This window comes from Ictalurus furcatus, chromosome 14 (genome assembly GCF_023375685.1).
Source record: "Ictalurus furcatus strain D&B chromosome 14, Billie_1.0, whole genome shotgun sequence".
NCBI lineage: Eukaryota > Metazoa > Chordata > Actinopteri > Siluriformes > Ictaluridae > Ictalurus > Ictalurus furcatus.
In genome coordinates this window covers 28,279,948-28,352,036 of record NC_071268.1, presented here as the reverse complement: position 1 = coordinate 28,352,036, position 72,089 = coordinate 28,279,948, and positions in this window count along the sequence as shown.

Sequence of the window (72,089 nt, the reverse complement as noted above, 5' to 3'; positions counted from 1 at the left end):
GACCGCTTTTATCTCTGTGACATCCGTTTTTGATCATTTTTATTGAAATCATCGTCAGAAACCACATCAGCAAATCTGTTTGAGGACCACAACACAACCTGAGCTGAACACCACTTCAAAAATGAGACAATGTAAGCTTCAATTAGTTATTCAGTACGTTAGCCTCATAGCACCTGTGCTCAACTTAAAAAAAAAAAAAAAGAATAAAGTCAAACTTCAGACATGTCCTGGCTAATGCGTTTGGGGTATGAAGGAAATTGTGTACATTCAATGTTTGTCCATATTTCTATATTTCTGCTTTAAGAATTCTTTTAGTTAACATTTGATTTGAGATTTTAAATTGGGCAGACCAGGGCATTTGGCATGGTGGCTTAGTGGTTAGCATGTTTTGTCTCCCACCTCTGCGGTTAAGGATTTGAATCCCACCTGTGCCCTGTGTGTGCACGTGTTCTTCCCACGTTTCAGGGGTTTCCCCCGGTTTCCTCACCCAGAGACATCCATTGTAGGCTGATTGGCATCTCATGAAATGGGTTGGCACCCCAACCAGGGTGTCCCCTGCCACGTGCCCTGAGTTCCTGGGGATAGGCTCCAAGCTCCCCCCAACCCTTTCACGTTTCACGTTTTTTTCTTTTGCTAGCCACATTTTTGGGAAGTTGTTTAGTCAGTGAACTGATGTGACTGTCCTTTTTTTATTTTAAATTGTACATTTACCTGATACCTTTTGGCTTGGACATGCCTGCATGTCATGTTAAAAAAAAATCATAAAAAACACTATAATTTCTTTGTTCAAGTTTCTTAAATTGGACAAAAAGTGCCATGAGACTTTAGGCATAAGTCTACCTTCAACCCACCTCCTCCATCACCGCTAATGTGTGTCATTAGCACGTTATTCTGCACTTCTCAGCATATAGTCACTGTGGGTCAAACAAGTGAACTTCTTAGCCCAGGTATGAAGCGATAGGAGCTTTGTGTGTGTGTGTGTGTGTGTGTGTGTGTGTGTGTGTGTGTGTTTGCTTTATGAATCGTTTCCTTTTTTTTTCTTTGCTTGAGGAACTTTCCTGCAAGAACGTGTGATTCCCCACAGGGCTCTCAGCACATCTGACAGCTTTTCAGCCAGCTGTCCCAAGCATCAAATCTCTCTTTAGCGGCCTTTTTATTTCCTGTTTCTGATAGGAGAGAAGGGTCCGCCTCCCCCTCGGGCCACTAATGCATCTGTCAATCACACCTCTGATTCAATTCGGGCTCATTTCAGATGACCACGAAAAACCGTCAGGAGGTTACGGGTTGATTTCTGACCAAAAGAGGATGGGAACTGAAACAAATTCATTTAGAGTATCCACACAGAATATGCGAAAGCAAATGTGCTATTCTGTGTGTTGAGGGAGTTGGAAAGTGCATCATCAGGATTCATTTATTTAACCAAAAGCTAACGGAGGAGAAACGATTCGGATGAGAGTTGCCTTTCCTTGTCTCGGCATGCCGAGATCTTGCCGACGATCTCATAGATCACATTTGAATACAGTTTTATCAGATTATATTCCTCACACCACATTCACTCTTCATTACTATGAATCCAAAATGGTGGACAGGGTTTAAAAAACCTGTGTAATCGTTGATATGGTGAAGTTTTCTGTAAGGAGAGGTTTAATTAACGTTTATGGAAGGAGTCTCCAGCATCAACATATCATGAAGCTGTACACACAGTGCCAGTGAATTAAAATTCATTACATTAAATGTACATTAAATGAGGTTTAAAGGTGCACCCAGTTCAAAAAACTACATATTTAATATACAAAAGGTGCACCCTTGATCACACTAACCCAACAACAAGCAATGGCACCTTTTAGTACCTTTTCTCTAAGAGTGTGTGTGTGTGTGTCCATCTTCATCTTGCAAACTCTGCTTTGCCATTCTGTACATCTCTCCAAGCACAGAAAGACCATTAGCGCATAAAAGAAGATCTAGAGAAATGTCCGTCTGGATTTCCACCGTGGCGTCTGACAGCTTTGCTCCAGCGGCTGTTCCTTTTATTACAAATGCACTCCCTTTTTAGCATCTCACAAAAAGCCTATTATCAAGCGTCAGCATAGCCTCCAGCACTTTCCTCCCTTGCTGTAATGAAACTCTGCATCAGACAGGCCGAGGACAGACTGCCAGAGGTGAGAGAAAGACACGGGAATACACTCAGACACCCCTCCTCCCCCAACCTTCCCCCGCCCCCCTCAATGTGTAAAAATCTCATTCAGACTCATTAACGTGTCAGAGCTGTTAACACTAGCAAAAGATGGATGGATTAATATTTCAGCCGGGGTTTATTTTATTGATGGAGGACAGACACGTATGGGAGGGACGCGCTTTGACATATCCAGTGTTCAGAGGCTCGAGACAAGATGCTCCTGTTTTTGTTTCTCTCCTGAATGATCTCAATGTCTCAGATTGCTTCTTGTCTTGCTTTCTGGTGCCTCCAATTTTGGAAGTCCAAAAGTTACATCAATAATTACGCAGGGAAAGTTTTTGCTGTACAGAGTCGGGTTACACATAAGCCACGTAAGAGGATTTTCTGAGCTCCACATTCAGATTATTCACATCACCTGCATGGTGTTTGCACCTCAGGGGTTGCCAGTAGGAATAATATGATGATATGTCAATGAGAAGATCACAAGCATTGAAATAAATCTAATAGGAATCCCACATATCGCCAATACATTACTGCACGAATAGTCCTAGTGATTGTCACATTAATCACTTGTTTAATTGAACAAAATGGCTGAATAATAGCCGCAGTCATTATTCAGCAGTGCACAGAATAGCACTTGATCCAGCACGTTCTGTTATTTTACATTGTATTGTTTTAGATCATGCTCTGACAGTTACCTCTGATCACAACTTAATGAGGATCATTGAATCAGTGAGTTGAACTCGAGAATCAAATCGGTTCTATTTGTTAATGAATCATTCAGACTGTTTTATTCAATGGGATTCTCCAATTCATTGAAACTGATTGACTCAAACGAACGATTCACTCACGAATCGGACATCATTACAACACTTCTCTCATCAACGCACTCGGGACAATTAAAGCAGATCTATATGATTACATTACATTTTGATCAATTCCTCACAGAAAGCTGTCACAAGGCTTCAGAACGCTTGAGTATATACAACACCGGACTAGGTTTATTGTCGCTTGGTGCTCTTCTATCCTTTTTGAAGCTTTGAAATTGTGTGGAAAAACATACATTCTTGGAAATATTGGAAGTATTGTGATAAACATCGGGGGGAGAAACCTTATTAGAATAGCATTCCTATTTTATGTTAAGTACGACAGCTTCATGCGGGCTAGCTTCAGAATCATAGCACAAAACAGGGAACGTAAATCACCTTATTTTTTTGAAAAACTCTGTGACTAGCTGTCTTCCCCGTCTCTCTCTCTCTCCTCTTTTTCATGTTTTTCTTTTCTCTTTTGTTATCCAGATTTTGTCTGCGCCATCTCTTGCCATCTACCTGATGCATGTAACGACTCACAACTGTGAGTCTGATTTCTGAATAATCTGCAAATGTCTTAAGGGGACACACACATGCACTTGTCACAGTCTAAGGACATTCATTATAGCATTCTTCTTAATAGATTATTGTGCGAAGACGCCATTTAAATACCAAAATCATACAGGAAATGACGAGGTTATGCTGGGACCCCTGTCTGACCAGGGCCCTTAGACTCGTCCTAATCTTCATCCCGTTTCGGCGCCGCTGTCTATGGAATATATTCAAATATTCCATTTTTTTTCCTTCTAATTTATGGTATTTTAAAGGATACAGAAACAAAAAGCATGTGACTTTTAATTTAGACATTGATATAGAGATTGTAGACACTGATTATAATATAGACACTGATATATACATTAATATACACATCAGAGGTTAAGTGAGTTCGAGTGGATGAATGGGGCTAATCAGGCCTGAAGTGAAGGAAGAAGGTGTTATTAATCACCTTTGGCCTCTTAATCATTTAATGTCAGCTCTGATTTGACTCATCATGACACACTCGACCATATGCCATCACTTTTACAACTACAGGCAAGCCCAAAATACTGCTTTTAATTACACTATAGACGCCTCAGTAAGACACATCACTGAGATTATGGCATGATATAAACTGTATATGTACTGTATACATTTTTGGTCGTTGCACGCTAGTCCACCGCTTAACATCCTTTAGCCACTGAGAGGATGCCAAGCTCTAAGAATCTTCTAGAGTTTCAGCTTAGTATGATATTTTAGCTAACGTCAAGCTGATTCCTAATAATGCTAATCTTGATAGCCAAGTAACGTCATGTTGCTCGGATACTCAGGTCTTTTTCTGCAAGAAGAATGTGTGCACATATCTTTTTGTTTACAAATGACCAAAGGGGTCAATATAAGCATTTAGCTACATTAGCAACATGAGCTAACACTATGTAAGCCTAAGCAATTTTAAGACACAGTGGTCTATTGTACCACACACACACACAAAAAAAAACATTTTTACATTGTTTTCTTTTCCTTCCTTCCTTTCATGTAAGCACAATGCATTCCTTTAACCTTCAGTTCAAGCGAATGTCATTTTATTGAAACCGTGACGTGTGTTTAATGGAACATTACGTTTGCTATCAGATAAACATGTTTAATAATTTACACTTCATACGCCCCCTGGGATTTAAAGTTAGCGTCTCCGCTTTAATATGTCTTCTCCTCTTTCTCTTTCATCCAGCAATCCCTCCTCGTCTCCGATCTGAAACTCTAATATTACACACAACTGTAAAACTGTGCTGACTTTCACGTTTGAAGAATTTCTCCTCCATATCATCAGACAACAATGTGAATTATAGATAGGTGTATCTATATCTGCGCTCTCTCTCTCTCTCTCTCTCTCTCTCTCTCATACACACACACACACACGCACACAAGCAAGACAGCTAAGTGCAGCATCTTGAAGGGATTAGACTCCATTACAGGCGCTCAGCGTGACCCACTTCAGAGCAGAAGTGCAGTGTGAAGGGTGCGAGTGGAATGAACGCTGATTTTATTCTCCCATCTGAGACACAGCAGACGGGAGATAGGAGGAAGCGGTGCAAGTAAATGAGGCTCAACACAAGGGGATATCGCATGTGATAATGTAAGTAATATGGGATCTCATGTGATGACATGGAAATGTACATTTTAACATGTTAGGGCCGTGGAATCGCACACATGACCTCAAGTAAAAACATGACATCCGGTGAACAATATGTGAAAATAAAAACACATGCACTACTGTATATGTGGAAAAACGTGTGAACCATAACACGTTCCTAAAAGACACGTCATTTTACATTCATGTGAATCATATGACCTTTCTGTAAGACACTAATCCACCCCCCCTCACACACACACACACACACACACACACACACACACACACGTGTGTGTGATGTACATCAGTGAGCTTGTTAATGAGCACCATATTGTAAACCCTTCACTGATTGCAGCTCCGCCTCGTTAACTTCCTCAACTTCCTCTGTCTCATGTTTTATTGAACAGCCAATTAGACACAGAGCTCGGCCACTAATTAGCATCACAACGCTGCTTCAGAGGGAAGTGAGAGTCAAAAAGGGGTTTAATGAAGAGGTGCAGGAGTCATGTGACCTAGAAAACCCTTTGCAAACACACACACAGGAGAGAGATGAGCATCTGGCACACACAGCTTGTGGAAGGAGAGAGAGAGAGAGAGAACTGAAAGAGAGAAGGGGGAGAGACAGATAGAGAGAGACATACTGTAGAACTGAAAGGAAAAAAGAAACCTGCAGCCAAGCTGGTACCAAATGTATCTCCATCAGCAAGGCCAGGAGGGGGATCTTGATGTTTGGGCAGCCCAAGATCTGCAAACACTATGCCCATGTTCATAGCATCAAGTTAAAATAGTACTTCAATGATGTTGTAAGATGCCGGCACAACAGAGTAAGTGACAGGCACTGGTTATAAGCCTGCATCAACTGGCAAAGGTATAGTGCCAGGGATTCCTAATGGTGGGAGAGAATATCATTATTTGACTGGACAGTTACTGACTGCATCAAGCTGGGCAGCCTCCAGACAGTATGGTGCTGTTCTTCCACCACCTGGCTGCTTTACTGGGTGCATGAAGCTTAGAGATTTATCTCGACATTCAGGTTGAAACCCTGCACAAACAAAGTAAAACAAAGAGGAGTCGAACTACTCGCATCGCAAGCTGGAACAACATGGATTCACTGCTGATATCCAAGAGACTGATGGAGCATGCAAATCCACTATAATTGACAGTTTGCTCTGCAGACTGAACATCAACATTGCTACTTTCCAGACTTGAGACTAGACTTGCTGAGAATGTTCCCTGAGGAGGGATCGAGACATTTCCTGAGCTTTACGCTGTGGGAAGCGCCATCATGCGCTACCGATATCTGAAGTCTGTGTAAAATTTCTGTTTATAGGCCTGCCGTGGTCAGGTGACGTGGCATATTGCATGGCTATAAAATGGCACCTGTAAACCATGCCATTACAGTCATGGCCAAAAGTTTGCGATCACTATACATATATCATATATAGTAAAGTGATTGCAACCTTTTGGCCATGACTGTATACCCCAGTATAACTAGGCTACGCAATGTCTTGTTCCCTTCTCAAGGAACAGGGTTACATGTGTAACCCAGACATTCCCTTTCAATGGGAACTCAATGTTGTGAGAGCTTCATGCTGTGGGAACGAGTATACCCACTCCATCATACTGAGGGTATGGCCTGTCACAGAGGCTCCATCAGTAGGGGTGTGGCTGGCCTAAATGGTGGCCATGTAGACCCTAATTGTAATCCTAATGGGACTTTTTAACAAACTGAACACAGACTGTCAGGCTGTGTTCAAAGCTGGCCCACCTGATTTTGCTGTCGTTTATGGAGAGAGGTGGCTCACAAGCGCTGAATATCTTTACCTACTTGCTGACTTCAATGCCAGAGTTGGAACTGACAACAAGACCTATCCCACTTGCCTAGGCTCTTGTGGGGTGGGCAAAATAAATGAAAATGGACAAGGTCTGCTTGAACTGTGCTGCTTTTATGGACTCTGTATGAAAAACACGCACCTAAATTCCAAGGAGCTATTCAAAGTCTCATGGAGGAACTCTTTCCTACCAGTCGCATCAGCCAGACCTTCAGACCTATCATCACCAAATGTGCTCTAAAGCCGCAGTTACCACAATGCTGACTGTGATATAGACCATTCCCTTGTGGCCAGCAAGCTCAGCTGCATCTCAAAAAATGCTTCATCATTTGCTTCATCATTCAAATGGTTCACATTTAATGTCTATGCAGCTTGTGGTCCCACTCCTCTGAAGTAAATGGTGCACTTATATAGCGCTTTTATCCAAAGCGCTTTACACGGTGTCTCATTCACCCATTCACACACACACTCACACACCAATGGTAGCAGAGCTGCCATGCAAGGTGCTAACTTGCCATCGGGAGCAACTTGGGGTTCAGTGTCTTCCCCAGGGACACTTCGGCATGTGGAGTCACGTGGGCCACCAACCCTACGATTAGTGGACAACCCGCTCTACCACCTGAGCCACAACTGCCCCGGTGAACAACAGCAGCTGTCATATACAGGATGAACAAGAGGTTGCGGAGCAACAGCCTCCTGACAGAGCAGTAAGGTGAGGGTACACAAGTCCTGTGTCCTCAGCACTCTCCTCTACAGCAGCAAAGCCTGTATGACCTATGCAGACCAGTACCTATGGCGAGTACGGAAGATACCGCACATTCTACGGCAGGACAAAGACACCAACATGGAAGTCCTGTAGCATGCAGCCATGTCCAACATGTTCACCCATCTCCGTCTTAGATATCTTAGGTGGCTTGGACATGTCTGGTGTATGAACCCTGGCTGCATTCCCAAGGACCTGCTGTATGGTGAACTTGCAGAGGGCACAAGACCAGTTGGACGCAGATTCAGAGATGTATGTAAAAGAGACATGAAGCTATCTCACATCCATGTCAACACCTGGGAGTGCACCTGGAGGCTGGAAGGTAGTTTCTGGAAGGTGTTCAAATGGCCAGAATCTCTGAGCAAGTTGCTAAGCAGGACAGGAAAAGAGGAGAGAGCAGCTTCTGGCCCAGTCCCCTCATCTATCCTGAAGAAACAGTGTGGAAAAGCTCCACAAGAGCCAGCCAGGCTAGGAAGTGTTTAAGCACAACCTGACCCAATGATTTGCTAATCCATGATCTTTTGAGATTTCACACAAGGTTTTATTCATTAAATATTATCCACACGCTGTGTGTATGTGAGTTCACATGTGTAATATTTTCATGTATAATCATATTAATCCCATTATCATGTGTGAATTTTCCATAAAATTTAAAATATAGCACTGTGGTGTAGGATTTAGAAGTTGCCTTTCCCGTATCGGCTTCTTTTCACACTCGAGCCTGAATATTTCCAGCACTCGGGCTCGACTGCTTTTCAATTTTACATCCCTGTGTAAATGTGGCTATTATCAGGTTGTTTTTTTTTTTAATACATTCAGACATGATGTGAAGGCTATATAGGCTCTCAGTCACGTCTACTGACTGAAAACACATCACATATTTATTAATTGGAGTAATTTTGTGTAGAAATTCTGTAGATGTCTGACACGCCGCGTTTCTCCTCCTCCTGAATAAATGTTCAGTTCAGCTCTGACGCTGCCGAAGGAAAGGCCCTTTATCTCACTCTGTTTATTCAATAAAGCCCACAATAAAATGTCAGACTTCAATATTTAATAGACGAGAAAGCGGCAGTGTCAGGACTGAGCACGCTAAACACCCATCACCGGTGTAATGCCGTAAAACCCTCCGAGCTGTCGCTTGTCATTTTCCTTGGGATTATTTTTTAAGGTTATATGACATACACAAACAGACGATGGCCGACAGTGCTGGACTTTCTCCTCCGCCGTCAGCCGCACTTTCCGATATAATTCAATATCATGATATGGAAAAAGGTCAGCAGGGGGAACGGCACACACTTAAATCCTGTTTCACACCAATTCAATATCTCATCTGTCTGGTTTACGAGGAACCGGGACAGACAGAATGAGGGAAAACTAGAGAGAGAAAAAACAACAACAGACATTGTTTATTGATATGCCTTTTTTATTTTTATTTCATTTTTTTAAAATTCTGTCCAGGTCTATTACTTTCCTAAAAAATAATTTCAACCGTTTCTTTTTTCTTCTTCTTTTCTTTTGAAAATTGAGATCCTGTATGCAATGTGGAAATAATTTATTAAATGCAATTTGCCATTTTTAAATGTTATTTCTTAAAGGATGACATATTGTGCTTATAACTAGAACTGACACAGGAGACTTCTATAAATGTGAAATAAACATCTCCTTACAGAAAACGTCCATATCAATGGAACAGCAACCACATCAGTGATTGCACACATTTTTACTCGTGTTCTGCAGCGGCACTAGTGTCAGACCTGCTGTTATAGGAAAACGATCGACGGCATCTGAACAAGATGTAACTACACCATAGACGTAAGACTAAAGGGAGAACGTGAGAGAAATAAAGATGAATGAAGGTAAAGATAAAGCGCTAGAGAGACAGTAAGAGAAAGAAAGCTACGTGCATCGACCACTCGTTCAGCCACTGGGTGAACTCAGAGATGAAACCTCTCACGGAGTTAAAAATGAAATAACTCAAACTCAAATCAAATAAAGAGAAAATCGACCAGATCTTAAGACAAAACAATCTCATCATTAAACACGTACAGGAAAGAAAAATTCTAACAAAATACAAGGAGCATGAAAAAGTAGAGAGAGGACGCGGGCAAACCGGTGAGAGAGAGAGGATTTCACTACTGAGTCACTACTGCGACCTGAAATATAAACCCATCAGAAACTGGTCTTAATACAGGAATAAAAATGAGTCATGCTTTACCTGTTGTTTGTGATTTTAGGGGGGAAAAAAATGACATACCCGGAGGGAAAGCTGAATCTGCATAAACACAGGAACATTAAATAAGAAATGTCTTCCCTATGAGTTACTGACTGTATTTGTATGAGGTTTATTAGCATAATTATGATGTATAATTAGAACGAATATACTGTTTTATTTGTGAAAATGTCTTATTACTAATTACATTTCAACAGTTTTGTATGTGCCCTGCGATGGATTGGCACTCTGTCCAGGGTGTACCCCGCCTTGTGCCCCATGCTCCCTGGGATAGGCTCCAGGTTCCCCGTGACCCTGAAGGAAGGATAAAGTGGTATAGAAGATGGATGGATGGATGGACATTTCAGCAGTTTATATTCCAGCAATTACATGGTCCTATTTTTTATTTTTTTAAAGGGGTCATGACATAAAATTTTCCTTGATCTTTTGACATATAAGCGGTCATTGTACCATTAAAACATCCAAGTAGTTTCATAGCTAAATACTTTACGTCCCCCTCCGTACAAAAAAGAGCCCTTATTTAACCAAAAATGACTTGATTGGATGTGACGGGATTTGTGATGTCACATGGGCACATACATTTGCATATGACTTCCCCTACAGCAAGACATCGACACCTACTTTTACATCGACACCTACTTTTACATCATCGCACTTTTGGCCCCGCCCACCCCTGCTCAGTCGCTGAAAACAGTTCCGCACATGTTATGGCAGGGGGCCTGGATAATTAATTCATAGGCAAATACGTCAGCCAATGATAGCAGTGGGTGGATACACTGAAGTCTGAAAGGTAAAGGACACAAAAAGACAATTGTTTCAGTCAGCGGGTCAGAGACAGGGTGGGAACAGGGGAAAAAAACAAAAACACATCATAACCGCTTTAATTAGTTAACGTGCCACCTAATATATGAGGTTTGTTGGTTTTACACAAAAACAATCCATAAAAATTGGTTTAAAAATACATACAAAGATGAAAAGTTGTCAAAAAACCTCAGAGGGTCAAAACTTTTCACAGATTTGTGATTTGACATTGCAGCATTATGAATGGAAATTAAATGAACAAAACTGAATAATTAAATGAATATACAGATAAAGAAAAGAGACACAGAGAGAGAGAGACACAGAGAGAGACAGAGAGAGAGACACAGAGAGAGACACACAGAGAGAGAGAGAGAGAGAGAGAGAGAGAGACAGAGAGAGACAGAGAGACACAGAGAGAGAGAGACAGAGAGAGAGAGAGAGAGAGACACAGAGAGACAGAGAGAGAGAGAGACAGAGAGACACAGAGAGAGAGACAGAGAGAGAGAGACAGAGAGAGAGAGAGATAGAGAAAAAGAGAGAAAGAGAGAGAGACAGAGAGACACAGAGAGAGAGAGACAGAGAGAGAGAGAGAGAGAGAGAGAGAGACAGAGAGACACAGAGAGAGAGACAGAGAGAGAGAGAGACAGAGAGAGAGAGAGAGAGAAAAAGAGAGAGAGAGAGAGAGAGAAAAAGAGAGAGATAACAATGATGAAGAAAGGGGAATAAAAGAAGACACGGAAAAGTAAACAGCAAAAAAAAAAATCTTTATGCTTCATTTTCTGTAAAGAATCCTGCTAATTAAATTATGTGAATCTTTCACACACACACACACACACACACACACACACACACACACACACACACACACAGAGCTTTCATGACGCATATTACACTCATTACAGCTATGTTTTCTTCTCTTTTTTTTTATCTCTGCCTATTATAAATACACCAAAACACAATTATCACATGAGCAGATGTCACAAGCTGAATAAAGTGTCTCTCTGTGTGTGTGTGTGTGTGTGTGTGTGTGTGTGCGCGTGTGTGTGTGTGGTTCTTTATTGTCTGTATTACGCTGCAGTATCAGTGAGACTCAGTGTGACTTGTTACTTTCCCATTAACCCTAATTCTCCTCAGTGACGTGTCAGTTTGTAATATGAAGCTCATTTTCAGCATCATTAATGAGACTCTGGTGAGAGTAGTGAAGATAACCTCACAGTTAAACGCAGCACAGTTTAGTTCACAGGGTTGATGTTGTATTTTTGTATATAATCACTAATGGGTTGGTGTGAAGAAGTGGAGTTACTGTTCCTAATCAACTAGAAGCTGATTATTTTCCTCTAACAGCACGTCCTGAAGTGTTTCATTCCTCGTATAGCCTACAACAACGATTTGCCAACAATTATAATTTTCTTACTTAACTAAAGAGAATGACACATCATACTTTTTATCCATTTATAGTTACATTTACAGGTTAGTTCCAGGTCTGACTTGTGAAACCCAGTTGTTCTCTCTCTCTTTTCCTCTCTCCTGAAGTACACAGTGAGCAGAGGCGCCATTTCTGTACGATCTTTTATCCAGCCGGCGTCAGGCTGTCGCGTAATTAAATTCACGAGCAGGGTTGTCAGGTCTGTTGTTTTCATTTTGTAATGTCATGGAACAAAAAGCAACCAAACAAACTATATGTGACCGTGATATTTTACTGAACAAGAAAACAGAGAGCTTGAAAACACTACTGTTTGCTGACAACACGTACAGTGTCGCTTGAAAGTCTGTGAACCCTTTCAAATGTTCTATATTTCTGCTTAAATATGATCTAAAACATCATCGGATTTCCACACAAGTCCTAAACGTCGGTCAAGAGAACCCGATGAACAAATGAGGATTATAAAAATATTATACTTGGTCATTTATTTATTGGGGAAAATGATCACATATTACATATCTGTGAGTGGGAAAAGTATGTGAACGTCTAGAATTAGCAGTTCATTTGAAGGTGAAATTAGAGTCGGGTGTTTTCAAGCGATGGGATGATGATCAGGTGAGAGTGAGGGTCCTGTTTTATTTAAAGAACAGGGATCTATCAGAGTCTGATCTTCACAACACGTTTGTGGAAGTGTATCGTGGCACGAACAAAGGAGATTTCTGACGACCTCAGAAAAAAAGATGTTGAAGCTTATCAGGCTGGAAAAGGTCAGAAAACCCTCTCTAAAGAGTTTGGACTCCACCAAATGTTTTGTGGACGAATGAGACCGAAATAGAACTTTTTGGTTTAAATGAGAAGCGTTATGTTTGGAGAAAGGAAAACACTGCATTCCAGAATAAGAACTTTATCTCATCTGTGAAACATGGTGGTGGTAGTGTCATGGTTTGGGCCTGTTTTGCTGCATCTGGGTCAGGATGACTCGCCATCATTGATGGAACAATGTTTTGAATGATACCAGCGAACTCTTAAAAAAATAAATAAATAAAAATCAGGACATCTGTCCATGAACTGAATCTGAAGAGAAAGTGGGTCATGCAGCAAGACAACGATCCTAAACACACGAGTCGTTCTACCAAAGAACGGTTAAAGAAGAATAAAGTGAATGTTTTGGAATGGCAGAGTCAAAGTCCTGACCTTAATCCAGTAGAAATGTTGTGGAAGAACCTGAAGCGAGCAGTTCATGTGAGGAAACACACCAACATCCCAGAGTTGAAGCTGTTCTGTACTGAGGAACGGGATAAAACTCCTCCAAGCCGATGTGCAGGACTGATCAACAGTTACCCCAAACGTTTATCTGCAGATATTACTGCACAAAGAGTCACACCAGATACTGAAAACAAAAGTGCACATACTTTTACTCCTCACAGATATGTAATATTGGATCATTTTACTCAATATATAAAAGACCAAGTGTAATAGTTTTGTCTCATTTGTTTAATTATGTTCTCTTTGTCTACTTTTAGGACTCGTGTGAAAATCTGATTTATGTTTTAGATCATATTTATGCAGAAATAAAGAAAATTGTCAAACTTTCAAGCACCACTGTAAATATTCTCATACATATTGTGGATTGTAAAAATGCCTTCAAATATCGAGATATAATATTTTGGTCCTCTCACTAAGCACTAGTCATGATTCAGAGTTTATATCAGGGTTTGAGGGACAGAACTGAGTTTTGGAATTGGACGATTTTATTCACCACATTACCACAATAACTGTTCCTTTATCAGTGTATCTCTCTCTCTCTCTCTCTCAGTTATGATATCACTGCTCGAGTGTTTGTGACCCTGTGCAGTTTAGATGAAGAGGATTCTCAGCTGCACAGATTCTCGCCTTTTCCCCGGAGCTCCAGTCATCAGCCAACGCACTCAAGTGCTTTTGTGTGTGTTAAACTCCCACTACTACTTTATTCTCTACTGCAGGTCCACTATTGTGACAGACTTTAGCAGCATGGAGTATATATGGAACTGAAATCCTCTATATGTACTGTACATGCATGCTACAGGTTACACATATAGTGGAAATGTTGTTTAACGTTGGCGTTACCATAGCAACCAGGAGAATGCGAGTCTGGTCAGTATATCAGTCCTGTGTGATGTGAGACGAGAGAGCAGTGAAGTGGCTGTGTTTTCGGTGTACTGTAAACTAGAAAAAGAGCAGGTGATTATTTTCTAAGCTTCGGCTTTCCGCTTTGGGTGAGTCCGTGCCCATGATCGCCTCCGGTTCCTGTTGCTGTTGTAGCTCATCCAGCTGAAGGTTTGATGTTTTGCGCATGCTGACATGCTTTTCTGCTCACCACGGTTGTAAAGAGTGACATTATATGAGTAACTATATCCTTCCTGGCAGCTCAAAGCAATCTGGCCATTTTGCTCTGACCTCTTTCATCAACAAGGTGTTTCCACCCACAGAACTGTCACTTACTCAATGGTTTTTTTTTCTTCTTTTTTTTCCCCCCACACCATTCTGTGTAAGATTATTGTGTGTGAAAATCCTCGTGACCTGTATCTGTAGGATTTTATACATTGTGCTGCTGCCACATGATTGGCTGATTAGATAACTGCATAAATGAGCAGGTGTTCCTATTAAAGTGGACAGTGAGTTTATATTAACAGGACATCAGTATGTAGCATCAATGTTCAGGTAGACTATTCACATTCCATGAAATATGTAGTAATAACTGAAAATTGAAACAGAACTTGAATAGAAAACCCCTCATGACCCTTTTCCCCTGTATAGATGACCTGTGATGATCAGTGTCTGATTAGCGGCATTGAGGCAAGTTGGCCCGGGTCACTGATATTCATGACTCGCATATATACAGGGAGGCTTGCTGTGAATTCTGATTTCATATTTGCTTATGGTTTAGCAATAAAATTGTTCTCTTGAACAGGTTCCTGTCTTGCCCGCTTGGAGACAGAGATGATACACTTGCAAGACATACCTGATGACTCCATACCCAGAACCACCGCCTGGACCTCACAGTCATTTTACTGTGTATTATACAATCATTTATATAATTTGTCTTGATCTGCTGCCAGGACAAGATATGTATGTATGTTTATGGGTGTTTGTGTTTACTCGCATGGTTGTTTATGTTGTTTATGGGTATTGTTACGAATCGGGAGGTAAGACAGAAGCAGGTGCAGATCAACGTCTTTATTTTCACACAGCAGACAAAACACAGGAAACACAGTCTATACTGGACAAGATTAACAAGGTTAAACGTAGAACCAAAGTCGGGGCAAGGAACGAGAGCAGGACACGAAAATAAGACCGCTTAGCATGCGTAACATATTCACCATCCCATTCAGTGGGTCAAACTGCGCGAAGTACAACGTAACACAAGGGCTTTAAATAGCAAACACAATCAAACTAAAACACAGACAGCTGGGGTAAATCAAGACACACCCTCGAACATCAACCAATGCTTAAACATGAGGAGAACCAAAACAAAAACAACGGTGCGTGTCCATACGCAACAGTTCATTCTCATGCACGCGTGCTCTCTACAGCCGCGCCGCAGTGCCCTCTGCTGGCGAGAGCGTAACAGGTATAAACATGTAAATGTGTGTAAAGCAGCCTTGGGTCTGAGAAAGGCACTATATAAAATAAACTCATTATTATTATTATTATTATTATTATTATTATTATTATAAGACAAGCTAAGGCTGTTGGGATTGCATCTATGATTAGTAACGACAACTTACAGCTAGTTATTTTATTTACAATTATGTTTTCTTTAATTGTCATGTAAAAGGATATTAAACTTATTTTAAGTTATCTATTATAACGTACACATTTCCAGTACATGGTCAGATATTTATTTTGCCATGCACCTTCGCATACCAGTGACAGTATTGCTTTTTTATTTATTTATTTTTGGCTTTAATTACAGATTTCAATTCTTCAAAGGAAATTATTATAATCGCTTGCTCTTTGCCTGTCAAACACACCTCCGTAGTCCACTCCATCTCCAGCTTTTCCAATAAACATTAGAGCCAGGGTGAGCTCTGCCCTTTTTAAAGTGAACGCCAACAGGACTTGATGACGATAGCCTGGCTCAGCTTAAGGAGTTGGTAACCCTTAAGTGAAGCCAGCTATCATCCCAAAACGCCAAGGTTTTTGAGCTTGCTTCATGGTGCAGCCCTCTGGTGTAATCCTGAAATCATCCTCGGGTTAACTGAGCTGCTCTTGACATAAATCGTCGACAGTAAATGGCCGAGCTGATGAATTAATAATGAACGGTAAACTCATATCTCCTCAATTATGCTCTGTACACATCATATCCGCTGCCTTAAATATGAGAATTAGAATTACACGCAGAGGAACAGACCATATAAACCTACACTGCACACGCGTTCTGCAGGGAATGAGCCAAGAAGAAAAGAGCAGGATGGAGAGCCAGAAATACAAATTATAAGCATAGTCCATGCTGTATTTTTTTTTTTAAAAAAACAGGAAGACCTAGTCCAGAAGGAGGTGAATGTGAACTCGAACATGAGGAAGCAACACACAGACAAATGAAACCAAGGTGCAAACAAAAAGAACATTTTTTGGAGAAATAGGAATCTGTGCTACGTCAAAAACTAGCATCACTCTCACACACACACACACACACACACACTGGTCACACATGAAGTTAGCAGAAAAAAGCTGTTTCATCCACGTCTCTTAAACAAGGGGTGTGTCTCGATCAGCTCCCTTTCTCCGTAGGTCATGAAGACGGATGCAAGTGCAGATGTTTATTGTGTGAAGAGTAAAATAAATCACCAGGGGGGGATTCCAGAAAGCAGGTTATACGACTTACCTGGGTAAGTTTACTCAGAGTTAATGGATAACCTCAACGATTCCAAAAACAGAGGTAACTTCCAGGGTATGTAAGTTGCCATAGCAACATACTCGCTGAACATTACCTGGCCCGGAGCAGGTTATGTTCCAGGGTTAGTTTGTTTCGGAGAGCTGACGGAGCGTAGCGTGCCCTTTTGGAGAAGATCCAGTGGATGAGGAAGCACAGATTATACGGAACCTTTTTCAGACCATGATGAATATTCGCGGGAATGTTACCGTTTTTCGCAAGAATCGTCAATGTAACATTTTGAAACCTCACGTCGCCAACGTGACACATCGTGGATCAGCGCTTAACACCGAGCACATTTTATGCATTTTGCCACAGGGAGTTGTCTTTATATATCGTATGTGATGCAGAGCATGTGGAAAAGGCAGCAGTGTGTAGGGTTCATACAGTATACCTTGCACTCAAATGGTTCCTACACAATTTTGTGCAGTTCCCTGTCCATAAACCATGATGAACCATTGACGAAGATGGCAAGAGGAACCCCCAGTGAACCAAAAAGATTGCAGGGTGTTACAAGATGTGATCTGCCCACATCATTTCTAATTAAATAAAGGAATGCATAATGTGTTAAACTGCTGTGGCCTCCCAGCATTTTCATTTTGTACCTTAGTCACAGCAGAGCTGGTCTCTTCATCTTCATCCTACAGTGCTAACTACTAATGGTGTTCGGTTTAGCAAGCAGAAACAATACCGAAAGACAATAATCACTTTCAACTGTGGCAGGATGTTCCATTGCAGGAGGGTCAATTAATACGATGTCCATCAGCAGCTGTAAGAAAATGAAATCATGTACATTCTCAAACAAATACAACCAATATACCAAGACATAAGGAAGTAGGGCCACTATAATGAATGTGGATTACAGTCCACACCATATGCAGTAAAACAAAATAAACATGCATAATGCACAAGCGAAACATTTTAAATTCCTTTTTTAGACCGTGGCAACGTTTACTGTCATCTCGATTGTTTAAGGATTGATTAATCCTTGATTACTTAAAGCACTGGAAACTTTAAATAATAAACAAACAAACAAACAAACAAACAAACAAACAAGTCCTAAGTACTAATATGCTACACATATGCTAGTTTCATTTTGACTTGGCTCCAAGTTCTTCTGGGTCCAGAAGGATTAAAAATGATAAAAAATAAAGCCTATTATATTATTTGTACTATGTACAATGTTAAGAAATTAATGGAGGGATAAAAGTAACGGCATATCTATTAAATGTTACGGCACGGGTCTAATAGGATCAATGTTTAATTTAGCATCATAATGAAAGGAAACTTTTCAGATATTTATGAACTTATAAATTCACGCATTTACTCGATCCGTTACTCTCTGTCCAGTGAAGCAGTTCCTTTTTTTTTTTTTTTTTTTTTTTTTTTTTAGTATAAATGGCTTATATTCCTCATAAGCATGCATGAAAACCTCTAACTCAGTATCGCTGAAGGATGCCGCTCGCTTTTTTCACCCTGGGATACCATGGTGACTCCTGAAATTGGCGATGCTTGATAATGTCTTTATGTACTCAGTGTGAACGCGCATTAACTCGGAGTTACCAATTGGAGGTTGAATGAACTTACTCCTAACTGGTGCTCTGGAACCGACATACTCCGAGTAAGCAAGGTTTGGGTTAATCGACCAACAGTTCAGGGTTTATGTGACAGTAAGTTAACCCTGCTTTCTGGAATACCCGCCAGAATACCGAAAACCAGAATCAAACACGATAAACACCAGACACTAGGCAAAACAGGCAGACTGTAAGCAAGGCTATGGCACACACGACAACACACGCATAACAACAATAACAACAAAAGCTTGACATAGAAACACACAGAAGCTAGACTTATATAGGGGTGGGTAACGCAAAACAGGTGTGGGTGAGACATGTGACAGGGTCATGTGACATGCTAGGGCTGATGCCAGGGTGATGTGGTCCGGAGCCAATTTCAGCATAACCATGACACTCTGACACTGGAGACTCCTTCCATAAATGTTAAATAAATAACTCTTTACAGAAAACAATGATTAGATATGTTTTTGAAATCCACCATACAAGCTCCTGTGAATGAGCTGCATTCATATAAACTTTTATCCCATGTCCTCGAAGCATAACAGGGACAAAACAGAATCATCCATCACACACAGTGTATTCATATATTTATGGCTTTGTTAATATTCTGTTAATATGTTATTGTGTTATTCAGCCTCAGAGCAAAATCTGTTTTCCTCATCAGCTTCCTGCTTTTATTCCTGAGTTTACACAATATCATTTAATCTCAGATCATCATTATCATCTCACAGTTTAAAAATTCCTCTTTATTTTAAAGGATAGTAGGCCAGAGAGAGATGTAACATAGTTCCCCCCCCTCAGGCTTTGAGACACATAATAGCCATTATGTAAAACTATATCTCTGTCCCTGAGGATGCTATTAAAGTTACAGTGAGGTGGTGAAGACATGCAGGAGAAAGCAGGACACTTTTATTTGGCCTAGTCTGTGCTCGATCACAGGCAGCTTTTAGCAGCATACAAGAGAGAGGGAGGTTAAGAGGTTTTGAGAGAGGAATTCTTTTGTTCTACCATTTCTATTATGGAAAAATCACATGTACCGTGCAGTGGGGGAAATAAGTATTGAACACGTCAACATTTTCTTCAGTAAATATATTTCTAATGAGGTTACTCACATGAAATGTTCACCAGACATCAGTAATAACTCAAGAAATCCAGAAATATAAAGAATTCACGACATTAAAGTCCATAAATGAAGTTGTGTGTGATAAAGAGGAATGACACGTGAAAAAAGTATTGAACACGCTAACTGAAATGTATTTAATACTTCGTGGAGAAGCCTTTGTTTCTAATGAAGCTTCAAGACACTTCCTGTATGAAGAAATTAATGTTCCGCAGTATTCAGGTGTCATTTTGGCCCGTTCTTCTAAACATATCGTCTTTAAATCATCTTCAATTGGATTCGAGTCAGGTGATTGACTGGGCCATTCTAACACCTTGATTTTTCCATCTGAAACCAATTGAGTGTTTCCTTTGCTGTATGTTTTGGATCGTTGTCCTGCTGGAAGTCCATCCACGTCTCATCTTCATCATCCTGGTGGATGGCAGCAGATTCTTCTCAGGAATCTCCCGGTAAAGGGCTCCATTCGTCGTTCCTTCAATTATTGGATGGTGGTGGAATTCTCTGAAAGTAGGAGGAAAGGTCTAGATGAACAAATTGGCAGAAGGGTGGCATTGCTGCTGCTGCTGCTGCTACTGCTGTTACCTGTGCTGTTGTCAGTTACTTTGACCTGTGGCCATGATTGCTATTGCTCTGACCTGAGCATTTTTCTTATTCTTTCAGTTTAAAAACATACCTATATATATAGAATGCTCCTTAGACAATCCTCCCCAATCAGTGTGCAAAATTTTCCAGACAGTTCTATGGGCTGCAATAGACAACCTAGCCAGAAGAAGAAAAATAAGAGGAAGAAGAAATGGTAGAATAACAACAGGGTGCCTATCCACCTTCGGTGCTTGGCCTCCTAATAAATGAGAAAGTATAAGAATCAATATGTTGAAAATAAATGAGTCATGTATAAGAATCATATGAATCATTTAGTAATCATGTAGCATTTCGACTCTTCATGCTCAGCCATTTCACATCTGTGCTTAAACGTCACGTCACAATCCATTCTGAGAGGTGTGTGTGTGTGTGTGTGTGTGTGTGTCCTGAAATCCATGTGGCCCCGTGCTCAGTGAGTAGGTTACCCTGTGCCATGCCTAAGGGGAGGAAAACTGTTGGAGATTTCATTGAGTCTCCTCTCTCTCTCTCTCTCTCACACACACACACACACACACACACACACACACGCATACAAACACACACTTTAGTGACTTTAGTGAAGGTTACATTAACATACAACAAACAGTATTTAAGCATTTTTGAGAGGGAGGAGAGACAGAGACACAGAGCGAGAGACACACAGAGAGAGCCTTTTTAAATCTATATGTGCTCTTTAGTAGAAACCCTTGTTGGATAAATTAAAGAAAACTGACCTACATGTTTTCACTTCTGCCTGAAAAAAAGATAATTAGATTGGGTTATTAATCAGCAGGAAAATCTATTTCACCATCATCTATTAGCAATAGTAAACCCTCATAAACATTAATTATGTGAAACTTAATGTATATTCTAGTCTCATCCATAACAGTACTAGGGACACTACTACAGGTCTTCAGACTTCTTTGGCAGAGGGTTCCTGTACAGAACCCTCCAAAAGGGTGACTGAGATACAGCTCTGGACAGATGGGTTCTCCATTTTGTATCCATTGCTCTTTGAGTTCCCGCACAGTGCAGAATTTTTTTTATGCAGTTTTACAGTTGGTTGTTTTTTTGCTGTTCAAAGGGGGAAGTTGAAGAGTCTTTGGTATGAGAGGAGTTGACCTGTTGTGAGACCTGATCTGGATCTCTGGTTATACAGCTGTTAATCTAAGCCAGTAAGGACATTGGGAAACAAAGTTTTCAGACTCTTCACTACATTCCCCGTAATCTTCTTTTATCTTATCAGAGATATCTCAGTTCAATTGGTGTCCTCACTAGTCCTCACTAGTCCTGGTCAATAAGATCTCTGACTTTGGCCACTCCTGCTGTGTTATAAGCATTAATCTCACTTCCAGACACAGTTTGATCAAGGATCCAGGTGTTGCAAAAAAAAAAAAAGTGCTTCATCCAGATCACAGTGCTCTTTCTGCATTACTCTGAGCTGACCCCAGATCCTTTTTTTTTTTTTTTTGTAGACAAAATATTTGAGGCATTGTTGGACTTTAAAATCATTGGCCTGTTGAGCCCCTTTCTGCATTCAATCCTCAGTGCTGAAGCCCTGAACATGACCCAAGGCACAGTATTAGTGTAAAGCAGTTTCTTAGCTGTTTGTAGCCTCATGGCCTTCATCTTGGATGAAAGATGGAACAGGCTAGACCTGCCTTCACACACCAGTAATCTCAGTGCACTGGGGGGGAAGCCAGTGGTGACTGTTCCAGACAAATTCCACAAAGCTTTTTATAGGTGGTGCAGGAGTTCTGGTGGAGGATCCAGCACAGTTAGATGGTTCTACAGCACTGAGGCAGCCAAGTTGTTCACCACTAGGACCCTGCCCCTTTAGGTTAGCTGTGGTTGAATCCATTTGAATCTTTTTAGTTTTTCCAGCACACTATCTGCCAGTCCCTCCCAGTTCTATTGCAAGTATCTCTGTGTGCCAAAGAAGATTCCTAGTATCCTCAGTCCTTCTTTGTTCCATGAACACTGTGGTGGAAGGCGAGGTGGGTCCCCTCTCAAAGAGAACTCAACATTCCATGAGCTTCACGCTGTGGGAAGTGCCCTCGCACGTGACCAGTATCTGAAGATTGTGTGAAATCAGCACCTGCTGTGGTCAGGTAACGTGGCAATTAAGCACATCACGTGATTTCATGATGCATCGCAACACACTTTCTGTGCGAATTGTCTGGGGATGGAGCATGCCACAGCTGCCCTTGAAGGCACTGACTGTGTTCATTGTGAGAGCTTTACAATCAGGAAGATCCACTCACAGCTCTGCTTGTGGCATGCTCTTTTGTTTCAGAGTGTCACAGATCTGGGCTGGCTGCTGCCAAGGCAGTCTGCTGGCTCAGGTCCTGGAGATCTCATATGGATCTGAAAGAGGAGCCCGAGATATTCTGTCTTCAGGTATGGCTCTCGGCCGGATTTTGGAGCTCGCATCGTGACTCCTCCTTCCATTATGGAAAGCCAAAACACCCTCTCTGACTCTTGCAGTGATCCTCAGGCTTGGGTCTTTTGAATAGGCCATACCCTCAGTATGATCGAGTGGGTCTTCTCATTCCTACAGTGTGAAGCTCACACAATGTTAAGTTCCCTTTGAAAGGGCACGTCTGGGTTAAGCATGTAACCCTGTTCCCTGAGAAGGGATCAGTACTGTCAATCTGGGGCATGCCTGTGACTTGAATCTTTGCTTCAGATAATAGAGGCTCATGGTGTGGTTCACAGGTGCCTTTTTTATAATCATGCGACATGCTTAATTGCCACATCACCTGACCATGGCAGGCATATAAATATAGGCGTGATTTCACACAAGCTTCAGATATAGGTCATGTGCGAGAGTGATTCCCACAGCATGAAGCTCACACAACGCCTCATTCCCATCTCAGGGAACAGGGTTACATGCATAAACCATATGTTTTCCTCCTGCCACTGGCCTTGGAGCAGAGTGTCAGTCTTCCAGTTCCAGTTCATGCTTGCAGATCATGCATTCTGGAAGTTATCTAGGCTTGAGTACAGGTGTTTTAGGTCATTTTCAGATCTGATTATTACTGTGACATCATCAGTGTATGCCATGAGCTTGACTAGTCACATTTGAAAGGTCAGGAATTTCAAATGGTCTTGCAGGTTGAGATGGCGTACAGCAGGCCAGACAGACTGCAGCCTTGTCAAACATCTCTGCACACTGGGAAGGTTTGTGTTAGTGTTCTGTTCATCTTCAGCATGCTGTACTCATTGGTCTTAAGCAGTCTAATCCACAAGATGAATGGTCCACCAATGCAGAAGGCTGTTAGGGTCTTTAAAATGTAGCCATAGTCCACTCTGTCAAGCACCTTTTACTGATCTAGTGACACAAGTCCAGCATTTCTGTCGTAAGGTTCAGTGTGATGCATGCTGCACACAAAAGGTCCTGAACACAAAAAAATCTTGTTTGAGCTTACTGGGGTGCACTATGAGACCTATGTGAATTGTGGTATCTAAAATTCTTTGAGGCAGTTTACTAGTGTCTTTGATAAAATTTTATAATCTGTCTCAAGGAGAGAGACAGGACATCAGTTCTGTAAAGAGCTGAGGTCACCTTTTTTAGGTAGTAAAGATTACAGCTCTTCTGAAGCTGAGAGGTTAGACTTTGGATTCTGTGCATTTGAGAAAATCAGCATGCAGATCTGGGCTGATTGGAGACCAGACGGTTTTATAAGATTCAGAGGTCAATCCATCCAGCCCTGGCAATTTGCCATTGGACATCTGTTGAGTAGCTGCACTGTGTTCCTGAAATGAGAATGGATTCTCGATGCTAGTTTTTCTCACTCTCACTCAGCTGTGGCAGTCCATTCAGAAGACACTCAGTGGCTTCAGGATTGCACAGTTGACTGTTATTATATCTTTGTAGAAAGATAGTGCTTATCGGTTGTCACTTGTCCAGTGGTCAATTTTTTGGTGAGTGATGCATTCTTTTCTCTCTCACCTTTTTCACCAGAGAAAAGAAGAAAGATGAGAATGAGTCCATTTAACTGTACTGTATAAATCTTGCTCACACCACTGCACCTTGGTCTCTCTCTTCATATAAGTTCTTCAGAAGAATTCTGTTCATCTCCAGTATTTCTGCAGCTCTCGTTTCTTCTTCCTTGCTTATGGAACTGCACATATTGAGGATGTGTTCTTCAAGAAACCTGAACTTTTTCTTCATTTCACTGGTGCTCTTTTTGGTGTACTGCTGGCAGAAGAGCTGAATCTGAACCAAGAAGATCTGAGATGGCATTATACAGATTTTCAAAAACAAAACAAAACAGAATGCTGTGTGTCCCGACAATAGGAACATAGTTATTAAACAAAGAAAAGCACAGTGTATGGAGCTTAATATCTAACCTCTGCAGCTGGATATAATTTCTGCTAGATTTATCAGCTGTTCTTGAGTGTCTGCTGAAAGCACTATAGTGACCCCAGCCCTCACATTTGAACCATGGCTGAGTAAGCTTGACCTTTCCACTCGCTTAGCCATTGTGTGTGGTTGTTGGTGTCTGTGTGTTCACTTTTTTAAAGACAAGAGACTGAAAAGATCAAACCACTTCTCAGCAATACGGCATCCGTTTATATTTAGTGAGCCGATGTTTAGAGATGCCATTCTGCTGAGCAGAAGAATGCATTGTTTCCTTTCCTTTTTAACAGTGTTTCTTCTTCTTGCACTTGCATTATATCATGTTTTAACTTTTGGCATTAGGTTGATAACGTTTTGGTTGATTGAGTTCTTGAAGAGTGGCATGTAATGTTGGACTACTGATTGGAAGGTCATGAGTTCAAACCCTGGCACTGCCAAGCTGCCACTGTTGGGCCCTTGAACAAGGCCCTTCACTCTCAACTGCTCGGATGTATAAATTAGATAAATGTAAGTCGCTCTGGACAAGAGCGTCTGCCAAATGCCGTACATGTAAATACATGTAAATGCATGTTACGTTGCAAGATAACAGAACAGATAAATATGTGTCAAACTGGGGCATTAATTTAGTGTTTTTAGTCCATTTATTTAGATTTCAAAACATGTTTATCTGTGATACAGTGTAGATCTGGAAACTGCTAAAGGTTTTACTTAGCCTGGCTATCACCTCAGAGGAATCAGTGTCTTCACCTGAACCACTCTCAATAACTCATTTTCGGAATCATTATCACACTGTGAACATTGTAAAGCCATCTCAGAGCAGGTTCTCTGCATTTCCTTCTCGGGCTCAGCTTCAGGCAGAACATCAGGATCAGCCTCATGATGAACGCACTGTGACTGCTCCTCACTCTGGGCCGGGTCTATCTGAGACAGAGGAGGTCGGAGGAGTCAGTTCTTGCTTTAAAAAAAAAAAATCCTTTTAACTCTGGGGTTATATTGTGCGTTTCAGATCGTGTAGGTGAAATGGTGGAAAAAGATGACGCTTAATGTCTGGGGTTTTTTTAAACCCAGAGGATTTATTTTTAATCTGTGCTAATAGCTTTCTGTTGTGCTTGAACACACTTTTAAGAGTTTTGTTTTTAATGAACAGAAACACATTAGACAGCACATTTTCTTAGAAATGCCGGAATGTGGAAGAACAGGAACAAATGTGTTGATTATCATCAGCCCACATTCAATTAAAATCATCCACAATTTTACCCTCAGCGAGAAAAAACACCACTGCTTTGTTCATCCAAGACCTGTGTCTCAGGGTCAGCCAGGGAGAAATCTCTGTTTGGCTTTAATTTGGAGTGAGTTTTGCCACTGGCTCACACCCTGCTAATGTTTACAAACTTTCACTACACATTAATAAAACTAAGAAGAAAACAGAAAGAAATAATCAGGAAAACTAGGAACGCTCAAAGACGTGATCTCGACCCGCTACCCACAATCCTCAGAGAAAGAGCGAGAGAGCGAGAGAGAGCGAGAGAGAGTAAGAGAGAGAGCGAGAGAGAGAGAGACAGCAGGAATTGTGTGTGTGTGTGTGTGTGTGTGTGTGTGTGTGTGTGAGTGATCTGCAGGAAGCTCCATCACTGCCTATATATGCTAATCATAGAAAAGGAAGTAAAGGAAGTGTGTGTCAATCAAAACTCTGTACACAATGCTGTGCTCGTAGTGAAAGTGTGTGTGCGTATATAAAGTGTATTTTTTTATTTTTATTATTGCTTACAGAAAACTTTGCCATATCCATAAAAAGAATCCAGTTGATTTGAACTGTGATGATCATAATCCCATAATGATCAGGCAGTAGCATTACCATGACAACATAGGCAAAAAAAAAAAAAAAAAAGAGTCTGAGTGAGTTGGAAAGAAGTCTGCAGTCGTGCTAAAGAGCTTGCTGATGTAATCATGTCGTTAATTCTGATTGGTACACAGTGTTAGCTGATGTGACTACTCGCATTCTAGCCCCTCCCACCTTAAACTGGCCAGAAAATGGCAAGCTGTTTATTTATTTATTTTTGTTGTTTTGCAGATTGTAAATTCATTACAGATGGAAATGTTTGGGGGGGGGGGGGGGGGGTATTTGGGGTGGTTGTCGTGCTGCTGCTGCTCACCAGGCTTGTCCTATTAATCTCATTACAGCCTCTTCCATTTACCTGTGCGTTAAAGTGAACAGAGTCATCCAGTGTGTTTGTCATATAAAAGATATGAGCTCATCATTAAAAACCCGTGTCCATGCCTTCGAATCTGAAGAGAGGTGATTTCACGGCCCACTTGGCTCGTATCCTCGACCGCTTACACACCTCAGGAGCCAGGCGTCCTTGAACGGGCCTCCCACACACACACACACACACACACACACACACAGTGGTTGGCAGCAGGGTATCAGAGCTAATGGGGCTTCAAAAATGCAGGAGTGTGAGGGAAAAATGATGAAATAAATAAAAGCCGGGGCGTCTCAGGCGAGCTATTTGTCAGTCTCATCACATGAGCATGTTGTCCAATGGACAATCTGTGTAGAGGTTTACAAGATTTATTGAAAAGGACGATTATTAATGGATTATGGATTATTAAAGGCTTGAGCATGGACATTTCCCAACCTAGTTAAAACTTTTAAAGTGTGTTATCCTTGGCATCACAGCATCTTTAATAAACATCACTGCACCTTTAATAAACATCACTGAATCACTGCACCTTTAATAAACATCACTGCACCTTTAATAAACATCACTGAATCACTGCACCTTTAATAAACATCACTGCACCTTTAATAAACATCACTGAATCACTGCACCTTTAATAAACATCACTGCACCTTAAATATACATCACTGAATCACTGCACCTTTAATAAACATCACTGCACCTTTAATAAACATCAATGAATCACTGCACCTTTAATAAACACCACTGCACCTTTAATAAACATCACTGCACCTTAAATATACATCACTGAATCACTGCACCTTTAATAAACATCACTGCACCTTTAATAAACATCACTGAATCACTGCACCTTTAATAAACATCACTGCACCTTAAATATACATCACTGAATCACTGCACCTTTAATAAACATCACTGCACCTTTAATAAACATCAATGAATCACTGCACCTTTAATAAACACCACTGCACCTTTAATAAACATCACTGCACCTTAAATATACATCACTGAATCACTGCACCTTTAATAAACATCACTGAATCACTGCACCTTTAATAAACATCACTGAATCACTGCACCTTAAATATACATCACTGAATCACTGCACCTTTAATAAACATCACTGCACCTTTAATAAACATCACTGAATCACTGCACCTTTAATAAACATCAATGAATCACTGCACCTTTAATAAACATCACTGCACTTTTAATAAACATCACTGAATCACTGCACCTTTAATAAACATCACTGAATCACTGCACCTTTAATAAACATCAATGAATCACTGCACCTTTAATAAACATCACTGAATCACTGCACCTTTAATAAACATCACTGAATCACTGCACCTTTAATAAACATCAATGAATCACTGCACCTTTAATAAACATCACTGAATCACTGCACCTTTAATAAACATCACTGAATCACTGCACCTTTAATAAACATCAATGAATCACTGCACCTTTAATAAACATCACTGCACCTTTAATAAACATCAATGAATCACTGCACCTTTAATAAACATCACTGCACTTTTAATAAACATCACTGAATCACTGCACCTTTAATAAACATCACTGAATCACTGCACCTTTAATAAACATCACTGAATCACTACACCTTTAATAAACATCAATGAATCACTGCACCTTTAATAAACATCACTGCACTTTTAATAAACATCACTGAATCACTGCACCTTTAATAAACATCAATGAATCACTGCACCTTTAATAAACATCACTGCACTTTTAATAAACATCACTGAATCACTGCACCTTTAATAAACATCACTGCACCTTTAATAAACATCACTGCACCTTAAATATACATCACTGAATCACTGCACCTTTAATAAACATCACTGAATCACTGCACCTTTAATAAACATCAATGAATCACTGCACCTTTAATAAACATCACTGCACTTTTAATAAACATCACTGAATCACTGCACCTTTAATAAACATCACTGAATCACTGCACCTTTAATAAACATCAATGAATCACTGCACCTTTAATAAACATCACTGCACTTTTAATAAACATCACTGAATCACTGCACCTTTAATAAACATCAATGAATCACTGCACCTTTAATAAACATCACTGCACCTTTAATAAATATCACCGAATCACTGCTCCTTTAATAAACATCACTGCACATGGATACTGTAATCAGCAGCAAAGCTGGAGGGTGATTTAGACAGATAGACTAAACATACACACACACACACACACATACAGTTAGAAGTCAGCAGGTATACACAGCATTAGCTGGTGTGTGTAAATAAACAGATCATGTCTGTAAACAGAAGTCATTTCTCCCTTTAGCTGTGTGGTAATTGGAATAATCAGCTGAAAGGTTATCATCACTCTACACGCCAGCATTATCATTCAAGCGCTTAATCAGTGTGTGTGTGTGTGTGTGTGTGTGTGTGTGTGTGTGTGAGAAAGAGAGAGAGAGAGAGCTTCGTTCTTTCTCCAGACTTATTATTCCTTGTTTAACCATAAATATATTGTATTAATCCCTAACATAGGGTTATTGGTTTTAATGGAGTGCATAATAAAGTGATTTTCACACCATTCAAAGAAAATGCTCTCAGTGTTAGCCTTTTAGCACGATTTGGCATTTAAAATAGCCGACTAGCATGTGACAGGAGAGATATAGTTAGAGTAATGGTTAGTAAATTAGTTTGTTGAGTTTTTGTCCTGTGACTGGCAGCTTCACAGTTTATTGAAATGACATAAAAAGACACAAAAGATCCTCATTTTTGAGCAGATTTACAAATAGTGACCATTTTTACAAGTATGTTTGTCATTTTGTTATTTTCTGGAAGTCATTTAGTTATTTTCTGGAAGATAATGTGTGTGTGTGTGTGTCTCCTTGTTGTCATTGACATGGGTGACTTTGTGGCTTGACCTGCTCTTACACACACATTTATTCCACATAGCTGTCCAATGACTAGCCACAAGGCAATATGATGGTTTTTGACAGAAGCATCACACTTGATAGCACTCAGTGTGCGTGTCTGAGATGGCTGTCTCTGTAACGGCATGTAATAATTAATCGTGTGTGTGTGTGTGGGTATGTGTGTGTGTGTGTGTGTCATTATCGCTCCATCAGGACAGTCCTGGACATGTTTATGATGTTGAGTGCTTGACATGAGAACACTGCAATCACAGCAAGTCTTCTTCACTGTAATCACACACTCGGCACTCAGAGAGAGCCTGCAGCATCTAAACACACACACACACACACACACACACACACACACACACACACTGGAGTTAATGGAGACTGATTAGTGTGGCTGTCGAGCAGATGCTGAAATTGACTGGGATCTTTTTTTTACAAAATTTGTTTTTCAACAGGTCAAACAATACAGCCTGGTTAGTGTCCTAACTCGCCGTCAAACTTTTATATAAAAAATAAAAAATCAGAACTCTACAACCTGTTAATCCTGTTCTAACAATCACGTACCTTTCACAGGTCATTCATGTGTGTAACATATTCAACATGTTATTCCCTGAAATTGCATGTTAACTGTCTGACAGATCCGACATCAAAGCCATGTGACAATAAATGAAACGTGGCAAAACCACATGAGAATAAAATAATTGTGTTAAAACCGCAGGTAAAACTAAGTGAATCATGTAAAAGTGTCACATTTAGAGTAAATGAATCATTCGTCAAAATAACATGTAAAACTAAATGAATCATGAAAAAAGAATCACATTTAAAATAAATCAATCAAGTGTCAAAATCACGTGAGGAAAAAAAATGAATCTTGTGTAAAAGAATCACATTGGAAAATAAATAAATCATGTGTCAAAATCGCATATAAAAGTAAATGAATCATGTAAAAGAATCACATTTAAAATAAATGAATCATTTGTCAAAATCACATGTAAAACTAAATAGATCGTGCAAAAGAGTCACATTTAGAGTAAATGAATTATTTATCAAAATCACGTAAAACTAAATGAATCATGTAAAAGAATCACATTTTAAATAAATGAATCAAGTGTCAAAATCACATGAGAGGGAAAAAAATACATTTTGTGTAAAAGAAACACACATGAGTAAAATAAATTTATCATTTTCACATTTGATATTGAAACACAAGTATTTATATTATATAGTATCTGTGCTATGCATTAATTTTACATGTTTACTTTTTAATCTATTTTATTTTTCAATATTTTCAGTATTTATTCTACTTTATCTTATTTGATCTGTATTCTATTCGTACTCTATTTCTTATGTCTAGTTTGTGCCTTGTCTTTTATGTATGCCGTTGGAGCACTCTAATTTCCCCTGGGATCAATGAAGTCTTATCTTATCTTAAATCAATTATATGAAAATAATCGCATGCAAAAATGAATTCATTAAATGAAAAGAATCAAGTGAATATAAGTGAATCATGTGTAAAAGAATCACACTTGAATACAAGTGAATCATGTGTCAAAGTCACATCTGAAAATTAATGAGTCGTGCGTTTATTCACATGTGGATTTTGTGTCACATTTCTGTAAGGGAATTTTCTTTCTCTTGAAATTAAAAAGACAAAAGCACAGCTTTTCATGTTTTCAGGAAACCACCAAGTGTAAACACTTCTGTCCTGAAGATGTTGGAAACATCTTTACCTCTGACTGTTACAAAGCACTGACACTGGAGACTCCTTTCAGAAATGTTGCATAGTCTCCTTACCCTGGAGAAAACGTTACCGTATCAATGATTACGCACACTAGTAGACATGCTAAAGTCCCTGAGAATGAGTTGTTACTATACAAACAATACAGAAACTTAATCAGCAACTTCTGACCAATCAAAGTCCAGAATTCAGCAGTGCTGTGGACCAAAGAAAGATAATACAGAAGTAGCAAATCTGTGTGTTTCACAGACATACTCATTAGTTGGAGTGACGCCGTGCCATTTTTCAAGTTAACACACAGTGATGAGTAATGAAGCTCCTGAATGAATGAAGCTCCAGGAATAATTTGTTGAACACACACACATGCACAGACACACACACACACTTCTCTGTCTCTGCTCTGATTTATTATCCCGGCCCATGCGACACAGTGCTCACATTTGCGAAAGGCGTGTTAGCTTCACCTCGTATCGATTCCTCTCGGTTTTTAAATGGATGGCTTTATTTAGGGCTGCAAAGAAAAGGGAGCCCCACTCTCGCTTCCACTCTGGCCCCAGCAAGTGTGTTTAACGGTCTCAAATCTATATTTCATTAAAAACGATGACACAGAGTACAAGCGAACCGCTGTACCATCGATCGGCTGCGCTTTAAACACCCTTAGTGGGGAGATAAATTGGTGCTACGTCACCCTGTATTACACCTTAATGAGTCACAGGTCAGAGGTCACGGCAGTGAGAATCTATTACACGCCACCATCGCTCCTGGCCATGGATTTCTTATCCAGCATGACAAATACCAGGACATATGAGGGAGAAGAGAAGTAGAGAAAGACAGAGATAAAGAGTTTCTCGGATAGCTGGAGTGGAATTGACCTCGACGAGCACAGACATTCGTCTCCGTCAACCCACTCACATTCACGCCATTTTTCACACAGACACTGCACTCAAAACACTGCCATTGATTGTTCTGATGTCGCATAAGAGGTCAAAAGAGTGTTATTAATGAGCTGCATGTGGGGTTCTGTGTCTGTGTTCTCAGCAAAAACAGATGAAGGATCGGATTTTACAGACAGTGCAACTCTCCAGAGCATAAACCGCACTCGGAATTCTGTCAATATACACACAGCTTCACTGTATAAAACGGGACAAACCAACATTCTCATAGTTCTATGTTCCCAAAGGTCTACTTTCCCATAGTCCTATGTTCCCAACACTCTACGTCCCCATAGTCACATTCCCAAGACTTTTTATATTCCCTTAGTCCTATGTTCAGAAGATACTACATTCCCATTGTCATATGTACTGACCCTATTCCCAGGGTCTTATGTTCCCATAATCCCATGTTCCTAGGGTTCCCCAGGTTTTACATTCCTACATTCATATCTTCCCAAGGATATACATTCCCATCGACCAATGTTGTCCATGGCCTTTATTCCCAAGGCTTGTGTTCCCATAATCTTTTGTTCCTTTAATCCTATGATTCCAAATTTCTGTGTGTCCATAACATTATGTTTCCTAGTTCTATGTTCCCAAGGTCTTACACTATGGCCAAAACTATGTGGACATCTGACCATCACCACCTATATATGCTTGTTGAACATCCTGCTCCAAAACTATGGGCATTAACATGGAGTTGTTCTTTTCTCTGTCCTTTTGGGAAAACATTCCCACTAGATTTTGGAGCATTGTTGTCAGTATTTGTGCACATCAGCTACAAGAACACTAGTGAGGTCAGGCACTGATGTCAGGCAAGGAGCCCTGGAGCAAACCATGTCTTGGGGCACTTACATGCTGGAAAAGGATTGGGCCTCTAAGCTCCAGTGAAGGGATATTGTAATACTACAGCATACAAAGACATTCTATGCATTGTGTGCTTCCAATTTTTTGGCAACAGTTTAGGGAAGAAGCACATATGGGTCTGATGGCCAGTTGTCCACAATATTTTGGCCATATAGTGTATGTTCCCATAGTCCTATATTTCCAAAGTCCTATGCTTCCAAGGCTCCAGATTCCCATAATCCTATGTTCCCACAGTTCTATGCTCCCAAGGCTCTATGTCCCCATAGACTTATGGTTCCCTTGTCATACGATTTAATAGTTCTATGTTCCCATTGTCCTATGTTTCCAAAGTCTTACGTTTCCAAGGCTCTATTTTCAGAGGGTTTTATGTTTCGAATGTCCCACAGTTTCCATTAGAGCCTTGGGAGAATATTCCCAATACTGAATTTTTCTAAAGTTACTAGGGAATAATTCTCCAAAGCTGTATGTTCCCAGATTTCTAAAAACCAAACCGATGTCCACATGGTCTGGTGTTCTATGACTTCTCTGGAGGTTGTGGGGAAACTAATGATGAGCATGGCTTGTCGACTTATCAAGTAGTTATCAAGTTATCAACTATTCAATTATTAAAATATCATTCCATGTCTGCAGTGATTTAAACATTTAAATCCAACTTTTACTCAGCACTCTGCAAAAAAAATCTTATGCAACCTCATACCTGTACCCTGCCCATGCAAGAGAAAGCTGTTGGTTTTTTTAAACTATTTCTATTTTCATTTGTATTTCTTTGCTCTCCCACTGTGTTAATATGTTAACCTTTTTTTTACCTTTCAGTTTTCTTTTTTTTTTTTAAATTACTGCTGTAGGAGCTAAAATAAGATTATTTTATGTATGTTAAATAATTAAGTATCTCATGTATGGTATGTGAGTTGACACCATCTGGGGGTTAAAGCTGGAGATGTAAGACCTCTGGTGATAAAGGACCTGCAACTTCACCGGAGGGTGTGGCAAGAGCAGGACACGACAGTCGTTGACCTCATGGCCCGAGTCCATGCAAAGATTCAATCTACTTTATATCTTGGCAATCCTTTATTCACTTGAGATTTAGACTTTTTTATTTTGTTTATACTTCCTTTTTTGTCATAAATACTATTTCAGTTCTGAAAAACTATGCTGCTGTCACGTTTCAAAGGTAGATGCGGAAGCAATTGCAGATTTTAAACGTTTTATTTTATAAGCCAACAAAATATACTATGACAAATATAAAACACTGAGGCGAGGACAAAACAAAAACTAACAGCACCAAAACACAGTAACATGGACAACGGTAGTCTAAGACAAACATAAGACAGGGAAGCAGTGCAAACAATGGCTATATATAAGCGTGCTCATTAACAGAACCGTGATTCAGGTGCAGGTGGTCATGTGACATATTGTAGTACAGTGCAGTGGCTGATGGGAACTGAAGTCCAGAGTAGTTAGTTAGTTCCGTCCGCGCAGCGGGGCGCATCGGGCAACAAGCATTCGCCAGCGGGCTCGGTCGGCAGCGTCGATTTCCACATCTTCCCACTTGACGTCGAGCGTTCGTAGATCTTCCATGAATGTTCGTCGCCATGTATTATGTGGCCGCCCTACTCTTCTCTTCCCACGTGGCGGCGTCCAGCGCAGCGCGATCTTTGCGAAGTCCAGAGTTACCTCCTTGATATATGACAGCTGTGAACAATGGAATCCTTTGGACAGTGAGCGTCAAGCCTTTTTTTGTTGTTGTTCAGCCACCAAAGTGGACTATTTATCCACTACACAAGTCAAATATTCCTTCCTGCAAGCTGAAAATATGAAAAATAATGTGCTTGTAAAGGGAGATGTGAAGAGCATGGATATCATTGAGCACATGGCATGGACTGTTTGTTTGGACTGCATGGTATGTATGGCTTTATGCATTTCTTGAATCAAGTCCTTGAAATTATAGAAGAGGAAACAGAATTTCAGATGTTATGGAAATCTGCTAATGGAGTGAATCTATTGTGAAACCATGCAAATTGTTAGAAGTCTGCTATAGGAAGAGTGGATTATTGGAGGATTTTATATCAGTTTGCCTGGCAACATTGCAAGTCCATGCATATTGATTCCATGTGCTGAATTATCAAGCAAGTAGCAAGTATGGAAGGTACCACCTATGAGTTTGATGAGGAGAAAGCCAAGAGTGACCTCTCAATTGCTGCCATGGATCTAGAGGTACTTGTATTTATGGAAGATGCTTTGTGTGTGCAAGAAGTGAAAGAAAATTGTATATATTTGCCTGTCTATTGGATGACTTTAAATCTCTATATGAAACCTATCAGGAGTTGTCGGAAGATGAAGCAAGGCAAGATGAAGCTGAATGGTTTAAAACTAAAATGGCAGACATTAACACTTTTCTATCTTCTGTGTCTGAATGGCTGTCTGGAGTATCTAAGGCTGTGGAACCTCAGGAGAAGTTGACCCTAAGGACAGGACATCTCAAGTTTCCAGTCATGATCCCAGATCAAGAGCATTTTCAATTGCATCTGCAAGTCTACAGGTGGAAGCAAAAAGAGTGGCTATTTTAGCAAAGGTTGCCACACTCAGAGAAAAACATAACTTGCAAGATAGAGAAGAAGCACTAAGCAAGGAGAGGCAAACATTAAAGAAAAAACATGAATTTCTGGAGCTGAAAGCACAGCTGGAAGCCTCATCAGGCAAACTCACAGTTTTGATGTCCGCTGGTAAATATCACAAAGCCTCAGCAGCAACAGACTTAACAGCTAAGCCTCATGATGTGAAGGTGCCAAGTGAAGGCCAAATTGGCAGGAATGCGAATGCCGATCTTGCTGAGATGTCATCAAAGTGTTATGCTTCAGAGTGTCAATTTCTTTCTTTGGATAAGGTCTCTAAAGCCCTTTCTATTATGCAAACCCCAAGTGTTTGCCCCAAGGATGTTCAACTCGGTCCTATCCCCCGGCATTCAAATGGCCACAATGCAGTCTGTAAGAAAACCAAAGAGGTTCAAGCACCTGGTCCAGTTAATCTCCATGCACAGACAAAATTGTCCTTAGATTTAGCTAAGGACAAGTTACCAGTTGACCATGCCTTGGAACTAAAATGGAACGTGGAAGATGACAACTTTAGATTTACCATCACACTCGATGAAAAGCCCCATATTCGTAGAGGTATTCTCCCATGCTGAGCTCTGTCTTTGATCCTCTTGGAATTTTGGCACCCCTCACTCTTCCACTCAAATTTTTACAGCAATCGTGCAAAGAAGGCTAGGGATGGGATAAACCAATATCCATGTCTCAGTCTAGACAATGGCTATGTTGGATTCATGACCTCCCAAGTTGGCGGCCTGCAGTGTGCCATGCTGTAAAAAAAACCCAGTGGATTTGGTAAGCAACAGTCATTCAGTTGAATCATTTTGCTGATGCGAGCAAACTTGGATACGGAACTGTAAGCTACATCAGAGTGACCGATGAGCAAAGTAACGTTCATGTATCTTTCATGATTGGAAAGACAAGAGTTGCCCCATTAAAGCAGTTGATGATACCACAACTTGAGTTGGCAGCTGTTGCGTTGTCTGTCAAAGTAGACAAGATGCTCCAGTCAGAACGGCAATTACCATTGGAAAATTCACTGTTCTGGACAGATAGTCAGGCAGTGTTAAAATATATAGCCAATGACAGTGCTACACAGATTCCATACTTATGTTGCCAATAGAGTATCATTCATAAGAGAACACCAGCACCCAACAGTTGAGGTATGTGTCTAGTAAGGACAATCTGGCAGATGATGCATCCAGGGGTCCGAGTGTACCAATGTTTATGGAAAGTAAAAGATGGATATGTGGCCCCAAATTCCTCTTGCAAACAAAACACAGTTGGCCAACTGAAGGGCATAAACAACAGTCCCTAAGACAGGATGACCCAGAGGTTAAAGATTTTACCATTGTGTGTAACATGGGCACTCAAAACGAACATTGTCCTACCCAAAACCTTCTTTCTTACTTCTCAGCTTGAACCAGATTACTTAAAGTTGTTCCTTGGTGTCAAAAACTTTGAGATAGCCTGTTAGCTCTCACTGCTAAAAGGAAGAAACGCTCCACTAATGTCAGCACTCATTCTAGCCATCAAAAACTGGCTTCCCAACCGCATATCTTCAGATCAACACTTGGTTGTCAGTTCTTATCTATGAAAGACCTTGGGAGAGCAGAGAAAGCAATTGTATCCTATACTCAAAGGCAAGATTTTCCAAACGAGTTTGAAAAGCTAAAAATTACTCCACACAATGTTCAAAAAAAGGTAGACCCTCTACAAACTAGACCCAGTGATAAAAGATGGATTACTGAGAGTAGGAGGATGACCGGCAAGGGCGACAGTGTCAGAAAGCATGAAGCATCCCATCATTCTTCCGAAACAATCCCACATCTCCTATCTGTTACTTCACCATATTCATGAAAGGTATGGGCACTGCGGGAGAAATTGTATCCTTGCCCAGTTGCGTAAGAAATATTGGATTATTAGTGGCAATACAGCAGCAAGAAAAATAATTTCAAAATGTGCCACGCAAACGCTTGAAAGGCAAAACCAAGGAACAAAAGATTGCTAATTTGTCAAAAGAAAGAACTCAACCCGATCTCCCACCGTTCACAAATATGTGAATGGACAATTTTGGCCCAATAGAAACAAAAAGTCGAAGAAATTTTGTCAATTTTCATCATTGTTAAGCAATACATTTCTCCTCTGGGAGGTCAAATATTTCCAGCATTAAGATTTCTGATTATGGAGTGAACCCACAGAGACGAACACAGGTGCGGAAGGAAGAAAAAGCTTTTTCTCAGTAAATGCATTATGATTATGGGCAAACACTAGCCTCCATTATGAAAATGAGATTGTGCCTTAATTTTGCTTAGGGAGAAAGAGTGCAAGGTGGGGGTGGAAGAGAGTAAATGGAACAAGAGAGCTGTCTGGTGAAATATTTCTCCTGACAATCATATGCTGTTGATTACGAAAGAGAGAGAGAAAAGAAAGATTAAGTAATTTCATAGCAATCACTATTCATTAGCTAATGAGCGCTGATGACACTCGGCTCGCTCTGCCTCCTGTGATGGGCCTGGAAAGCCGACCTGATGACTTGTAATCATATTGTTATTTACCTCTTTTTAAGATAATTAAGCTCAGAAGCACAATTAAGAGGCGGTGCAGGTTACCGCATGCTAATCTGAATGTTATTTCTTGCCGCTGCATAATTTACGCATACATAATCGCTATTATCCGCCTGCCAGTGGAGAGCCTGTTAATTAGGCTTCCAGAGAGCGTCGGCTGTTGTTTCACTGCTAATTAATTAAAAATGTAATAAATAATTTACAGATGGTGTTTGGGATGAGATAATTGACGTGTAGCAAGCGTGAGTGCTAATGAATATTAGTAATTAAAATGAGGAAACATCAGTGCTACGGTGAAGTCTCTGTCAGAAAAGGGGCAAGATTTTCCAGTTTTCTTCTCCGTTAAAGCAGGTCCTACAGCATATATATAATCTCAAAAGCACACTGTGATTAACAAAATATCAAGACAGTTGAAATAGGTACGCAAAAATCACACTGTATAAACTATTATTTCTTCTTCTATACCTTGCTGTAAGAATTACAACTTTGAAAAGTTCTCAGAAAGATGTGAACTTTATTTAAACTACAGTTTATTTAAAATAAATATTTCAGAGTATTGGAAATGAACAGGAGACACAGATGAAGGAGAAAGTAAAAAAAATAAATAAATGAAGGAGCAAGTGTGTCAGAAGTTTATGATTTGTGGCAGTGGGGTCATGGTCAAGGACCAGTTTGTGAATGGAGGACAGAGTTGGGGAATAAGTGGTACGGATCTCTGTGCAGTTGTGGGTAATAAGTGTTCTATGTTGCAAGAGCTGATCTGGGCTGAACTGTGTGTGTGTGTGCCACTGTGTTTAGTACTCTATGTTTAGTATTCTTGACCTCTTGACCTAAAAGTGGCTACTGACAGTTGGAAATGGAGTCCGACAGCATTCAGAAGACATGTATTGTAATGTTCACAGGGCTGTACGAATTAGTTTGCCTTCCTTTTTGGACTGAAAAATGCTGCTGATGGAACATGTACTCACTAAGTGTTGCATGGTATACATTGATGATGCCGTTGTGTATTCCGTAACCATGTTAGAACATCTCCAACATGTCCACCAAGTCTTCACATGTCGACATAAAGCCAGACTGACACTTAACCTCAAAAAATGTTACTTCATCCAGAGATCACTTGCATTCATCAGTCATATAGTTTCATTCGACGGCGTGAAAACAGACCCTTCCAAAGTTTCTGCAGTCAAATCATTCCCCATAACTCAATCCATTAAGGACGTCCAAAGGTTCTTAGGATTGGCAGGCTGGTACCACATTAATTCCCCACTTTTCAAAGAAAGCTGCACCACCAAAAAAAATGCAACTTGGATCTGGATAGAACAATATCAACATGTGTTCGACACCATTAAATAGGATCTGGTACAAGCAACCATATTAATTACACCTGATTTTAGCAAACCTTTCAGAATGTAGACTGATGCAAGTGACCTTGGCTCATGGGCTCTTCTTACACAGGAAACAGTAGAAGAAGAGCATGTGATTGCCTGTGCATCCCGATTGCTCAGAGGAGCAGAGAAATCTGAAAAGAAGTGGCGACCATACTTCGAAGGTCGACCCTCCGAAGTGGTGACCGACCATGTTGCCCTGACATGGGATTTTCAACACCCAAAGCCATCCTCTCACCTCATTCATTGGACAATATGATTACAAGGGTTCCATTTCACTGTAAGATACAGGATGGGACAGTGAAACATTGTACCGGACGTATTATCCAGAACTCCAAGTCACAGTGCTCCACCTGATATGATTTTCATTGTGAAAGTTTCCATAACCATAGCACCATTAGCCTTTATGCCAGTAGACCTTGCTCAAATTGGGATATCACAAAATAATAACATGGACGTTCGAGAGTTAATTTGTAAAGCACAGAATCAGACAACACCTGATGCTTCACGAGTTTGACACATTGTGGAAAATGGATTCTTGTTTCGCAGCATCCCTGATGGTCAGAAAAAACAGAAACTCCAGCTGGTTATTCCATCTATTCATCATAAAGCAATTTTGCAGATATACAGGATTCTTGTAGAAGAGATCTTCACCAGATTGGAAACCTCGGCCTATCTAATATCAGATTGAAGGACAGAGCAGGTTAATCGTAAGCTGAAAACCATGAATGCATCCTATGTAGGACAGCAACATCGGCACTGAGACAAATGGTTAGCCAAATTCAGATTCACCATTAATACTGTTTGGCAGAAGAGCACAGGATTTACACCTGAGATCTGAGATCAGCAAGACCCTCACTGGGCTTCCATCACCCTCAACATCAGGCCATTCTCGAGCTGTGTGAAGAGAAAGAGCAGCATGACAGGTGCTTCACGGCTTTGTTCAGCTGGTAGGTCCTTCAGCAGCAACCACAGTGGCTGCAGTGGCCATGCTGTAAAAGATGGGAATGCATGGTGAACCAAAGCTCTTTGAGCATACTATGGCAGCATAGGGCTGCCTAGAGTTCCAGTGGGTCGTCCATTTATAAAACCTAATGTCATGGAAAGTCCAATTTGTGACTCAAAAGCTCCTGGCAATGACTCAGCTGGAGTATCCAGACCTGAAGAGGATTATTTTGCTGTCGGTTAGCCCCACTCCTGAACAGCACTGTAGTGGTTCCACTTGCCATTCATTCTCCTTCACCCAACAGCTCCAGGACACCTGTCAAAGGTGGTCTCTGGCAAAGAAACACCATATATCTTGTGGTACTGAAACAGTTTGTTGCCAAGCTGCCTGACGATACAGCAGAATGGATCCAGTGCCACCTCCTGGTGTCACTGGAGGAGTCGGTCCACTAGGCAGGAGCGCGGTATACTAGGCGGTGCCTCCTTTCTCTCTCTCTCTCTCACTCTCTCTCACACACACACACACACACATACCCTACCATTCCCCATTGCTACACCATGAAACAGGGCCCCTTTTCCCCAAAACCAATTCCCTAAACCCAGTTTCCCTCTTGCCCCTCCCTCCATTGGTGTGGGAGTGAAGCTTAGGCAGGTGTGCAGGCATTATGGGGAACATGGACATTTCTATTTCCAATGCCATGTGATGGAGCTGGGGGCATTGGTCTGACATGCCCCTGATTGACCTGAGACATACAACATACGTGTGAGTATTCAAAGGGTTGCATACCATGCATTGGTGGATTCAGGCTATAATCAAATCTCAATCCACCAATGCTTGTTTCAAGGTGAGGCATTAGATAGAGCATGCTGGGTGAAGCTGAGGTGCACAAATAGCCACTGGTGCCACTTAATGATTTCTACATATGAATAAATTATTTTTGAAGCACAGAATAACATGCCAGCGGGGAAGACCAAACTAAATTCCACAGAGCAAGTAATATGTCTGCATGCAGTCAACATCAGGAAAATGTTGTGCTGATCAGCTTTCCTGGTCATTACAGACCTCTTCAACATCTCCTTGAGCCAAGCAGTTGTCCCTATGTGCTTCAAGATGACCACCATCATCCCTGTGCTGTCTCCTGCCTGACTCATTATCACACCTATCATCATGAAGTGTTTTGAGTGGCTCGTCTTCCCACCACACTAGACCCATTCCAGTAATCCTACCATATGCTGTTCATGGACTTCAATTCAGCATTCAACACAGGATTCCATTTACTGTGGAGGCTGAAGAGAGCCACCCTTACCACCTTCTACAAAGAGATGATGGAGAGCATCATCCATCGTTTACAGCCCATCATTGCAATTGCTTTCCTACACAACACTGTTCTGTTGTCACTGCATTGTGTATCTATTGTCCAGTATATTTTCTGTGCACTTATTGTCTTGCACTCATCTCACACTGCTGTGTATTTGCACTTTATGTAGTCTGGGGTACTGTACTACTTTACTGTTATGTGTTGCACCATGGTCCTGTAGAAATAACATTTCGTTCTGCTGTACTTGAGGTGTACAGGCTGTGTGGGAGGAGCTTGTGACCATGCTCGAAATGAGTGTAATTGAGGATTCCACTGCGACTGGTCCTGGTTCCCAAGACTGAATGGTAAATGGTCTGCACTTATATAGCACTTTTTTCTAAAGCGCTTTACACTGTGTCTCATTCACCCATTCACCAACACTCACCCACCAATGGTAGCAGAGCTGCAATGCAAGGCGCTAACTTGCCATCGGGAGCAAATTGGGGTTCAGTGTCTTGCCCAAGGACACTTTGGCAAGTGGAGCCATGTGGGACGGAAATCGAATCGCCAACCCTACGATTAGTAGACAACCCGCTCTACCACCTGATCCACAGCCGACTGAAGGGTCAGTCTGGTTCTGTGTGAACTTCAGAAAAGTGAACATGGTGTCTAAATATGAAGCTTATCCAATGCCATGAATTGACACACTGCTTGATTGGTTAGGTGTGGTTTGCTTTTATTCAGCCCTGGATTTGACTAAAGGACATTGGCAGATCCCTTTTCCACTCTGTTTGGGTTGTCACCCTCCCTTTTGGCCTGTCCAAAGCCCTGGCCACGTTTCAATGACTCATTGAGAAAATCATCCACCCACATGCTGCGCACGCTGCAGCCATTCTATATGACATTATTTATAGTAATGATTGGCAGCGGCACCTTCAACATCTGAGAGCTGTGCAGAGATCCTTGAGATGGGCATGACTCACAGCAAACCCAACTGGCTGGCACTTATTTTAGGTTTGTACCTAATTATTTGGATGTAAACAGCCCGCTGACTGACCACCCTAAAAAGGGAGTGCCAGATCCGTTCCAGTGGATGGATCCCTGCCAATGAGCCTTTATTCAGGTAAAAGCTGCAGGCTACTCTTACATTCTTCTGACTTTGGTGGTAGGCTGAACAGGTGGGTTGGAGGTATGCGGCAGCAGGACATGGTCAAGCGGGGGTTTGTGAATGGAGTGGAGAGTCAGGGTAGTGCTAATAAGTGTTCTTTGTTGAAGTGAGTGGTGGTGGAGGATATAAAAGGAGGGAGTGACATTGAGGCAAACAGCAAGAGCTGAGAGCTGAGCTGGTGTGTGTGTGTGTGTGTGTGTGTGTGTGTGTGTGTGTGTGTGTGTGTGTGTGTGTGTGAAAAAGCACTCCCATGGAAAAGAAAAAAGAAAATAAAGAGCCCTTTTGACAACAAGCATTGGACAAACACTTTCTGTTCATTCGGAATAATGTATTCATATTCAGTGACATGCCTAATCTACTGAATTTAATTTGAATAAAGACTATTGTACTAAGTATTACAGTGTAAAAAACTGCATGCATATCAATTTTAAATTACTGTGCAAATGCCGGTAACAGAGTTGACAACTTTAATAGCTAATGTGACCAAATGTTTATTATAAAACATTATAACCCGGGTAGAGGTGCCTGGCATCTGGAATGTGTTTTTCTGGAAGTGAAACATGTCTTGTTTTTGTACAAAAAGTAACAAATGCACCTTTTTAGGTCATGGTAATTACCTTTTTTTTTTTTTTTTTTTTTTAATCTGGAAATGAAAAATATTCAAAAGTTTTAGCTCTGAGTTTGTGCTGATGTTATGCTCTCTCTCTCTCCATCACACACACACACACACACACACACACACACTTTGCGATCTTTCCTGGCGTTCTCTGCGTGAGCTGTCTGTTACTTCCCCCTCTATAATTTCCTCATTGCAGCTCTTTAGGAACGTCCCACACACTCAGCGCTAATAATGTGCCATTAGCGTAGTCAGAATGCAGCCTCTGGCGTTAAAAGCCTTGCTCTATAGGAATCAGCTCTTGTGTGTGTGTGTGTGTGTGTGTGTGTGCGTGTGTGTGTGTGTGTGTAAGGGGAAAAGGGGTTATGTCAGACCTCATGCTGGTAAATTGGCTCCAGTGGCATTAACGTTAGAGTATAGTGAGTGACAGAATGACACGCGTCCTCTACAGCAGCACCGGCTCCTGCCATTCACAGCTCTGCAGAGAGATGGGAACAGGATCAACATGGGTAATAAAAACTGGATAAAAAAATGGAGATATGGGGGATAGACTTCGTTCTAATTTGGTGTGACAGTCCATTATTGTTGCCTCTTGCTCTGAACTGCTAGCTATCTGATTCCAAAACTGCATTTAAAACAGTGTTCATGTAAATTAACCAACAATGAACCAACAAGTTGTGTAGGATCATTGAACGTAAGATCGGTTCATTGAATTTACTTTGATTCAGATGTGTACAGTACATCAGTTCCAGTTTGTTTTTGCACAGCAACATGATTTAATAATGTATTGTATATTCAAAGCCCTGGAATAAAATCAAACTCATTCACAGGGACTTGTACGCTGGATGCGCTACATAAATGGATTTTTAAAAGAACTGTGTAATCGTTGATATGGCGAAGTTTATTTAACATTCATGGAAGGAGTCTCCAGTGTCAGTGCTTTGTAACAGTCAGACGTAAAGCTGTAACTGACAGGAGTTTACACGTAACATGAGAAGCTGCATTTTTTTTTTTGTCTTATTAACTTCAAGAGAGAGGAAAAAAAGAGAGGCTGGTGATGGAACAACTGTTTATAGCTGTTATAGCATAAGTGAGAACAGGAACTAACTTGTTTCATGGATGTTCCACATCATTAACTGCAACTATAATTGGATCAAATGTATGACGTGTCGTTATAAATACAGTAGCTTGCAAACTGCTGTGGTAGTCGAGGAATAAAATACTTTTCTATTCAGGAAATCAGCTTCAGGATGGTAACAGTAACTCGGCTTCATCACACGACATCGTCATTGATTAACAACCCAACACAGTGTTTTACTCCTTACATATCAATATGTGACCCAGAGGTAAAATGTGCAACGAGTAGAATAAATAAATACATAAATAAGTCCTGAGTGAAATAAATACTTTCCGTTACGGGTGTAAACTACTAACAGTGTGGAATACTACAAGAGAGTCTAATTTGGAGGGCATGCTCAAGCTAGCGTGCCGTTCCATTGCACTGGTCAGGTTTTTTTGCGTGGATTCAGAGTCAAGTGATCACAGTTATTGGTGGAGTCTGGACCGGCGGTGGAGATTCTGGATATTCTCAGAGATCTTGGAGAAACTGTTCCAGTACTGGATGGCGAGCCAACCCCACTTGATATCGAGCCCGGTTGTAGCCAGGAGGTTGCAACCCAGAGACACTGCTCCAGAGAACCTTGATCTATTTCCCTTTGGCCCAAGGGGTCAGGTAGAACTATGTGCACACTGACACTTGCTTTCCCTGGAGGAAGACACTCACCTTGCATTGATTCAGTATCGGTGCACTCGAGGAACTATGAACTTTTTTTGAACAGACCCGGGTCTAGTCTATTTTGACTGCACTCACAACAGAACTGAATGTTTAATACTTTGCACTTTTCTACCTTTTTTTTATATTCGGGTCGCACTTTTCCACTCGTCCACTTTATTACTTCGCGATTGCACTGGTTATTTGTGTTTGTATGTGCTACTGTTTATTGATGGCACTTACCTTTCTTATGCATTGCATTCACTATATGCAGTTAAACTTATCTCTGTGCCTTGTGTTGTTATTTCATTGTCATCATCCAACTTTTGGCTTCAGCGAGTGAACCTATGATCTTCTGATCTGGCCCAATTCCAAACATCTAGATACCTTGACTACTCATTACTATCAGGCAAATCTCTGGTTACCTATAATAGTGGCCAGTCTTTGAGTAGCTGCTTACAAATAGGAGTAAAAAGAGTTGTTTTTTTTTTTTCTCTCTTTTGAAATGTTGTGAGTAAGAGTGAAATGTTGCAAGTGAGAGAAAACACCAAAGTGACTTCGGGTCCTCAGACATGCTCAAAAACTGAAATGTTTTGAGCTGATTTTTATATGTTCATGATTTTTTTAAAGGGTTTCTCCTTTGGGATGAAAGAAGAAGAAAAAAGAGTAGGACTAATATATCAGCCTTGTTATTTAGATTTAATGAGGTTCCATCACACACAAGACGTGTTAATATGATTTATGTTCCACATGCATGAAATGTAAACACGTTTTGAGGCTTTCCCATCCTTTTAGATTATTATTTTTTTTAATATCCGATATATCATTTATAGAATATTTAAAAATGAATGAATATTTTAAACATCGAGAGCAAGAGAACAGAGAGAAGATGACATATGGGGTTTGGAGGCACACTTTGTTTCTGTGAATGAATGAAAAGGAGAATAAAAGTGGGAGTGTAGAGATGGAGGATGAAGAATAGGGTGGGTTTTATTTATCTTTCAAGCAGAGGTGCTGCATCTGTCTGTGGCAGTGTTTCATAAAGGAGCATATGGCTGCCGAGTCACATCCATATGGTCTGGTCATTATGCTCCTCGCCCGCCGTCTGTCTGAGCCTCTTCTCTGGGAATAAATAGGTAGTGAGAGTGGGGAGGGGGTTTCAATCAGGTCCTCTCTCTCTCTCTCTCTCTCTCTCTTTCTGTCCATCTCTCTCTCTCTCTCACACACACACACATACATCTCTTGGATTTATTTGTCAAGGTGTATCAGCTTCCCGCATCGCTGCATCATCAGCATCACCTAGCCTCTGAGTGAAGATGATGATGATGATGATAATGATGATGAGGATCTCACCTGCAGCGGAGCCCAGCTGAATGTCGGGAGCTGCTGAGTCGTCGAGCGTATCACATCAAAAATGTGTCCTTTATATTTATACCATGACTGTGGAAAAAAATACCGTTTTGTCAGGGATAAATCATTCCATGTCATGCTGTTATAGGAAAATAATCAACAACAGGGTGGTGTGAGGAAGCAGAGTTACTCTTACCATCCATAACAGCTGTGGTTTTTTTCTTCTTTATTTTCTATTTTGTGTTTTATCCATTTATTTATTAAAGAATGAAAGGCTGTACCTTTTTGGAACATGTTACTTCCTGTTATCACTTATGTTAGCAGCTATCAAGCTAATAAGACACACAAAAAAAAATCCAGATTGTCATGTTACCGAGAAACTGCAAAGCGTGAACACCTCTCTCCTGAAGACGTTGGAAAAATTACAGCACACAACACATGAAGAGTCAGAATAATCACGTCAGCTTCAACATTTCTCTAATTCCTTGCTTGATATGTAATGAAGAGCATGTGAGACGTACGCATATGTGAAAGTAGGCTAGTTAGGCTGCTTGCATGCTGATAGGACTCAATGTGTAGTCATGAGAGCTGCAGTTTCTCTGCTAAATCCACATAATAATACTAATTAAGGGCAGGCAAACACAAATCATATGCAGTACTTTAACATGTTTTAACAACAAGCATGGATGGGAAGATAAAGAATCCCTAGTGATTTGGGGGCGGGGTCACCCACAGAAAGACCCTCCATGTTATTTGTTTTCCGGTACAAGATATTATTGAGATATATAGAGTATTTTCTCAGCTGAAATACCGGACAGACAAAACAAGCAAGTCCTTTAATTTCCCGAGAGCTTTATAAATCCTGCTGTGTTTGTATCCTCAACAAAACTTAATGACATGACATAAACTCTTTGGCTCTTCTGTCAGCCTGTCTTCTCTTTCATGTGGCATTGTTCTCTCTCTACATGTGCTTGAAAGCTAGACGATTGCATGCTGTACTCATGGAATTAAAAGCTCCATCTATAAGCAATTTCTGGAAGAATTGAAAGTAGACCAAGAGTTGTTAATAAATGAAGATAAATAGTCTGAAATAATATATAGATAAACTATCATATTATTAATAGTTACTATTGGTGGCTGATCATATCATCATGTCAAAGACATTTTATGTTACATCAAGTTATATTCATCATGTATCATTATATTTTCAGGTACTTGCTAACAGAGTACCAGATTTATTATTGTATCTTTTAAAAGTAATATTTAATAGCATGCAGCATCCCAAAAACATGCTGATGGACTGGCATCCAATCCAAGGTGTATTCCGACCTCGTGCCCAGTGTTCCCAGCATGGAATCCAGATTTACCGTGATCAGTATAACAGGTTTACTAAATATATAAAAAGGAATTAATAATAAGCTTAAACCCCAACTTATATAAGGCATCTGAGCTTATTTTGTCGAGCTAATATATTTCACTTGCTTAACCGCAGTAATAATCTGAAGGTCCAATAGAGACATAATTTATTTACTTACCCATAACACCGATCTGAGGCTCTGTGCTCTAGTGAATAAATAATGGCATAGTTTGTGTGAACTGAAAAGTACAGTAAGTACTGTACAGTAGCCTAAATAAATGTTTTCAGTCTGTCCAGGATTTTTAGATTTTTGCGATCACAGTAAATAACGCAATATGAAGGAAACCTGATATTCATAGGAGCTTGCAATTGTTAAATATTACCACAGATTTTTGGCAGATTTGGGCCAAATGCATCATGTGACATCATCACAATCATGCATTCAACCAAAACCCTCTTCGATTCATGTGCGTCGAGCATGAGTACAGCTAAAAGGTCTCATTTACCAACAAACATCACGGTGAAAGAGCGTTCAAAACAATTTAATGCAACTGAAATTCCGCCAATTCAAATAGTTTTCTGCAAAAAAGGGAAAGGAACAAGAAGAATGTGGAAAAGTTAACGTCACTAAAAGGCATCTGGCAGTGTAGAAACTACTACCAAATGTGTCTCCATGGGTTCTGTCTACCATAGAAAAGTGTTACCAGGTCCAGTTCAGAGCTCGACCCGCCCAACGTTAGCGCTGGAAGTAAGATCCCTCTTGAACAAAGGGGCCATAGAACATGTAGTGCATCTCTAATTGGATAGTGGAAGCAATCTTGGTCACTTATGAGGTGCGTGGTCTCACTATGCCTCTGGGCATAAGGGCTCCTTCCACTAGGAGAATCGCCTCCTCAAAGGCTTTGACAAATGGGTACCCTTACAGGATGTGTGCTGCAGCAGGGTCGTCTATGCCACACACATTCATTCTCTAATACATTCCACCCAGGGCTGGATATACATTCCACCCAGGGCTCGAGTGTCTTACAGTGACCCTCAGGCTCGGATCTTTTCATACAGGCCATACCCTCAGTATGACAGAGTGGGTATTGTCATTCCCACAGCGTGGAGCTCACGCAGTGTTGAGTTCCCTTTGAAAGGGAACATCTGGGTTACACTGGGGCATGCCTGTGATTTGCGTCTTCGCTTCAGAGGTTCACAGGTGCCGTTTTTATATCACGTGACGCACTTTATTGCCACGACACCTGATCACGGCAGGCCTATGAATAGGCATGATGTTACACAACCTTCAGATACCGGTCATGTACGAGGGAGCTTCCCACAGCTCATGCAACGTCTCATTCCCTTCTCAGGAAACAGAAGTTTCTCTCCTACGTCCATCTTCAAATAAACAACTCCTGTTTCACACATGGTTTTTGGGTCATATATTCATGTCACTTCTTGCATGTATTTTCATGACAAAACGTAGTGACCCCCTTTCGTCAAGCATTGTGAACATCACAATGACTTCATGACTCCTGATTGCAAGAGAGCACGTCGTGTAGTGTGAACAGCAGAGCGATCTGCCAGCATTGAAAATCATTTAGTCTGAACTTAGCCTTAGTAATCCCTTCAAGCAGCTCTTTATGTGCTTGAGAGCTGCTCTCCATTTTTGTTCAATGGCACCCCTTCTGGCTCTTTGGCATCAGAGAGGGTTATTTTTACTTTTTTGGCTTTCCATAGCGGAAGGACAGAGCAAGAGATAGAGCAGTGCTTGTCTCCGGCTCCTCTTCCAGGTCCATACGATATCCCCAGGATCTGAGCCGGCTGGCTTCCTCGGTAGCGGCCGGCCCAGATCTGCAAGGCTCTAAAACCCAACTCCGTTGGGCTGAGAAGAAAGCTGTGAGTGGAGCTGCCTAATTATAAGGCATTCACAGTGTGCACAGTAAGTCCTCTTGAGGCTACCCTGGCATACTCCATCCCTATACACTTCACACAGAAAGTGTGTCTGTACAGCCCCAGTGGTGAAACGGGAGCAAGGTGTGACACACATCCTGAATTCTCTCTCACTCATACTTTTCTCTCTTTTTTAAAGGGACAGAAAAGTAAAGAGATTTTTCTTTCTTTTTTGGAAAAGATAGAGAAATCAAGAGGCTTTTTGTGAGCGTTACACAAACAACTGACATGCAGTCTCGCTGAAGATAATAAAGCTGACGGTTCATAGGTGCCTTTTTTACCGTCACGAGCTTAATTGCCAAGTCACCTGATCACGGCTGGCCTATAAATAGGTATAAAGTTACACAAGCTTCAGATACCGTTCACGCACGAGGGCATTTCCCACAGCATGAAGGTCATGCAACACTGAGTTTCCTTTGAAAGGGAACAAGCATTTTTGGCCTCAACAATCACAAAAAATCCACGAAATCCTGTACAGACTGACTTATGATCCCTTTTCTTGTAAGATTACTATTCATTCTTTGGTGTTGAAGTTCATTTGATGTTAAGTGTGTTTGACTATGACTATGTATGTTTCTGATAAAACAGCACAAACATGCATTTTTGACAAAGTGGGACTGAAACAGGCTACGCCCCCTGGATAAGATGACATCATGGTGCTGCATCGGAAGCCAACCCCCAACTTTTTGATTTTATAAAATAAAATACTCTAGTAACGGAACATTGCTTGTGATTGAAGTCAGAATTGATCAAAATAAGTGAAAATACAGTTTAAAATCCTGTCAGACCCAGTGAAGAAAATCATCCTCAGATCAAACACACAGATCTAAAAATGTTTCCGAGGTCCAGCAGATCCTGACTGATGTTTAATCTCATCATTCATACCCTGGCTCTTTGATTTCCATCTGCTGCACTGGGTTTTTGTCTCCCTCATTAATTGTTCAAGTAAGATCTTCAAAGCATTGACCTGTCGCTTTGTCCCAGCCTTGAGGCTTTCTATGCAATTAAAATGGACTTCCTACATCCTTCTCTGTACACACACACACACACACACACACACACAATTTCTCTATAACCTTTTTCATACGGCATTTGCATGGTTCCTCCTTCATTAGTTCACTTCACAGGGTTCTCTTTCCCTCCTAGTTTAAATACTTCTACAGAGCACATTCAGAGGATGTGAATAGGTAATAAAAGAAGCGTGCTCGCTGCTTTGCCTCAGCTTGACTTCACTCTTTCTTTCTCATTGCCTTGTTTGGCATAGGAGAGAGAAGCTGACGCTCCAGGTAGCTCTCACTCTGTAAGACGTCAGATATAATGATGTTTCCATCGTCAACACCACCACTGTTCAAGACCTTTAATGTGCTCTCTTTCTTTTCATCATTTATTTCAAACTCCATTTCCTTCCCTTCTTTGCTGTTCTCAGCTGGGGATCTTGGCTGATTTCTCTGAAAACTCTCGACAATTTTACATTCTGAGCTTTTGCAATACTCTATAACTCTGTTTGAGATAAATTCCTATTATATTCCTGAATATTCTGTAAAACTTGTTATATGGGGGTGGAATAGACCACACGCATCAGGATGTGCAGGTATTATTATTGGATAGAGGTGATTATTCAGAAGAGATCTGCTGGCTCTATCCATCCATCCACTGTCCGTTTATCCTACACAGGGTCATGGGGAGCCTGGAGCCTATCCCAGGGAACTCAGGGGACAGGGCAGGGGACACCCTGAACAGGTGCCTGTTCATCACGGGGCACAATAACACACACATTCAATAAACTATACAGACAATTTGGAAATGTCAATCAGCCTACAACACATGTCTTTGGACTAGGGGGGGGACTGAAGTACCTGGTGGAAACCCCCAAAGTACAGGGAGAACATGCAAGCTTCACACATGGTGGAGGTGGGATTAGAACACGGAGGTGTGAGGCAAACGTGCTAACATACCCACCCAAACCCAACATTAGCTGTCAAATTCCAACTTTAAAGAAAATGTCGAAATTTGGATGGTTTAGACTTTGTTGGCATTACATCAAACTTTTAACAGAGCCAGGTTTGTGTTGTAAATGAAAAATCAACATACTGAGAAACTTGGATCATTTAATACCAAGGTCAGACAGATGTACAAATCCAATGTCTTAACTAAGTTTAAAATCGTAGTACAAGCCACCACTAATTCTGGCCAGTTTGTATAGAGTACCCTAACATTTTTAGAACATGAGTACCTTGAATTCTTTAAATAAAATGTTCACCTATGGAAACTCATCATAGATTAATTAATGACTGAGTATTTTGCATACAGCAAAACTAATCAACAAGATAAAACACAGCCTCTCAGTTTATGACCTCCGAGGAAGTCATGCTGAGCTCAACTGAGACATGCGCACCAGCAGGCACGAAGCTCTGCTGACTTTGATTCAAAAAAGTGAAATGAGCAGAGGGATAATAGTAAAATTTAGCTGTATTTTACATGCATGTTGGATTAAGATGCTTCCTGAATGACTGGGTGTGCTTGAAAACTGGATCGGCACATGTTGGTTTTGCTGACTTTACCTGAAAGCACACATTACAGCAGTTCTCCTATCCTTATTATTATTTTTTTTTTCAAAATCATTTAATCTAAATTAATGCATTAATTTGACAATCGTTAATTTGCACGTGCTAGTCAGTAATCCATTTTTTCCCCCAACTTCCAACATACCCTGGACTGCTAACAACTGCAGCCTACATGGAGCTACCCCAAGCAATCCAGACAGCCACCCCAGTAAACATGAGACATCTGCCAGATGTTCAGATCATGTCTATATTGTGTCGGTCATTCCAGGACCAAATCTGTATGTCTGCACAAAGTGCAAATCAGGTTCAGTATTTGGATGTCTGATTACAAACCCTCTTGGACGTAGTTATGCACTTTAGTATTTGAACGTCTGGCTAGGAGATTTATATATATATTGTATATATATATATATATATATATAATATATGGATTATATATGGATTTTTGTTTGTTATTTGTTAATTATTATCCACTGCAGCTTTTCATTTTTGTTTTCATGATTTTTGGACACACACACACACACACACACACACACACAGTGTCTGTAGAGTTGCTTTGCAACTACAAATGGAAATTACACTGAAATAAAAGTGAGTTTTATTTGAATGCAGTGTGAGACTGTTTATTTGGTCCAGAAGCAGTATAACTGATCTCTAAAATGCGTCTGCAGTTGACGGTATAAGACGTTGAAAAGACGTGCACAATTACTACACTTGAACTCATGTTTAACCTTGTACAGAAGTCCTGTGGACTTCAACACTGCACGTTCAGAAGATGTCATAAAAATATGCCATAAAAACTTTCATTCTGGCTCCTCAGGGGATGTCTTTTCAACGTGCGAAAAAGACCTTTAAAAGACATCTTTTGTACGTATAATTGCTCAGTGGGGTTTTGGTCTGAGCAGTCGAGAGTCGGAAAACTTGGTGCCCTTGGTGCACTGCTCCTAGACCTTTAGTGCAGCCTTTGACTCAATGCTTATGTTATATCCCACATTGACTACTGCAATACCTTCCTGTCTGGCATTCCTAATAAGCTATTTCACCGGCTCCAAATAATCCAAAACTCTGCAGCAAGGATCATTACGTGCTCCAAATCAACCAGCCGTGTAACACCTCTGCTCATCCACTTTTACTGGCTTTCTGTTGCCTGTCTATCACCCATCCATCCATCCATCTTCTACCGCTTACTCCTTTTCAGGGTCACGGGCAACCTGGAGCCTCTCTCAGGGAGCATGGGGCACAAGGCGGGTGCCAATCCATTGCAGAATAGATGCACAATCACATACACACTCACACACCCATTCATACACTACGGACACTTTGGACACGCCAATCAGCCTACCATGCATGTCTTTGGACTGGGGGAGGAAACCGGAGTTGCCGGAGGAAACCCCCGCAGAACAGGGAGAACATGCAAACTCCGCACACACAGGGCCACGGCGGGACTCGAACCCCGGACCCTGGTGGTGTGAGGCGAATGTGCTAACGTGCTTTACAGTACACTCAAAACATAGGATCCAAGAAACATAAGACCTTGGTGACAAAACAAAGTATCCTGGGACCTGGGGAACACTCATAGAATATTTTGAAGCCTTTCGAATGGTATACTAAGTGAGATACATAAGACATGTCACCTTCTAGTATAAATAAAGGTCAAATCCAAGGTTCTGTGTGTATCTGAAGATTTTTCAAACTCTCAGATATAATAAAGAGTTAATGCATGCATGATAGGAGTTGAATTTAAAATATCTCTAAAAACAAATGTACATCAATTGTAGAGGAGTAGAGAAACTAATCAAGTGACTGACGTTCTGTCTATACAGACTCTTCTGTTCACCATAACTCTGTTTAATTAAGATAATCATCCAGGGATTGTTGAGGGTTAAACATTAATCATGTTCTTCTTTAATGGATAAATTAGACTCGAGCTAGAGAAGACGTTGGCTTTGATCTTTAAGCATGTGTACCAGAAATTAAACATAATTAATCATTTACTGTGAGCTTTGAACAGTGGATCTTATACTCAAACCCTCAGACCCTGTACAACCATCATGGTGCTCTTTTTTCTTTTTTCCCCAGCAGAGCTGCAGCCTGGGGCTTGCCTGAGGAGCCTGAGGGAAATCAAATGCTCCAAATCTGGCCCTTGGTTTTGGTCATGTTGAACACAGGATGCAGTAGCAGGAGATGAAACCACTGACAGAAACAGACAGACTGATTACATGTTAATAAAAAGACTGGTATTTTCCAGTTCCTTGTGAGAATCAGGGAGTAAGAACAAGCATGGAGTCAAAAAAATTAGACAAATCAGATTGCAATAATATTTCATACTAAGAATTTGAAGTTCAGACGGAATTCACTTTCAGAGTTTTGTAATCTAGCTTCACATTAAATATATGCGACTCTTGATTATTTAAGTTCTTAGAGGCCTTTATTCCCAGTACTGTACGTTTCCAGAACCTCATGTTCTCAGAGCCCTGTTTCCAGAGTCTGATTTTTCCAGAATCGTATGTTTCAAGAACTCTGTGTATCCTGAACCTTTTGTTTCCAGAGTCCTATAGTGCAACAGCCCTGTGTTTCGAGAGTCCTGCATTCCCTTATGAGCCTTATGTTCCCATAACCTTATAGTCCCAGAGTACTATGTTTCCAGGAGTCATGTTACCAGAGTCTGATATTGCCATGGCTCATTGTTTCCAAAACGTTATGCTTCTAGAGCCCTATGCTTCCAGAAACATATACTCCAAGTGCTCTATGTTTGTAGAACATATGTTCCAGAGCTCTATGTTCCCAGAACATTATACTCGCTCTATGTTCCCAGAACCCTATACTCCAAGTGCTCTATGTTTGTAGAACATATGTTACCGGAGCCCTGTGCTTGAAAGAACCCTATGTTCCCATAACCCTATGTTCCCAGAGCTCTATGTTTCCATAACCTTATGTTCTCAGAGCCCTATATTCCCAGAGCCCTATGTGCACAGAGCTTGTTCCTAGAGCCTTTTGCTTCCAGAACCCTAGTTTCCCAAAGTCCTATGCTTCCATAACCCTATGTTCCCACACACCTATGTTCCTAGAGCCATATGCTTCCAGAACCCTATATTCCATCCATCCATCCATCTTCTACCGCTTACTTACAGCATCCAAGGCGGGGTACACCCTGGACAGGGTGCCAGTCGATCGCAGGGCACAATCACATACACACTCACACACCCATTCATACACTACGGACACTTTGGACACGTCAATCAGCCTCCCATGCATGTCTTTGGACTGGGGGAGGAAACCGGAGTACCCGGAGGAAACCCCCACGGGGAGAACATGCAAACTCCACACACACATGGCCCCGGCAGGAATCGAACCCCGGACCCTGGAGGTGTGAGGTGAATGTGCAAACCCTAAGCCACCGTGCGCCCCCCTATATTCCCAGAGCCCTATATTCCCAGAGCACTATGTTTCCATAACCTTATGTTCCCAGAGCCATATATTCCCAGAGCGCTATGTTTCCAGAACCCTATGTTCCCAGACCCCTATGTTCCTAGAGCCTTATGCTTCCAGAACCCTATATTCCCAGAGCCCTATGTTCCCAGAGCTCTGTTTCCATACCCTTATGTTCCCAGAACCCTATATTCCCAAAGCTCTATGTTTCCATAACCCTATGTTCCCAGAGCCCTATGCTCCCAGTGCCTTATGCTTCCAATACCCTATATTCCCAGAGCCCTATGTTCCCAGACCCCTATATTCCCAGTGCCCTGTGCTTCCATAACCCCATGTTCTCAGAGCCCTGTAGCCCCAGTGCCCTATATTCCCAGAGCCCTATATTCCTAATGCCTTGTGCTTCCATAACCCTATGTTGTCAGAGCCCTGGATCCCCAGTGCCCTATATTCCCAGAGCCTTATATTCCTAATGCCTTGTGCTTCCATAACCCTATGTTGTCAGAGCCCTGGATCCCCAGTGCCCTATATTCCTAGAGCCCTATATTCCCAATGCCTTGTGCTTCCATAACCCTATGTTGTCAGAGCTCTATATTCCCAGAGCCCTATGTTCCCAGAGCCCTATATTCCCAGTGACCTATATTCCCAGTGCCTTGTGCTTTCATAGTGTAATTAGCTCAGATATCAGTCACACAGTAAATTAACACATATACGTTTTTCATATACGAAGAGAAAGTAGGTGAGTCTGCCAGCCCAATTTATGAGTTGGCAGAGTAGCCCATTGGGAATTCTCCCAATTCTCCCGATGGCCACTCTGCGACTGTTCCACATCCCTATGTTCACAGAGCCCTATGTTCCCAGGGCTCTATATTCCCAGAGCCCTTATGCTTCCATAACCATACATTCCCAGAGCTCTAGGTTTCCAGAACCCTAGGTTCCCAGAGGCCTGTGCTTCCTTACAGTTGATTCCTAGAGCCCTATGCTTCCAGAAGCCTATGTTCTCAGAGCCCTGTTTCCAGAGTCATATTTTTACAGAGTCCTATGTATCCAGAATTCTATATTGCCATGGCCCATGGTTTCCAAAACACTATATTTCCAGAGCTCTATATTTCCAGAATCTAATGTTCCAAGAACTGTATGTATCCAGAGCCTTTTGCTTCCAAAGTCCTACATTTCTCTTCTGACCCTTACATTTCCACAATCTTATATTCCCAGAGTTGAACATTTCCAGCAGTCATATTTTTCAGAGTAGTATGTTTTGTCTGTTATGATTAATCCTATGTAATCCTATGTATGTACAGGAAACAGAATTGATTAGTTCACCTTCCAAGCCGTTCGTTCTTTTGTCACGTGCCAGCCGCATAGGCTCTGAAACAGCAATGATAGTTATAGTTCACCTCACGAGTCCTACTCCCATCTGAGTCATTCGGTCTTTTGTCACATGACAGCTGCATATATTCTGTAATGGAGACAGAAATTAGTTCATAATTCCCAATCTTCCTTTAGAAACAAGCGTGTAGCTAGGGTTTGTTTACCTCGTCTCAAATCTGAGCCTTTTGTATTTTTGTATTTATTCCAGCTCAGCATTTACACTGCTGTTATGTATTGAATTCACATTTATTTATTAATTATTCACTCACTATGTTTTTATTTAGTCCATAAATCTAAAAGTGAGGTTTGTGAGGTGATTTTTTTTTTTTTACTGAAGAGATACGTTTTGTATTTAGCAAAGTATATCACATAATCAGAATATTTATATATTTTTAATGTGTAGTTATTTAATAATAATAATTGTCTGTGTACACTTATTGAATATAGCAGTGATGCATTATATACGTTATAAAAACTGTACACAGCTTTATATTTTTGTTTTTTGGTTCATTTTACATCTTCATTACAAAAGAGATTATTCTCTCAAAGGGAATTAAGTGAATTAATATAAAACTAAGTGAAAATTAAATCAAACTATAAAGCCACAGAGCCCTATAACCATATAATCGCACTATAAATCAAAATAATCAGATGACACACTAAAGCCTAAAAATAATATTGCACAAAAAGCTGGGCTTTTCAAATAAAAGAGTCAAATTAAATAGGCCTATAACACACACTGTAACGGATATTAGGTCCTGCTTTAAGGCAAGTTTGCATTGAGAAAAACTAGATTTTTGTATGGGTGTTACATGAAGAAAGAACGAGCGACTCGGACCAGAAGACTCAGGAGGTGAATGAATCGATTCAGTTTCTTGTACGAATCACTCTCTGAGAGACCACCTGTAGGACCAGAAGACACAATTGAATGGTGAACGAATCATTTCTTTCATGATTTCCTAATAGGAATATGACTGAAAGTATGGTGAGTAGGCGTGTTGGGGAATTCGGCTATTGAAAAGGTAACATTTGATGAACTCTGCTCAAATGAACGAAATGACTCGAATAAAGATCCGTTCATTTCATTTTGATGAACGAGATTCAAAGGTCAGTAAAATGTTCCGATCTTCCCATCACTAACTTCTGCGTCAGAAGTCAATGGTTTCTGCTAGAAATCTTCTCGGCTTTTAAGGTCGTGTGGACTGGACGACTGGCAAGTGGTAAAATGTTCACCTTTTTTAAAAGTGTTAAAAAATGCTTTTAAAAATTTAGTTTAAAACACATTAAGCTTGTGAAAATGTAAACTTCATATCAATGTTAGTTTGATTTTTTTATGATTGTTCAATATGGATTACTATTAAATATGGCTAAATATGACTTTTACACCTTGAAAATTCGGGATGGCGTCTACTTCCATCCTATGTTCCTCCCTCCACATCAGGAAACCACATCTGGGATCAATACAAGATATTGGTCAGAAATTAATGCAACTCTTAATGGAAATAAATGTTGTGATGTTCCATAAGTTTGTCGAAACAATTTCCCGACAAATGCATGCCTACCTAAATCTTACATAAAGCTGGTCCAGTAAAATATTTTTGTTTTTTGGCCAGGCAATGCATCGGTTTTTTTGTTTGTTTGTTTGTTTGTTTGTTTGTTTTTAAACATTTAAAAAATTAGCTCATTTAATTCTCTTTTCTGCACCTGCTGATTGAGAGTCCTTTTTTTCTGAGGGTCTTACTAAAAGTGAGCAGTAAGTGTGAATTCATAAAACTATAAATAGCTAATTCAATAAAATACAGGATCTATTTTTTTTTCAATGTACAACTTTCTTGGCTTGACTAGTTTATTTAAAGGAACATTTGGTAGAAACGCTGTGGAGTTATTTTCAAATGATCCTAAATTAATTTACTGCAGTGTGGATATTATTCTAAGTTCAATTTGATGTTTGTTGAATTGATATAAAGTAAGAAAATATATTGTTCATTTTCATGCCCAGCTAGCTGTGTCAAATTTTTAAAGTTGTAAAATTGCACATTTTTGCGATTTTCTTTCAACTTACTAACATTGTGCATTTCATAACATGAATGTGTTTATTCTGCTTTACAGGTATGACTGAGCTCTGGACAGTCATGGACGTTTCCCAGTGGCTTGATGAAGTGTTTATTGGTCACTAATATGGGATGGAACATGTTCTCCCGTGTTCACATTATCTGCGTTTACATGGACAACAATAATCCACTCTTAATCCGATTAAGACCATACTCTAATTAAGAAACTACCATGTAAACAGCAATTTTTACTTACCTTAATCTAATTAAGGTCATAATCGAAGTAAGCAATAATCTAATTAAGACAGGTGGAGTACTCCTGTTTTAGTCGCATTATGGACGTGTAGTAGTGACATGTAAACACCTTAATCACAGTATGAACGTCGTGTGAGAGTTTTCACCGCATTTCGCGACAGGACACGATCACACACGGCAGTTTTACGTTTTACGACGAACAAGAGAGTAAAGCTGTGTCCCAAATCGCATACTTTCCTACTATAGGCCTGTAGTGGGGAAAAATACATGTATCTCGGCTACTATATAGACGGTAACTACGCGATTTGGGACACACCCACCGCTTCAAGCAGTTGTCTATTAGCACGTACAGCATGACAAATAAATAACTGCACTTAAAGCGTTCGTAAAAAATAAAATAAATAAAAACACCCAAAACTGTATACGGTACCATAACGAAGACCAACTGTATGTTGATACGTGAAATTCTTGAGGGACGTCGGACGGCGTGGCGCGGTGACGTAATGATGCGGGCTGTTAATCTAATTATGTTCTAAAACATGTAAAACGGGAACATGACAGGAGTATTCTAAAAGCGACTCATGTAAACACCTTGATCACAATATTATCTTAATCAGAGTAAGGTCAATAATTAGATTACTGCTGTCCATGTAAACGTAGTCGTCCTGTTAAGAAACCGACACGTGACAAACCCTTAAAGCAGCTTCAGCTGGACCATGTAACTGAAAAGGATTTTTCTATGACGTGTGGAACTGATGGCTGTCCCCGTGTATTCTCTAGAGTGAAATCCTTACAAAATCATATAAGACTTGTTCACAAATCACACACAACTGGCTCGGAAGAAAATTCTGGAGTGTTAGTTTGTCAGTTTACAGAAACTCTAACTGAAACATATGTTCCTTTGACCCCTGTTGAAGAGACTCATCCAACTGGTCCTGAATTCATGAAGGCCAACAGCCTTCTCTTTTCATTGTATACAATGTTGAATATCCAAGATGCCTACGAAAAACCCTATCGTTTTTGGAGGCCATTGTCTTTAAAAGTAGTAGACCTGTCCCTATCGCTGTACAAGGGTTTTTAACTCTCTCTAGTTGCTTAAAACTATCGATCCTGTCCGTTGTTGCTGCTGTTTATGTCAGATTTGTATTTGACATGTTAAACCTATTCATTACAGAAAGTGCATTCCTGTAATGGTTCCATAATAAATAGAACCCGAAAGAAAGTTAACTGGTAATAAGTTGTCACATTTAAGTGGTTTATTTTAATACAGAGCCACTAGGCTTGTCTGTAAAGAATGAAATGCATTTTAAGGTTGATATAAGTATGTGCTATAAATGTGTTGTGCCATAATGATTGGTGCCTTTTTTTTTAATGGTTCATCAAAGAAGAACATTTGAAATGGGGTTCTTCAGGTAGCACCTGAAAAGGTTCTTTGTGGAACTAAGGAAGAAATGGTTCTTCAAAGAATCCTTTTACTAAAAAGGTTCTTTGTGGAACCAAAAAAGTTTCTCAATGGCATCGTTGCGAAAGACTCTATTTTTCTTTGTGGCACCTGTTTTTTTGTTGTTGTTGTTTTTTTTTAAGAGTGTAGGTCCCCTAACTCAGTGTACAAATGAAGTACTGTTGAGACTCTCACCCCATGACAGGTAATTTTTTTTTTTTTTTCTAATTTAGTCCAGAGTTAAAGGGCTAGCAAGGTACCTGTAAATTCTGCTTTATGTTTATGCTAGCACACTGGAAAGGTATTACACTTGACATGGCTACTTTTCTATTTTAATATGCAACAATACGTTGAATTCATTGAAACACTGAGAAATAAGATCATGTACTGCTTAAAATTTGAGAGAGAAGAAAAATCGCACGTAAACAAGGATAATGCTTGAATTCTGCCCTGAGCATGAGCATGTATCGCTCTACTTTATATGAATCATTAAAGACAAGTCTGTAGATCATGCATTGAGTAGATATCTGCCAGAAAGAAGATTAACACAAGGAGTTTTCTGAGAAGATAATGACTCAAATCCACCATTTCTACAAAGGCCAGTTCTCTCAGGGTGTAGAATCTGGAGTTATCCTGGATCATGGGTAATCTGTTTGCATCAGGTTTTTCTTTTTCCAGAACATACCTCAACAAACCCATCTCCCTCCCGGCTGCATTAGTGCTCGTGCCGGTTATTAGTTGCAGAAGAATCGATTCTCGACTCCTAATGCAAATCCCCCCCTACCCCCCACCCCCCCACACTTCCCCCCGCCTTTCTCAGCAGTAAACATGGTGAGGGCTTCGTCCTATTCCCATTTTACCTTCCCTTTGCTCGGGCTTATGTATTTTTTAAGAAAGTTCCATAGACTGGGATCAGCAATCTCAATCTCTGATCTCACTGGATTATGAGGTTACGGAGGTTCATAATTAAAACCACAGATGGAAGATCCTTAAACCTTTGGCCTTGTGAATCTTGAGGGGGGAAAAAAAACCCTTTCAGTATACAGTTTTCACAGTCTTATCTAACACGTGTGTGTGCAAGCAGTTCAAAATCTCTATTATATGTTGATATTTGTATAATTTCACAGAATTAAGGTGTTATTGGAAATATTCTCTTCTCATGCGGTATTTAGGTTGCTTTTTTTAATTCTCTGCTCAACATGTGTGCAATGTTTGACAACTTTTCTTTTTTTTCTTTAATGTTTGACGAGGACGATTTTCTCCGAGGCTTTTGTTTCCATGGTAACCAGGAAAACTAACTTTTGAAAAAATGATTATTTCATGTTGGTTGCGGTGTAAACAGCAGCACTGTGGTCTGTGTAAAAATAATAATAATAATAAAATAAATAAATAAATAAAAACATATAGAATTTAGTTTACATTTATTTTATTTTATTAAGAAGACAAAACTCACATGAAACATTTTTTTAATGTTTTTAATTAATTTTTTTAGATTGGTTTGGGACAAGGGTTAATGATGGAATTAAACCTATTTAACCAAAGTGCAGTTGAATCTTCAAATCCGATCAGAAGGTGCGTTATTTTTTATACCAGCATGGCTGGAACATGAATCTTCTAATATGTTATAGTTTCTATAGCAACAGCTCCTATACTGTACAGGGACTTACACATTATAGAGTCCATGCAATCTCAAACTAATAATAAACATTAAAATGTGTTCTATTTAAGAAAGAAAAATGTATAATTGTTGATGTGGTGAAGTTTTTTGTTAGGAAACATTTATGGAAGGAGTCTCCAGTCTCAACAATCTTTGTAAAGTTTCCTAAAATGGGAAAGGACAGAGGAGCTTACACTTTCTGTTTGTTTTGTTTTGTTTTGTTTTGTTGTTGTTTTTTTTTTTGTTAAAATGACAACAATGAAAATATTCAAATGTCAAAAATTTCAAAATAACAATTCTTTAATTAAACATTAACCACATGTATGACCTAGCAAAAAAAATAACGATAGGGACATGATACAACTTCTCAGAGATTTATTTAATGTAAACTTCATAAATAAATTTTAAAAAAGAAGAAAATAAAGAAAATCTGTCACGTTTTATTAAAAATACATCGCCGGGACTTGAACATTGCCATAGTTGAAGAACCGCCCATATAAAAAGGTCAGAAATGAAGGATTAAAGAAGAAAAGCTGGGATTTGGGAGCTAAAGCTTGTTGAAATCTGTTTAGTGGCAGCTTGATGGATGGTGTAATTGTAGATACTGGAAATAGATGTCTAGTATTAGAGAGATAGATGAGCCATATTGCACTACATATATATGAGTGACAGGAACTGAAATTCCATTGCCAAGGCTGTGCAGATGTTGCCAAAACCATTACATCAGCACACCGCAGCTTTCATACGACTCAGACAACGCTAATACATGCTCGCTAAGCTTCATTCCCCAGTCTCTGCTTTTTATTTCATGCCCATACGAGTGAACCAAAGTCATTTCAGCCGTAACGTCCCGATATTAACAGCACTGAGATTATCCAGTTCCACCGAGAATGTGTCTCAACATCCTGTTCCTTTAATGTTTCATATAAAAGCTTCGCATATACAGTACGCATCTGTATCACAAGTCACTAACCACAGGAAGAATCTGATCCCAGTTGATGATGGCGTTAGATAAATCTACAAATGAAGATCATAGTCTGTTTGAAGTCTTTGAGACCCAGGACTCTGTTTAACAACATAAAAAGAAAGAAAGAAAGAAAAAAAGAAAGAAAGAAAGAAAGAAAGAAAGCATCCACCATATTGTTTTATCAGCTTGAAACGCAAGTACTGTATATCCCTAATTTGATTAAATGAATGAATGAATAAAATGCTTATAAACATGGAATTCCAGGAAGAAAAAAAAAGAACCAGGAATCTAGGAAATGTTTTGGAACAGGTCATCTACGTAGCTAAATTTTAGACACTAAGGATCTAAATAAATAATTTTAAAAAATAGCAAGACAAAGGAACAAATAAAAATCTGAAACAGAAAAAAAAGGAAAGTTTTGGAGAAAAAAAAAAAAACTCCAGGAAGAACCTCATGTAATATTTCAGGGTTTCTCTAGGAATAGGAATAAAGGAATAAGTAATTAAATTCTCTAGCTGTTAGTTATTATACTAGATTATTATTATTATTATTATTATTATTATTATTATTATTATTATTATTATTCCCTCTGTTTTTTCCCCACTCCCTCTCTCAATACATTAGATGTTTTTTGGTCTCCCTCTCAGTCTAGCTCTTTCAAGTCAAGTGGGTTTTTATTGTCCTTCCTCTATATAGTATACATTGGTACGAAATGGCGTTTCTTCAGGACCATGGTGCAACACAGAACAGTACGAAAGACTACATAAAGTGCAAATACATAACAGTGTGAGACGAGTGCAATACAATAAATACACAGGACAATAGAGACACAGAACATGGACTGTAAAGTGTAAGCATTTGTGTAATGTAGCAGCAGAAGTATAGCAGCAAACACGAGTTCTAATGCAGCTATGTAAAGTACAGTGTGTAGCAGCACTGAGTCTTACTGGGTGTGACTAGCCCAGGTGAGCACTGGGAGGCAGCAGGGTGTTGCGTAATCTGACTGCCCCAGGGTAGAAACTGTTGCGGAGTCTGCTGGTGGTGGCACAGATGCTCCTGTACCTTCTGCTACATGGTAGGAGGGTAAATAGTCCATGAGAGGGGTCGTCCGCAATACTGGTGGCTTTGCGGATGCAGGAGTTGTTGAAGGAGGTGTCGATGGTGGGTAGAAAGACTCCAATGATCTTTTCAGATGTCGTCATAATTCGCTGTATGGTCTCGTGGTTGGAAGCTGTTCAGTTCCCGTACCACACAGTGAGACAGCTGGTCAGGACACTCTCTATCGTCCCAATGTAGAAGGTGGTGAGGATGGGAGGGGGACGTTTGGCTCTCTTCAGCCTCTGCAGGAAGTGGATGCACTGCTGGGAATTCTTGACTAGGCAGGTGGTGTTGAGAGTGCAGGAGAGGTCCTCACTCACCAAGAAACTCGGAGCTTTAGACTCTCTCCACAGTTGTTCCGTTGATGTGCACTGGTGAGTGGTCCACTTGGGTTCTCCTGAAGTCGACAATCGGTTCTTTATTCTTATCAACATTAAGAGATAGATTGTTGTCCCTACACCATTCTGCAAGCTAGTTTACCTCCTCCCTGTACGCTGACTCATCATTGTTGCTGATGAGGCCCACGACTGTAGTGTCATCAGCAAATTGATGATGGGATTAGAACTGGACTTGGCAGCACAGTCATGAGTCAGCATCGTAACCTGCAGTGGACTGAGCACACAGCCCTGGGGGCGGCACTGTTCAGTGTGGTGGTGCTGGAGGTGGAGTTGCCGATCCTGACGGAGACCTGGGGTCTCCCGGTCCAGGATTCAGGTGCAGAGGGAGGTGTTTAAACCCAGCAGGCTCAGCTTGGTTGTCAGTATGGTGGGATGATTGTGTTGAATTCTTAACTGAATTCTATGTGTAATGTAGCAGCAGAAGAATAGCAGCAAAAACGAATTCCATAGTATAAAGTGACTGATGCAGCTATGTGAAGTAATACCGAGCCTTACTGGGTTAGGTGTTTGGCTAGCCCAGGTCCAGTGTGGTGGGAAAAACCGCTCTTTATGTGTTTTGTGACTAGCCGCTTGAAGCACTTCATGATGATGGGTGTGAGTGTAACAGGCTGGTAGTCATTCAGGTAAGACACAGATGATTTCTTTAACACAGGGATGATATTGGTCATCTTGAAGCAGTGGTTCCACTGTTAAACAACAGATCGACTTTCTTCCTTTATTGCACTCATATTTATATCCTCCCATCCTCGTCCTGCCTTCCTGTAGCGTCACACCCACTTCCTTTCTGTCCTTGTCCTCCTCTCCTGTAGGGATGAGTGAGCTTTCAGACATGCTAATCGTGGCAGCTTCGGCTCTCTCCCGGCTCCAAGTGCAAATCATTTGAACAAAAAAAAAGAAGGAAAAAACACGTGAGAGCTGTCCCTGAAGCATGAGTGATGACGGCGTGTTTGTTTTTTTCACCTTGAGAACATCGCTCAGGTGAAATATCGCTCCTGAAAAATCTGATTACAGATGACTCATTTCACTATTCACTAAGTACACACAAACATACAGCAGTAACTTGTATGAACAAACAAACAAACAAACAAACAAAAGTTTATTCTGCAACAACAATAAAAGAATTATAAAAGAAATGTTACAGAATTATATTACAGCTGAGAGGATCAAAAAAATCATAACAATATCTTATATTAAAAAGTTGTCAGAGGATTTAAAAGCAAGGAGTAGACATACAGGTTATTACAGATTATTTAGAATTTCTTATATTCAGTAAGGGGGGAGGGGGGGGGTACAAACATTTTTGCACTTCAGTGTGTGTTAAATTTATTTTAGAGGTCGAGTCCGTGCTCATATCCACTCCTGCATTATTTATAAAGCCTCTGTGTGGAACTGACATTCAATATTTATCTACACAATATGTGATATTACTGCAGCTCAGTGTGTTATTGCTCATATCATCACATACTACAGAACCCCACACACTCCCAGCTTCAGTTACTGCACGGTTCCTGTGTGGTTCCTCCATGATTCTAGTGTGGTTCCTGCATGGTTCCTGTGTGGTTACTGCATGGTTCCTCCATAGTTTCTGTATGGCTCCTGCTTGATTTCTGAGTGGTTCCTCTATGGTTCCTGTATGGTTCTTGCTTGGTTTCTCCATAGCTCCTGTGTGGTTCTTGCTTGGTTTCTCCATGGTTCCTGTGTGGTTCCTGCTTGGTCTCTGTGTGGTTCCTCTATGGTTCCTGTGTGGTTCCTCCATGGCTCCTGTGTGGTTCTTGCTTGGTTTATTCATGGTTTCTGTGTGGTTCCTCCATGGTTTCGGCATGGTTTCTGTGTGGTTCTTGCATGGTTTCTGCATGGTTAAAGAGGTTAAAGCAAAGCTTAAACAAGAAAAATGATTCTGACATTTAAACTAAAACACACACACACACACACACACACACACACACAGACACACACACATAACAAATGAAACACTCACTAAAACACACAAACAGGCAAGCCTTGACCTGGCAATTCATAGCATTGTCTTTCTTTCTTTCTTACTTTCTTTCTTTCTCTCTGGGACCTGTAGCATGGACCAGTGCTGTAGCTATGGAGATGAAGATGAACGCTCACCAGTGTAGAACTCAGCGCACCATACAGGAGAGTCTGGTGCCATCTGCTGGTAGATCACTAACTTCCACGCCCCCACACATCAACATCACCACCCACACCTTTAATTATAACATGTAACTATATTATTATAAAAGATTTCAGGTGTGCAGATGTTTCTCCAGTAGCAGTAAATTGGGTTAATGCTGAATTAATGATGAAAATAAGTATATAAGTTGTCACTTATGTTGTCTACTGGAAAGTTTTAAGAGGAATTTATCCTTTTTGACATTTTTTGGAGAATAAATGCTAATGCGCGTTGTCTGTCTAAAACAAGCTAGCGTAAATCTAGCATGTGTTCCACTGATGGCTTTAACAGGTATAAGAGTGAAGCCAAAAGAGCAGATCAGATGGGGAACCATAACCGATTACACATAGTTATCTTTCAGGTATGAGAAGGAAGAGATTAATGAATTCAGTGGAATTATTTTGCATTCTATTCTACCACAAGAACCTTTTTAGAAGCTCAGATACCTGAGCTTGATCAGAAATGTAATCAGGTGCTCAAAAACATGATCACGAGTCCAGGAACCTGATCAGGATTTCAGGAAACTGATCAGGAGCCCACCAGCCCAATCAGGAGCTCATGAACTTGATCAGGAGCTCAGGAACTTTGCAAGGAGCTCAGGACATTAATCAGCAGCTCAGGAACATGATCATGAATGCATATTATTAATCAATTCATTAATTTTCAAGATTTAAGAACCATTTTAAGAAATGTTTTTAGAGGGTTTTTTTTTTTTTTTTAAGAAATTTGGCTATGAAGGTATTTTGGATTTTTTTTTTAATTGAATTGATTATTTTTTATTATTATTTCAGAACTTCATAAACTCTATAACTTATTCAAGAATCAGCATTTGTCTTAGGAATGTTCGACCTCTTGAAGAGTTCAGGAAGTTTATACGGAGTCAGGAATTTATTCAGGAGCTCAGGAATTGGGTCAGGAATGCAGTTATTTCAAAGAAATTTCAGAAATGAATGAACTCATTCCTCATAAAGTTAGCAACATTAGGAAAGTTGGGAACGTTAGGAAAGTTAGGAACCCAGGAAGTTTGTCAAAAAATTAGGAAATTGTTCAAGAAACCAAGAATTTTCAGGAAGATGACAAATTTTTCATAAATTAAACTATCTAAGCATTCAAGAATCAGCATTTTCCCAGGAACTGGTGGAGAAATGCAGAGGGTTTTTTTTTTTCCTTTGGGAAGGCAATTTTTTTTTTTTCAAGGAATTCAGGAGTATACCCTGAATTCAGAAAGAAAAAAAACATGTTCATAACCTGAATTAATCCATCAATCCTTCAATACTACCCCTGTTGTGCATTTAAGGAATGAGAGCTGATCTTTTTGTGTTCCCGTACGCCCCTCCTATGTTACGTTATACTTACGGAAACCCCGTAGATAGAGTGTGTAGTGTTATTCGGAGAACTAATAAAAACAATTGCTGAGCACCTGGTTAAACACTCTCAATTCTCCCGTGTACATCTTAGGGAATAAAGAGAGAAGTATATAACAATAACCGCTTCAGCCGCTTTCACATAATCCTTTCCATCACTTCATCCTTCACCTCACACCAACCTCAGCCCTTGCACCTAACCACTTGGTCTAACCCCTCAACCCAATTACAAGTCACTTATTCTGCAGTAATTGAAATGCCTTCATTGGCCCATAATATATTAGTAGCTAACAGCCAAGCCCATGTTTTATTCACAACTCAGAACCCAATTTTAATTACAGTAATGGGTAAATGCCATTTTGGCTAATGAGCCATGCTGTTCCGCTGTTCCTGCAAGCTATTTGAAACTGTCTGAATATCCAACACGAAATATCAGAACAAAATGAGACTAAGGAAACAGGACGTTTTCATTCATTATTCATAATACAAATATTTTTACTCAAAGCAACATACGATAAAGGCCGGCGTTTCAGGGTTCAGGGGCCCAACAGAGGTGTGTGCAGAAGATCAATACAGCATTATAGTTATCATTCGTTTTAAGTGCTGTCGTAGGTTTTTAAAGTGTTTGAGAGAGGAAGGCGTGTTAAGCGAGGCAGCGTGCTGCTGATGGAGAATGTCCTTGATCTTGAACAATTACAAACCTCTTTTCTTTTTTAGGCTGAATGCATGATTGCTCGTGGCTCACACTGGGCAGACACCGTAAATGGAGAGGTGTGGACCTTTAAATTTGACAACTAGAGGTTACATGTTGAAGGACAGATTTCCTGCTAGGAACATTTGGTATAAATATAAACCTGAAACCGCCATGTAAGAAGGATTCATTAAACATCATGAATTGCTATTTACATGTTTTTTTGTTTTTTTTGTAATAAAGGGATTATATGATCAATCAGTGATGTTTCAGACCCAATCCAATAATTCCTGCACTAAAATACTGTAGCAACTCTGCAGCAGAAACATTTCTGGAACTGTAGCTCAGGAACTAAGTTGGAAACATGCCTGATTCCTGTGGTTATGGTTAGTCTACGTGGTTAAGAGTCTGACAGACCAGATGCATACTGTAGCAATCTCATAGCAGATGCTCATAGCAATCAGATACCAGCATGGCTTAATAGACACAATGGTATTTGGGCATTTGATGGCTTTTGAATGGTGAATAATGAGTTGCCTTTAGGAATGTCACAGCTGCAGCTGATGTTCCCCGGAATCCTCCTGCCAGGCATGTGGCTGCTTTTTCCTTCTTCAGTCCCAGACAGTGTTTGTGTGCATTGTACAGTATTTCCAGGCCGCCACATGCATTAAGCATCACCTGCAGATGGTCATATTAATAGTTAACAGGAGTTGTTTGATTTCAGCTCATCAGTGAAGAGCAGCACAACAGAAGTTATGATAAGCTGAAGTGACGTAAAGTAGCTGAGGATTTGCTGTGATGGGTTCCGATTTGGAAAGAGGATTCTGCAAATGCCTTTAATCTTTAAATCATGTCAGGCTTAGTCTACTGAGAAATGCATCACAGTTGTTTAGCACTGTCAAAAGACTAAACACACCTCGTTTAGGATTACGGACCCATACTGAAGGAGTGCCACTGCTGGGACTGTTAGGAGTTTCATTTGTGACTAAATTTTGATGTACCTCACCCTTTTCCTGTTCTGTCCTTTGTATGCACTTTTTGTACATTTTTATTCATAATACATCCTTGTACTATTCTATTCAGAACACATTCGATCTTGTCCAGTGTTTCAGCCTGTCGAGGTGATGTAAATGTTCAGAAACTGCTGCTCGTGACTAACCTGTCAGAAATCCAGTCTCAAATAATGATTCGCGTTGGTCCGCCCATTCTCTGGGGATTAATCTTGCTAATGAGAATGATTTTGTTTGATAAGTTTAAACGTCAAATGAATAAAAGTTGTAATTAAATCTATAAGCACTGCATTAACCCTTCCCCTCAAGCTAACCACAGTGGGATGGTAATATTTTTGACCTATGAATGTTTCAATGGAGAATAACTATCGTAATTATTCTAATGAATGAACAGCATTAGGCAAGATTTATTCCAGTTGTCATCATGTTAGCCTTGTTAGCATTTTAACCTGTAGTATTCCACACACTTCAATACTCAATAATACTGTATTTTGTGAGACTTTCTCGGACTCTGACTCTGCGCCGGAGCAAATAGGATAGCGGATAAAGCGTCATCTTAAAAATAAAATTAAAAAAACATACTTATGGCTTCTGAGATACGACATTGGAGAAACATGCACTTGTTTTATGTTTGTTTTTACAATGCTGGTGGATGAGCTCAGCACCCCCACGTGAGTTACTGTCCGACTTTGGTGGGTTATCGCTGCTGTGTTGGATAATGAGGCCTTGAGAGATGCTATTACTGTCCCGTCCAGGCTGATTTACAAGCGGCTAATTACTCCCGCTGGAGCTTTGCTTACTCGCGATGGCTTCCTCGAAATCATAACTGAGAGAGATGTGATGGGCCGGTACACTCCGCAAGTAAAGTAATGAAGATGCTGTCGGAGATGGATTTAATGACAAAACTCATCTTGCCTCCCCTGCTGTCCATCTCTGAGGATGATGAACCGGGTGTCCTCTGTCTGTAAATCCGCTGTGCTCAATCAGGGATTTTACTGGGACTGAATAGAAGACACTTTTTAAAAAATTATTATTATTTGGATAATTTTGTGCCTGTGCTCCCTTTGATAAGTTAACGTAAAAGACAAATAAGACTTTGTTTGCATCAGGGGACTGCCTAAGCTTGCGATGTGTATCAAGGCCTTGATGGCTTAATTACTTTAGGGGCG